The 72,089-nt window shown below is 39.1% G+C and overlaps 1 protein-coding gene, 1 non-coding gene and 1 pseudogene across 4 annotated transcripts; 1 reads left to right on the plus strand and 2 right to left on the minus strand.

The window, feature by feature from the left end:
* Positions 1-11,610: 11,610 nt before the first annotated feature.
* Positions 11,611-12,562, minus strand: LOC107825875 (phospholipase A(1) DAD1, chloroplastic-like; annotated as a pseudogene).
* Positions 12,563-19,268: 6,706 nt separating this feature from the next.
* Positions 19,269-35,330, plus strand: LOC107796698 (aspartic proteinase 36-like). Of its 3 annotated transcripts, none has more exons than XM_075227685.1 (11): positions 19,269-19,674; positions 21,178-21,307; positions 21,472-21,719; positions 22,794-23,018; positions 23,115-23,277; positions 23,396-23,469; positions 24,888-24,975; positions 32,001-32,076; positions 33,944-34,015; positions 34,705-34,868; positions 34,949-35,330. In XM_075227685.1, exons 1-10 carry the CDS (start codon positions 19,457-19,459, stop codon positions 34,860-34,862), a joined length of 1,452 nt encoding a protein of 483 aa, XP_075083786.1. In that variant the 5' UTR covers positions 19,269-19,456; the 3' UTR covers positions 34,863-34,868; positions 34,949-35,330. The 3 variants fall into 3 exon arrangements, with proteins under 3 accessions (XP_075083786.1, XP_075083785.1, XP_075083784.1); XM_075227684.1 differs by having other exon boundaries at positions 34,952-35,330; XM_075227683.1 differs by having other exon boundaries at positions 34,705-35,330.
* Positions 35,331-62,909: 27,579 nt separating this feature from the next.
* Positions 62,910-63,016, minus strand: LOC142168519 (small nucleolar RNA R71). The gene has a single exon (XR_012698374.1). It is a non-coding gene; the product is annotated as a small nucleolar RNA R71 (small nucleolar RNA).
* Positions 63,017-72,089: the final 9,073 nt, after the last annotated feature.

The following is a 72,089-nucleotide window of genomic DNA, read 5'->3' on the forward strand; positions in this document are numbered from 1 at the left end:
CTTTTCTTCTTTTATAGTTGGGTGTTATTTTGTGCTAACTGGATTTGAAGTGTGTTGCAGAGATGAGTGTGCTTTACATCATTTGTGCCCATAAATTTGGTTAAGTGTGAAAAGAATTGCGGACCACAATTGTATTGTGCGGACCTCAGAATTATGGTTGTTGTAGTAGAAGGTGATCTACGATCGTAAAATTACATTGCAGACCGCACAAATTGGAAGTGGAAAGTGATAGTTCTCTGAAGTTGGTACGTCAGAAAAATGGCCAATCTGTGGCCGCAACACAAAATTTGCGGTCCGCAATTAAATTTGTGAATGCACACCAAATTCTGCGGACCGCAAAACGACAGGGCAACTGAGCCCCCAGGTAACAGAGTGCAGACCGTAATTGGAAATTTGCGGGCGCACTCACTTCCCCTTTCGTTGAATAAAACCGACAAGTATAAATAGAGGGCTTAGGGCTATTATTACCTTTTCCCCTCTCTAAGCTCACAACTTGCACAAATTTGAAATTTTTTCTTGAACCATCTGCCCACACACCTAGCAACTATGATCACTCATTTCTTTCACTCATTCACATCTGGTATACTTCATAATCTTGTTAATTTCTTTTAATTATTAGATTTTTAGTCGAATTTAGACCATTTATCTGTTGAATCTATTTGAACAACCATATGGGGTAAATCTGTAGTGGGTAGACTGGAAAATGCTCTAGGGGGAATGGGTCAATAGATTTTTATGCATAGATCTTGTTTCCAGGTGAAAATTGTGCAAACATTTCAAGCCCTAGGTAAAAATGACTGTCTATTCATAATCGATTAAAATCTACGGCAGCACAAGCTAAGTCTAGGGTACCTTAGCAAGGCATGGTTCTGTGGCCACAATAAAAAATGTGCGGACGGCAAAAATCCCATTGCGACCGCAGAACAACCTATTTCATTTGATCGGAGAGTTGTCAATTTGGTGACTCTCATGTGTGGTCGTAAGACACTTTGTGTGGACCGCAGAAAACATGTTGCGGCCGCAAAAGAGCCAATTCTTTGTTATCAGAATTGGCATGTTGGTGGTATCTGAGTTGCGGCCGCAATGAGAAATGAGCGGACCGCAATCCAATTCTGCGGCCGCAAATGAGAATTGTGCTGTCCACAAGTCCCATTCTGCGTCCGCAATGTAAAATCTACAGACCGCAAATCTCTACCCTTCAAAGATGTTTCAACAATGTCCCTCACTGTATCCTTTGGTGTGTCCTTACATTCATTGTATGTCTGAACTTGAATTGCATCTAACATTCGCCTTCGCTTGGTACAGAAAATGGTTCAATCTAGAGGTAGAGGTGACACTTCAAAAGGAAGGGGTGACCCTTCTCGGGGATGGGGGAAAAGACCTTTGCCTAGTACCCAAAATCAGGAAATCAGGAAGAAAACAACAACATGCAAAGGGAGAGGCATAGACCTTTTCGAGACCAGTTCTTATGCCCCATCTAGGGAAGCATCAGAGGGAAACTCATCCTCTGTACATAAGCAATCGTCTATCTTGTCAAGGCCGCCAGAGAAGTATCGGCTCTGTGATGAGTCATCCATATAACACGGCACTTCCGAAGGTTAGGAGAGTGTCATTCAGGCTTCTAAGCCTTTTACTACACTTGTCCCCCAGGCACCAGAGACATCAGTTTCGTACATCTCCGATAATGGTAGAGGGGGAGATGCTACAGTTGCCGGCCTTTAGCGGTCGAAGAAGAAAGAGGTGTGGGAATATCGGTTTGTTAGTTTGGCTCCTTTCTCCAGCTTTCATGATTGGTGTCTAGTGAGGTTGCTCACTCTTAAGCGACAATTTAAGTTGAAAGATTTAGAAAATTATAACCCTGTAGTTTTGAGGAAGTTTCAGGAATGCAAAGAGTGGATGTGGTTTACCCAGAGCATAGTGGATGTGACGGAGTACCTTGTTCGGAAATTCTAAGCCAATATGGTGCATATTAAGAAAGGGACAAAGGTAACTAAAGTGAGGAACCTCAAGGTGCGATTTGATCAGCACACATTGAACACTTACTTGGGTTTTGATGATGTCTAGCCCACAGAGTACTTAGAGAAATATGCACTTAGGGATGCAGCTCGTCCTTCGCTAGCAGAGATTTTAGCAGCTCCTGGGCCGCCACCACCTTGGATCACAGCAGGGGTTTCTATTCATAGGAGTACACTGAGCTTTGAGACAAAGGGGTGGCAAACCTTTGTATGCAGCAGGCTAGACCTGTGCCAGAATGAGACATATCTTCCTATCCCTCGGGCGGTTCTAGTTGCTTCCATCATGGTCGGGTACCCTATCAATGTGGGTGTCGTGATGTCGGCCAATATCTATATGGTTTCCTGGTAAGCTGACACATCTTACCCTTATCACAACACCATTACAGAGTATCTCACGGATGCGAGGGTAGACTCGAGGGACTTTGACACAAAGGTGCAACCAAAGAAACCATTCTCATGGTACTCACTGATGGATGCACACCACCCTAGGAAAATGATTCAGACATCGACCACCACAGGCCAGTATGATGAGCCATCGGTAGTATTTGCAGAGGCAATTGATATTCCATCCACTTCGGTTGGGCCTTCATCTAGTGCTGTAGCTATGCCTCCACCACCATCCTCAGTTCCCACAATAGTTCCTGCCACAAGTTCTACCTCGGCTTTGAAGCTGGTGCACATGCCTATTGCTCTATTTTCTACGCTACGAGTCTCCAAAACATTGGTGAGCCTCAACAACTGGATGCAAATAGTCACTGCAAAGCTGTCTGACTTATCCAGTACTATTCCATCGCAATCTTCTATTCCAGCACCTCAGATGCCCCCATTAGTGGAAGAAACTCTTAAGAAGCTCCTAGAGAACCAAGAAGTCAATGGACAAGCTCCAGAGATAGGTTACCAAGCTTGTTACAGCCAGAGATATTCCATTCGACATGTTGATTGACCCATACCACCCAGGCCCGGATCCTACAGCACCGGTGGCACCAGCTATCCAGTTTGAGGAGCCAGAATCTACTGCCGACACTGCCGAGGAAGTGCGTCAGATGTTCACCAACCCAGTCACTCCCAGAGTTGAGGATGATGAGATCCAGTTGGAGGAGATTGAGGGTGGTGATATTGGTAGGGACACGGAGATTTCCAAGGAGCCATAGGGAGTCTTCTTCACTCTTTCCCTTCCTTTACTCTTATTTTGTTAAGCATTGGGGACAATGCTTATTTTTATTAAGGGGGTGGAGTTTATTTGATCTTATTTGATAATTCTGAGACAATTGGTTTGTAATAACTTGACATTATTTTTCTTCTCTTTCCTTATTATGTATATATCTTCTCTTTCTCCCCCATTGTGTATATTCGTTAGGCTTTCAATAGTTTTTGATGTGTAGCTTCTTTATGTTTATTTTTTTATTAGTTAGTGTTTAAGTGAGTAGCTTCTTTTTGAACTAATAGCTTCTTCTTGATTTAGTAGATTCTTTTTATATTTTAGTAGATAATAAGCCTTTGGTTTTCTTAATGCCACGGTTCTTTTCAAAGGTAGTTTTTGTGTGAATCGAGTGACTCTTCCCAATGATGGATGGCGTGCCAACCTTCTTAGGGTACTGAGTCCGTATTTGTGTTTAGGTAATAATAGTAGTAGTAATGAATAAAAAGACCTAATTAAGTCATGCTCGAAGAGTCAAACATGCTTCACTTGGTACCAACACACTTAACTACGTGTGTATGGTTAGAAATAAGGTTTTTGAATGAAATAGATCTAGTTAGTGACTTTGTGACTCTTGTGTTAACTTAGGCAACCATCGAGTGGTTTAATCGAACCATAGTGATTTCCAATATTGAATGTGGTCGTTGTGGTCCATCGACTCTTTCCTCTTTAACAATCTAGTTTTGTGAGGGGTGAGATGCTTTGTTGTTAGTCCAAGTACCCCTGTGAAAGGTCTAGAACTCCTAAGTTTTGCTTGGCTTGAAAAATGATTGAAGGCTTTCCTTGGCCCGTTTGAGTTCTCTATTGCCTACCAATGATGCCATCCCTAGTCAACCTCTTCGAGCCTTTAGTCTTTCTCATTTGAAAACCATGTTACAAGCCTTTACTCGTTCTATTGTGACCCTCTCTTGGCACCTGATCTTTCCTTAACACTCATGTGAAACAAATGGCTAAAAATGCAAGTTTGGGGGAGAGACGAGGAAATTGAAAAAGGGTATCAAGGCACAAAAAGAGAAAAAGAAATGATGAGAAGAAAAGGCAAAGAAAAGAAAAGAACAAAAGAAAAAAGTGCAACAAAAATGAATAAGTAGAAGAGTTGAAGGGATTCAAAGAAAGGCAATGAGCCCAAACATTGAGAAATATGAGTGTAATGATCAAGAAAGAGTGATTTAAGTCTCTCTAGTCCCCCAAGAAAAATAAAATGCCTCAGAGAATTGGCAAGGAGTGAGCCGAAAATAAAAAGATGGAGTGCTTAAGGAAAGGTGTAACCACTCAACCATATTGTATCCAACCCTAACCCAAAAGCCTTCATTACATCCCGAAAGAAGTCCTACTTGATTTCAAGACGAGTAAGCTTACATAAGTAGCGATCTACATGAGAGGCAAGCCTATGGTACTTGAAGTAGTACTTGCGGCATTCTCTTGAGAGAGATGAGTGAACCTTTCATAAGCCTTTGGATTGAGTGCTAAAATTCTTAAGTGAGCTATGCAAACGGAGAGTAGAAGAGGAGGAGTTTAGAATCCACAATGACCTACATGAGAGAGCAAGCATCCTTGATGAGTAAAGTCAACTCGTGATACTCAAGTGTCACATTAGAATTATATGTGCATAAATGTTTAACTTGTCACTTTTTTGATAATACATAAGTAGTATGGGTAATTGTTGGTCCCAACAAATATGTGAATGTCTCATCTTTGCCTGGCTGAAATGACCCTTAACTTATGGAGGTGGGAACTATTTTGTTTGCTTGAAGATATGCAAAGACTTAAAGTTTGGGGGAGTTGATAAGTGGGAATTTTGACTACTTATTAATGCCTTTTAGCTTTTGTTTTAGTCTAAAAGCATTGCATTGCATTCCCAAAACTAATGAAATGTGCAAAATTGCAAGAATGTTAGAAGTTGGACTCTCGAGATGAAATCCGGCTCAAAGAGGAGTAGTCCAAGCACAAGGCAGCAAAAGGATACAGAAGCATACAAAGTGCAGTCCGCAGAAGAAATTGTGGTCCGCAGAATTCCATCTGCGGCTACAACCAAAGAAGGAAAACCCAACAGATGTTTTAGCAAATTACGGACACATGTATTGTGAGACCAAGATCAGAGAGATGAAAAAAAGACCAAGTCCAGAGTTTCATGGAATTGCGGTCCGCACAAGATTTGTGTGGCCGCAGAAGACTTTCTTGAGGCCGCAATCATACTATTGCGGACCGCAAAAGAGGGCTTTGCAGCCGCAATATTAAATCTGCGGACAAATATTGCCTCACGGCTGCATATCAGAATTGTGCGGCCGCAAAACCCCAGCTTCTGCCAAATGAAGAATTATGTGGACCGTACATGGAATTGTGCAACCGCAGAACCTCCCGAAAAATATTTTTGTCTGAAATTTCCAGCCTTGTATAAATAGACAAGTTTCATAAAATTAAGGAAGGTTTTGACATAAGCAAGTTCTGTAGCCATTTTTCTTTGCCTCTTTTGGAGGTTTTCTATAGTTTGGTGTATTTTATTATAGATTTTATCATTTTAACTTTACATTATGAGGTTAATTAGTATTTCTTCTTCTCTTTCTTCAATTTCAAGCATGAGTAGCTAGATATTTATCAGGGTTGTGACCCAACTCTAGTGTGCTCACCTTATGGGTAATTAAATTAGTATTTGTTTATGATTGGGTGTTTATTATTTAGCCCAATTCATGCTTTAATTTGTAGAATTAATGGTTGCAAATATTAGTTCATGCCTATTGGACTTAGTCTCTACTTGAGATAGAGAGACTTAGTCTAGGAAAACTTGGCTAACAAGGAATTGGGTCAATCGAGAGATTGATTAACTCAATTAAAGGGTTCAACCTAGAGATAGTAATTGACCAACTTGAACTTTTATCAACTGTATGGTGTGATACCTATTTGGTCTTGAGAAAGCCAAATTGGGCAAAACCATTCTCTGACCGAGAGGTATTGAGTGGGTAATTGAGAGTAGATAGCTATAATATACCCCGATCAATAAAACAAGCATTAAGGTTTTTATCCCATTAGGAAAACACCTAGGTAATGGTCACATCCCTAGGCTTTTAACTGTTTGAAAAATATCAAAAACAATTATCTTAGTCTTATTTCTCTATTTTGCAATCTTTAGTTTTTAAACTAGAAATAGAAACAAAACCCTTTCTTGTGGAAGCGCAAATTAAGATAATTCAATTTTACGCATTAGAATATATACTCCTAACTCCCATCTAGCTCCATTATGGATTCGATCCCGACTCTTCGTTGGGTTAGTATTATTGCAATCGACCGTTTCATACCTTGTTTTGAGGTGTGCATTTGAGGCGTCAGTTCCTGTAATCTGTATGTTGCATGCTCCTTCCCTTTGCTACTGGAAACTGAGATTGTGTTCATCTCCATTGCTATCGGTTGATCTCATTTTATAAGCTTAATTCCCTCCAGAGTCGGGAATTTTAAAAGTTGGAGATATGTTGACGGTACAACCTTTATCTCATGAAGACATGGTCTTCCAAGAATGATATTGTGACCTATATCGCCATCTACTACTTCGAAAAGGGTCATCTTCACTACCCCCTCGACATATTTAAATAGTAGCATTTCCCCTCGGGTTGTTACGCTTGCCAACACAAACTCGGCGAGGAGCTTTGTGGCTAGAATAATGCTTCCAGTTAACTTGGCTTGTTCTAGCACTCTCCTTTGGATAATATTGGTTGAACTTCCTAGGTCCACCAATACACGTTTAATTTTAAAATTCAAAACATTAAGGGAAATTACCAGGGCATCGTTGTGAGGTAGCAGTAGTCCATCTGCGTTTTCCTCAATGAAAGTAATGTTGTCCTCAGTGACTTCCCGGAGTCTCTTGATGTGGGTTACTCATACCTTCGTCTTTTTTCCATTAAAAATGTCACACTGTTGATGTCATCCCCCCCCCCCTAAAATCATGTTGATCGCCATACGAAGTGGATCTTCTCCTACTTTCGAGGGTTCCGCGTTATCACAATTGCGGCGGTAGTTATTCTTAGCCCGATCGCTTAAGCATTTTCTCAAATGGCCGTTTTTCAGCAATGTCACCACCTCCTTGCTCAAAATGCTGGCAATCCCAAGTTCGGTGGCCATTGGTCCAATGATATTCGTGCCATAAATTTGGATCCCTCTGACTAGGATCGGATCTCATTAGCTTCGGGAACCGTGCTTCCTTAATGTTCCTTATAGCCGACACCAGTTCCACTACGCAGACATTGAAGTTGTATTCAGAAAGCTCGGGGTAGGAGGAATCTCGGGAACCCGATATCTCCTTGTCCTATAATGATCTGTTATTCTGGCCTCGATCAGCTCTCCTATCGGTAGTCAATCTATCTGCCGATCGATAACCTCTGCCGCGTCCTTCGGCCCTTTCATAGGGCAAAAACCGACCTCTAAAAGATTGTTGATCTGTGTCAAAACCATCCTTCAATTTCTCCTTATTCTTCTCCCGGTCCCGGTCCCGACCCTTCATCCTCAATTCTTATCTTCGACTCGTACCTGTTATGAACATCTGTCCATGTTATTTCCTGAAACTCGAGCAGACTTTCTTTAAAATTTTAGGAAACATTGGAGCTCCTTGGATTTAGCCCTTTAGTAAATGCTTTAGCTGCCCATTCATCTGGTACGACCGGTAAGAGAATCATTTCTTTGTGGAATCTGGTCATGAACTCCTGTAGCAATTCGGACTCTCCTTGTGCAATCCTAAATATGTCAGCCTTTCGGGCATGTACCTTCCTAGCTCCCGCATGGGCCTTGATAAAAGAATCTGCGAGCATCTCGAAGGAATCTATTGAATGCACGGGTAAAAATGAATACCATGTTAGAGCCTCTTTCGGGAGGGTCTCCCCAAATTTCTTCAGTAAGACTAACTCAATCTCGTGTGGAGCTAAGTCGTTCCCCTCCACCGCTGTTGTATAAATGGTGATGTTCTCCTGAGGATCCGAAGTCCCATCATACTTCGGCACGTCTTGCATCTTGAACCGCTTCCGGATCAATTCTAGTGTCGCTCTTGGTTTGAACGATAATTGGGTGTATTTCTTTGAGTTCGGTCCTTTCAATACTGGTGGTGCACCCGAAATTTGATCCATACGGGCATTTATTTCCCTTATAAACCGTATGAGTTCAATTTTAAAGGGATCATTCTCACTGTTGTTACCGGATCCGCTACCGTTTCCCCGACCCTGTCGAAGCCGACTTTGCCCCTCGGGGTGTTGTTGTCGACCCTCTGCGTTGTTTTGTTTAGGGAAGCACCGGGAGGAACTGGACCCCGTCCATTCGCGTTGTTAGAAGCACCTGATAATGCTTGCCTCAACTTCATCATGAAATGATCCTGTCGTGAGAGGTGGCCCATAATAACCTTTTGTTGCTCCCTCAGGATCCTTACTGTTTCAGCGACATGCTCATTTTTAGCATCACCAAGAGTTGCCTCTCGATTATGTCGTGGATATTGCCCGTCATGGACCGGCATGGCCTCATCCCCCTTGTTGTGGGTATTACTGATCGAGTCTTCGTGTTGAGGTTGATTTCCTTGAGCCTCAACGTTGTGTGCGATATTGACATCATTATCTGCCATTTTTATGATTTTTGCTAAGAACAAAGAATCAAACAGGTTAGTAATAGACGCAAGGATCAACTCAATTATACAATTATCTAAGCCCCACGGTGGGCGCCAAACTGTTTACCCATAAAACGATACACTCGAATTTATACGTGGTTTATAGACAAGTGAATCGATTTGATCCCAAAATAGTAAATAAATTATATAAGAATGTAATATTTAGCGTTGAAATCGAGATAAGACAGCAAAAATCGTGGTTCCGGGAGTAGAGCTTTTGGAGGCAATAATAACGATCTTAATAAGCAAGAAGATAAAATATTATCGAGCTTTGAACAGTATATAGCATAAGCTTATCAGAAAATATGTGTCCCTTACAATAGTTGTTGAACTCACTATTTATAGTCTCTCCTAGGGAACAAGGTCCTAGGATGAAACTCTTTTTAAATGACAATTATGGGGGCTATTGAACAATGTGTAACGGTGGGCTATAAACGTCATATTCTCTGTAACGGGCTACGTACTTAATGTTACATAATATTTTTCATCAAATGTTATCGGGTAACAAGCATTTATTTGGTCTTTATGAGCAGCATTCCCTTCGAGAACAAACAAGATCACTGCCCTCGGACTTGATTTCCATTTTCCTCACTTCCCATCTGCCTTCGGCTCCACGTGTCACGTTATTATGCGAGCATTTAATATGAACATATTTTACCCTATACACTAACACAAATTATTTATTAAGTGCATATATGTCTTGAAATCATGACATATGTCAACATCTCGTTTGCTAATTTTAGAGTCGTCTTTACTACTTAATCTAAGTTCCTTGCCCACCTCAGCATATACTGAGAGGCGGATCCAAGATTTCAAGATGATGGGTACACTATTATGAAGAGGTGGATCTAGAATTTATATTTGACTGATTTAACTTTATTCTCTTACCATAACCCTCTCTCTCTCTCTCTCTCTCTCTCTCTCTCTCTCTCTCTCTCTCTCTCTCTCTCTCTCTCTCTCTCTCTCTCTCTCTCTCTCTCTCTCTCTCTCTCTCTCTCACACACACACACACACACACACACACACACACACACACACACACACACACTCCGTGTCAAAAATAAGACCGTTCAGAATAGAATTTGAACTGCCAATTTCACTTGTAGAAGTGCATCAGATAATAATTGCACCATAATAATCTTTGAGCATAGGTTCAAGCACATATATTTAAGTAATTTTGTAAAATATAACATTATTATATATCATATAGGGAGAGGAGTATGGGTTTCCGTAAACTCATATCCCTCGACTTGGATACGCCTATACATAGAGGTGGGCATTCGATACTTCGGTTTGGTATTTAAGAACTTCGGTTCGGTATTTCGTTATTCGGTTTATCAATTGTGTATATCAAATACCGTACCAAAGTAGTTCGGTACGGTTCAGTATTTCTTATTTTGATTCGGTACGGTTTCAGTTTGATACATTAACGAAATAGATTATATAAATGGAGTGGACTGGACACGATATGCTAAGCTAGCTACTAGACAATACATGAAGAAGCATCATTTGAATAAGCTAGCAGCCTGCTAAAGTTTACAAAGCAACTTTAGCAGAATTCAAGTATACCAAGCAACTAGCCAACTAACGAGGCTGACAACAACAAGCATCAGCAGAATTAAAGTGCACTAATCAATCAATAAACACATAAATCAGGAGCAGAAAGTACATTAAACAATAAACACAATAAACACAATTGTCCAATCAAGCACTTCTTTAGACGAGCAGCAGAATGCAACACAACAACAACATCTTCCATCTAACAAGCATCAGCAGAAATCAAAATTAAACAATAATAAGATGCAACAGAGAGGGCATACACTTGCTACCGAGGACGTGAAGTCGTTGTCGCCCTCTGCTATTGTAGTCGTGAATCAACAGCAGCTAAGCACTGTTGTAATTTTTTTAGAGAAGTCTAGGGTTAGAAAATAGAAAAGGGAATGGGGGTAAGCAGTAGAAGCTACTGCCTGTAAGTCTGCTTTCTCTAGGCCTAAAAAGGCCGCTAGGAGCGCTAAGGGATTAGGGAATTAGGGGGCTTGAGGTGTTGGGATTAGGTTTATTGGGCTGGAAAATAGAAATAGAGTTGGGCCTGGACTTAAATATTTCGGTATTTCAATATACCGAAATACCGAAATATCAAAAACTCAATACCGTATACCGTACCAAAATACCGAAATACCGTAATTTCTGTACTGAAGTATACCGAAATACCAAAAAGACCGATACCGAAATACCAAATTAATTCGGTTCGCTTCGGAATTCAATTTTTCGGATTTTATCCCCACCCTTGCCTTTTCATATATTCAGTGGCGGACCCACGTGGTGGCTAGCGGGTTCAACTGAACTCGCTTTATCAAAAAATAATACTGTATATATGTATAAATTAGGATTAAAGTTGTGTAAATTTTGTATAAATATTTTATTTGAACTCACTTGACAACTATTATTTTACGACTAAAGTTATGTACTTCTAAGATTAAATTCGCTTGCACAAAATTTTGGGTCCGCCGCTGCATATACTCACTATGTATCCTACATGCATTTTTGAAGCCAGCTTGGCAACCCGTTGTCGCCACGTGTGTGGTCCCTTTTTATGTCACATCATCTTCATCGATTACGAACCCTTTCTCAAAAGATAAAAAAAAGTACGTGCAATCTTTGTACATTTTTTTCACCTCACACATTTTTGGTGTGGATTTTCAAGAAGACTCACGTGTGATCCTCTTTCCTATCCCTATTCTCTGTACAGAGTAAAGAAAGATTTGTCAAACTAAAGCCGCTGTTCTTTCTTGTTGCTCTCTCTTCGGTACATCCTTTTCACTTACAAAATTATTCACCAAGTCAAATACGTCTTGAGATCATGACACGTGGCAACGTCTCCAGCTTTGCTAATTTTGTAGTCGTCTTTACTACTTAATCTAAGTTCTTTGCCTACCTCAGCATATACCCATTGTGCATCCTCCATGCATTTTTGAAGCCAGCTTGGCAGCCCCGTCGTTGCCACGTGGGCAGTCACCTTTTTACCCCACATCATCATCTTGTCGATCACGAACCTCGGAACTTTTGTAATTGGATTGTCGGAGTTGACAATGAGAGAACATTTGCACCACTTTTCTCCAATTGGCATCTAAAACTTTTGTTACCTACTCTAAGCCCTCCAAATGATATGACTGTTAAGTGCGTGACCAAATTTTGTAGTTATATCGTACGCTGTTAATGTTGCAAGGGCAGCTCCAAGACTGTGGCCCGTGACAGTTATACTTAATGGCACGTCTTTATAATTAGGCATTAAGAATGTTGTCAATTTCTTCTCTAATTAATGATCACATTCGTTTTTCTATCGTGTACAAGCTCAACAATCCACTTTGTACCATGGGTTGATCGTAATTTTTAGGTGCCATGTCATCCGGTAAATAAGTTAACGTGGCACGTAAATTTTCGAGTCATTCGGATGAGGTGGCGGTACTTCATTCGATAAGCAATCACCACGTCACCGTGCCCGAGCCTGGTGATCTCCTCCTCGTCATCGTGAACTGCCACGTAACTGGTCCAGCTGGATTGTGGGAATACCAAATTTGAGAACCTTTTTCTCCATTTGAACGGCACGCGTGGCGTAGAGGTTCTTGATTACCTTGCATCTGCTCTTGTAGCTAGTCCACAGTTCGTCAGCATGAAACTCTTCGAATAAAGACATGTGGCATACTTGGGTGGCGACATTGTTAGGTGTTTTTCTTATTTTCTTACCATATTTGATTTTTTTATCTTTCGAAAGAAAGAGCAACATATTTACTATAATTGAGTTTTCCTTCTTATAGAATAAAATTATAAATCTTTCATGTTTGGCTAGTCTCTTTTCTTGTAGGAAAAGGTTTGGGCTTCTATAAATTGAGTATTCTTCCTTCTCATTCAGCAACATCCTCAATGTAGCCATAAGAGGTTTGAGAGTCGTGTTTAGGGGGGAACTTTATAGGACAAGTGTTAGTATGTCACTTTTGTTTGCCTTTTCGTGAGGTTGTTCTCTCGATATTTTGTACTCTCTTTTATATATTAGATTGCTCATCTTCGCCGTGGACGTAGGTCAATTAACCGAACCACATTAAATATTTGTGTTTCTTTTGATATATTTCTCTTTTATTGTCTGATTTATCGTCGTTCAATATTTACTTTGCTAGATTCCGCATGAGACCTGATTATTTCAATCCTAACAAACATGTCAAAGTCGAAGCATCGATAGGCTAAGAGCCTCATGTTTGTCATTGGGTTTGGTATTACAGATTCTTGGAATGTGGATGAGGCTATATATTGTGTAGTAATAATATTAATGTAGTAACCTTTTTTGCTGCAGTACTCAAATGACAGAATTTATAGATATAGATGGAACAGTCCCATGTTACATGCGCCAAACTAAACTAATGCCAAAAGTTTATAGTGGGTGGTGGGACAGTGGGCAGAATGTTTTCTATGAGAAGTCAGAGGACTATATATGATAAGAGGAGAATTGGGGCTCGGACGGTGCATTGAGTTTCATGGGATATGTATTAGTCTGGATAGGTAGGGACAAACTGCGTTAACTAAAAAAACGTTGTAGAGCAGTGGGGTAGCAGCCCTATGTCGAAAGATTATATTGCATATATAAATTAAATATTAAGAGTATTTGATATAATTATATATTCTATTTTGAACATCATTAATATAGTTGAATGATGCAGAGTGTTCAAAGTGACGTATTATTTTACGGGTTCACAATTTTATCTATTTTATTTGCCAAAACTAAACGGAGACCACCATATATGGTTTCTTTGATTCTTTTTCTATCTAAAAATTTTTCTAACAAAATAAGTCTTAAAATTTTTGTAGAAATAAACAACTAATGTTAAAATTAAATTTTTTAACTAAAAGTTATTTCTTAAATAAATTTTATAATTTAAAAGTCAAGCTCTACAAAAAATTATATTCTTCAACAAAAACTCTCTACAAACTACAAATCCTCTCAACTCTCTCTTTCCTTTAGTTTTATGCTTACTTTTATTAGTAAAATATCTAATATTATTTTAATTTTGATATATAAAATTATAATTCTATTAAAAGTTTTTAAATTGTTTAGCTAAATGTTGTGTAGTTTGATCTAAAAAGTTTAGTGCACAAATTCATAAAAAAAAGTTTATTTAATGGTTTAAAGTTTGAACGAGGGAACCTAGCTAAGCCAATGTTGTAGAGGACTTATTTTGCAACTTTTCGAGATTTTAGAATGAATTTAATTTATACACCGGACAATTATCTCTACTCTCAATATGCTTTAATGTCGCGCTTAGTGGTTTGTTAGCTAGTGTAGTGTGCATCATCTTAGGGGACAATTATCTCTGCTCTCAAGAAGAAGTGCAGATAAAAGTATTTGCTCATCTGCGGTAACAAGTAATTTGTCTTACTCGCATGATTAAAAATTTCATATTTATTGAGGCTTATCTATAAATATTTTTTGAGTGATCTAATAGCGTAAGAATGATTTTTACCCTAACCGATATATAACTTAAACTCGAAATGAAATTGGATAGCATACAAGTAGAGTTTCCCCACGCATACTTTTATGTTAACTAGATAAGTCTCTTTAGGTACGAAATGAAAAAGAAAAAAGGATTTGACAAATACCAAAATACTCTTTATTAAATATTTAAATTCTTGTAGTTTTAAAAATGTCTTGACCACCATTGAAGAGTAATAGGAAACGAGTATATAAAGCGTGTAGTGAGTCAAGAGTGGTTTGGCTCCGACCATTTGGTGGAATATGCGGTCCAAGGTGAGCGTTCCCTGTAGGCTGTAGTCATAGTATTTCACTACTTATCTAAGTCCAAAGTTTTGGCATTGGCTCCTAAGACCATGGTTTTGGCATTCGCCCTACCCCCCCCCCCCCCCAAATTCCACTAGTAAAATTTCACTCAAATATTCATCAATCATTATATATACATACATATACATACATACTATGCTAAAAAGTGGAAACCTCAAATATCAAACTTGAATTACTAAATTGACCATTAAAAACTGAGTGACTATAATACCCTTAAAAAAAAATTCCTTTCTTTCATAAACCAAGGCATTAACTGATATTCTCTGCGTTACATAAAAATATGAATAACTCTAAGAGTTGCAATTTCTAATTCAATATATATTAAAAGCAATTGAATCTCTTTCAACGTGCCATTATTATACAATTCTAGAAATATGTACACTTGAGTAGTTACAGATAAAGTTCAAAGGACCTAAGCCTGAGAGCAAATGAAGAGACAATGGTATCAATATATCATTTATGTAGTGTAATGGCAGTAATAACCAAAAAACTAGAGAACTACAATATTTAAGAAAAGTGTGATTGCCCAATACAGCTGGTGCTTCAGTTTATGCAGCCGCATGTCTTGAATATTAGGCCATTGAAATAAGAATAGCATGCCTATTTCTTCATTCTTTCCACATGCATATACTAATTGAGATCATCGGATTCAAGAGTTAGAATTTTGTTTGAGGTAAAATAGATCTACATATTTTTTGAATAACTTTTGCTTGATCTTTGACTTAATTTTTGTGATATATTATTTGCTGTCCTTTTCACCCAATATATAATGTAGGATGCATATTAGATATATATGTTTAATGAGCAATATATAATGAACTGAATCATGGCAAGGCATATTGTCTTGGTTATGACTTATGAGGAATAAAATAAAGCTTCAGAGGCTCCTTGGTGATGTGACCATCACACATATTATTGTTCATCTAACCATCAAACAATTTATTGTAAAATATAATTGTTCACCTTCGCATGTTCAGATGATATTTGGTTAAAATGAAATCAGTTCATGATTTTGAGCTTGCACGTCTTTTATGTTTATTTTTGTAATGGTTAGGTACATATTTTAAAAATATATTTTTTTAAAAAAATTAATATCAATTTAGATAATATACACGTGCAATATACGTGATCAGAAACTAGTACTATACCTCAATATTTTATTGAGTTTAAGTTCTATGCATTTCAAATAGTATAAAAAGATATTTATATAATCAGATCTTATAGGTGAATTCATATGATAGGTAATTGGTAATATGGTAAAAAAAGGAGATAAATAACCTACTATCACAAGTTGAACTCACTGATAAATAATCTGATATCACAAGTTGTTGAACTGCGAGGTAGATTTTTATTATATTTCTAGTAAGTTTTACTCGTGAAAATTACAAAAATAAAATCGCATTTTAGATATAAGTTTGGTTTTCATTTTCAAAAGAAAGATAAAATTTACAAAAAAAATATATCTTCTTTTAATTTAGTTTTTAATAAACAAATTAGTGACTTTTGTATTTTCCTTGGTAACATTTAATTAAAGTCTAGTTATTTTCTCATATTTTATTAGTCTAGAAATAGTCATATATATTCTTATCTTTGTATTTTTGATTGACCTTTAAATAGAAAAAAAAAAAAGGAAGAAAATGAAAATAAAATAAAAATAAGAACCAACGAAAAAATTGTCTCTATTATACATTTCCAACAAACTCACTTTTCTTGCTAACCAAACCACTCACTCATTCTTGAATAGAACTTTCCCTTATTGGCTAATTTACAAAATTTCTTATAAATTTCATTAATATCCTGTTAGACTAATATTAGCTGTCCCTTATATGCCAATAATAGTTTATCTAGAATTTGGTCTTTATATAGTTCGTAAAGCTTTACGTCTAAAATTATGATGCAACATTAAAAAATTCAAGTTAGAATGTGAGATTTTGAAGTTAGCGATTAAGGCTTGCAAACATTTAATTTTACATTTGCAGTTTGCATTACCTGTATTAATGGAGCGTCCAAGTGTTTTCCTTTGTATTCCTTTATCTTCAATTTTTTAGTTTTGTTTCTAAAATTTCTTCTTTATTTATTTTAATTTTCTTTGCTTTTGTGAATTTTGCTTTTTTGTAAGCTAGATAATGGTAGTCATACGGAGAAGGGGGATTTGCATCTATACCCGCTTTTTGGGTCACCTTTTAATTTATACCCGCTTTACAAAAGAAATTGCAAGCGTACCTACTTTTTGCGTAACATCAGACATACGGGCCTGAAGTAGCAAAAATTTATGTCTGAAGTTTGAACTTCAGAATGTTTTGTCTGAAGTGTAGCAAAACTTCAGATATTTTTGCATGAAGTTTGGCCTGACTTGCAAAGGCAATCACGCAAACTTCAGTTCATAGTGCAAATGGCAAACTTCAGTTCATAGTGCAAATGGCAAACTTCAGTTCAATAAAACAACGTAACATCATGTTTTGGCTGAAGTTTTTGTTTGTAATTGTTGCACTTCAGCATTCTAGTAGCTGAAACTTTATTCTGTATTTGTTGAACTTCAGCATGTTTTAGCTGAAGCTTTGTTCTGCATTTGCTGAACTTCAGCATGTTTTAGCTGAAACTTTGTTCTGTTTGTGATGAACTTCAGGGCTTAAATTTGTTTTGTATTTGCTGAAGTTCAGCATTCTAGGAGTTAAAATTTTTGTTTATATTTGCTGAAGCTGAAGTTCTAAACAACAATGAATTTAATAGATCATGATTAGCAGTAATTGATGTTGTTCATTTCAAAGATTAAAGAATGAAAAATATTTTCGACATGAAGAGGCATGAAGTTTTATTTTTGAGGGAAAAATAGTAATTTGACCGAACCCATAGGTTAAATAAATATGATAGAATATTCACGCTGTATAAATATATAACTACGCTCCATATAAGATATTTGAAAAATCGGCGATCTTAAGTTTCAAAAGAGCCAAAATTAATAGAAATAAATAAAGAAAGAGAAAATAAAAGAGGAAAGAAAGAAACGAGATGAATAAGAGAGGGTACAACTATTAACGAAGGAGGAGAAGGAGGAGGAGAAAGAAGCCTGAAGTTGTTTAAAAAGTAAATACAAGTTAATTTTTTTAAAAAAAGTGAATACAAGTTAAATTTTTTAAAAAAAGTGAATATAAGTTAACCGAAGCCAGTAGCTTTTTAAGACTACAAAAGCCACGTGGCTATATAACCATGAAGAAATGCTTTGAAAGCTTACAACTCAGCGCCACTTGCAGGATTATAAAAGAAAAGTGAAAATGCGTCATACTGTTATGAATGACGTGTAAAATGCATCATCCATGGGCAAAACTATCTTGACAAACATAAAACATTGAAGCAGCTACAGTAACTATAAATATGGGCCAATCAAAATAACCAGCTTAGTTAAATTTACTAAAATGACCTATCTTATATGCTAGGCAAGCATGTTGATGACACACACAGTTGAAGAACCTCAACTGTTGCTTAAGAGAATTCCCGAAGTTTCAATATGTGACAATTCTTACTACTAGCATGTTTGGTCAATATGCAAAAAATAGAAAGTATTTTTTTTTTTAAAGTAATTTAGGTGAGAAGTAATTTATATTTGACTAATTAATTTAAAAAATACTTCTGAATAGCAATTACTGTTTGATCAAGCTTTTAAAAACTGTTTCTAAGTGTATTTTTCTCAAAAGTGCTTTTGGAGAGAAACTATTTTTTTTCTACTTTTTCAAAACTGCTTCTGCTTCTTCTCAAAAGTTTTTTTTTCTTTCTAAAAGCTTGACCAAATACTTCGACTTAAAAAAAAAAGGCACTTTTTTTTGTTGAAAAAAATATTTTTTGAAAAAAAAAAATACTTTTAACTTTGAGAAACTTGGCCAAAAAGGCTATAACACACTTTCAAAAAGTAAGCTTTGGTCTTATCGTTCAAGAGCAGAGTCCTCTCCTCTGTATTAATCCTCATACATTACAATTGTCAATCGTTAATTGATTTACGCCTTCTTCAACCCAAGAAAGCTTTGTAATTTATGGTTAAAATTGTGCTCACTTGCCACTTTCCGGCCTTGTCTATGAAAATAGTCATTGTTGTGACGTTTCAAATTCTACAAGTGAATTTTATACTCTATAATTCAATTATATAGGTCAAAGTTTTCTCTAGTTTTTCCTTAGTGATTCTTCCATCCTAATTTATATAGCGGTATTTTAATTTCGAGAATCAAATAAACTTTTTTTGGTAATATTTTTTTATATGTCTTTTCGATATTTTAAATTATTAATTATTTCGATACATAGTAATCTTTATGTAATTTTCAGATATATAAATTTATTCCAAAAAAATACATAAAGGTTTTATTTTTAAATTTAATTAAAATTAAAAGATTTGACACTCAAAATATGAATTGTGCTATACAAATTGGACGTATAACTATAATACAAGACAACTAAAGGGAAAGAAAGAAAAAAAAGAAAAAAAGAAAAAGCATTATCTCTTTTTTAATTCTCCCTTCCCTAATTTCCGAACAAAATAGAACCAAAAAAAAGAAAAAAGAAAAAGAGAAACACCATCCCTTTAATTATCCTTCATTTCCCTTTCCCTCCACTCCAAACAGAGAATTAATTAAATCAGTGGGCAGCTACTATAAGAACACAACATTACATGCACCGCGTCTCTTTCCTTTCTCTCTTCCATTTCTGTTTAATTTTCTAATCATCGTTTTCACCCTTAATTTAAAAAGTAGTAAAATTCCAGTATTTGAGAAGTAACCAGAATGGAAAAATTCGATTGGAGATACGTCACGTTGTTCGTGCTTATACTTGTTTGGAGTGTAAATGGGGGAATTGAAGGAGTGATCAAAGTGAATTATAAATTTTCCGGGTCGGAAAGGAATTTACGTGCCCTAAAAGCTCATGATGAAATGCGCCACCTCAGAATCCTCGCCGGCATTGACCTTCCTATCGGCGGCATTGGCCGTCCTGATTCCGTCGGGTCTGCTTTTCCTTTTTACTCCGGTTTATTATTAAATTGGGTATATGCGTGTAATTCTGACTATATATGCATATGTATATAGAGTTTAAGTTATACATACTGCGAATTCTTACTATCATATCACCTTTACCTCGGTGTTATCAAAGGCGCGCTTAAACAAAACATGTTGAGCGCTTCACCTCGCTTAATGGGTACTTCAGTGTTGTCATCAAGGCTCTAAGACATACTTTTCCTAAAAACGAGCGTATTCCGGAAGATGCGACACTAAACAGTTTGATATTTCACTTTATCGTAAATTTTCTTCAATTTCTTTGTCCATATATTTGGTATTCATGATTATAGATATTAGCCTTGGACTACAGATACATATTTGTAGTTTTTCTCCATATGCGCCTTTCTTTATTAAAGCCCATGCTTTATTTGCGCTTAAAGCCCCAACAGACCTTAGAGCTTTTTTGCGCTTTTCGCATTTGATAACACTGCTTTACCTGTTGTAGCAGTTAACCTGCCTTATTTTCAAAATTATAAATCCCAAACTTTAAGGAAGCTTCAGTGATGGTGTATATAACTTAATCTTAGGTATATAAAGCAGTTAGCAATTAACCTGCCATTTTTTCGAAGTTAAAAATCCCAAATTTTAAGGGGTTTCGCTGACGGTGTATATAACTTAATCTCACATATATAAAGCAGTTGAAGCACGAGTATAAATATATGTATTTTGTGTACATGGTGTGGTACATTGTGCTGTAGTTGTACTTCTCTTATTTTGCAGTGTTTGAAACGATGCTTTCTGTATTGTTGGAAAAGAGCTGTAAAACATATAGTAGAGCTGTTGAGTGATTTAATATCTGTATCTCACCTTGTCACTATAAGCAGCTATTTACAGACAGGGGCAGATGTAGTATACAAGTTAAAAAAATCCACTAAATTAGTTCAAATAATAGATTTCGAACCGAGTAAATCAAATGATCTGTGGTAGAATTTTGAACTTGAATCGATAAATTTCAAATCCTGAATCCGCCTGTGTATACATATCATCCGTTTTCTTATATGCGTCCCTGTGTGTTTATATATATATATATATATATATATGTATGTCGGTAGGTCTGCTTATTCTATTTGTGCATCATCCAAGATAGAATACTGTTTATCAAAGTTTTGTTGTAGTAAAAGAGTTTGCGTGAATTATCAATTGGCTATGTTCTCAATGTCAGCTTTTGGCAAAGCCTATCATGTGCTGACTTAATAATTTCCAGAAGATGCTTAGATCTCGGCTAATTGGAGAATATTCTAAATTCCATGTTTGAATGATAAATTTAAGCTCATTACATTGTCAGTTAGTTTGTTTCATTATTTGGATAAATTGATGAAAATCTCTCTTCACGCAACTTTATGTGGCTTACAAACAATCAATTTTATATATGTTAAAATGACAGTTTGTTACCGTATGGAGTCAGTTTGTGCTGCTATTGAAATCATTTCCTGGATCTTTTGTTATTATAGGCTTTATTATGCTAAGATTGGGATTGGAACACCTCCAACTAATTATTATGTCCAAGTGGATACAGGAAGTGACATTATGTGGGTTAACTGCATTACGTGTCAAGAATGCCCCAGAAGAGGCTATCATGGTGTATGTTTCTTTTAAATACACACTGACATATGTGTATATGTATGTTTATGTTTTTATTTTGTGTCTATACATTTATTCTCAGTATATGAATTGCTCTTGAAAGTAAAACAATTCTTCGTTGATGCTCTATTCTGTCCTTTTTTATCTGAATTGTTTTTGGGCAGCTGGAGCTAACACTCTACAATCCAAGGGATTCTCTCACTGGTAAACTCATTGTTTGTGGTCACTCATTTTGCAAAGACATCGACAGAGGTTCAGTATCAGGCTGCTATGGTAATACTTCTTGTACTTATGGTCAAGTTTATGGAGATGGAAGCTATAGTAGGGGCTACTTTGTGGAGGATGTTGTCCAATATGATCAGGTGTCAGGTGATCTCCAAACTAAATCATCAAATGGGAGTGTTATTTTTGGGTAAGATGTATGTTATCTAACATGCGAGCGAAAGAATATTTCTGTAGCTCTTATAATCCTCAATCCAGCATTTGACTTGTTAAACATTTAATTTAACTAGGTGATCTTACATGATTCTCATGCTCGAAAAAATCCTTGAGAGTGCACTTCTTCCATCATTACAGCACTTGCAAATTTATGACCTTGCTGTATATTAATTTATCAAAATCCAATGAAACCGTTTCATCTGGAATTGGTTTTGCTTCCTCCTTTTGTCTATCTGATGAAGCTGAAGTTTCCAAGAGCATTTTCATTATTTCAGAAATCTAAAACTTTTAATTAGTTGGGGTCTGAGATGGTAGGTAGTTATGTAAGGGGAGCAGAAGTAAAAGGGAGTAAAAGTCAATTTCCTTTGTTTGGTCTGCTAGAAAGGTACGAAGGCAATGTAAAGTTGGATCCTGACCCTTCCACATTTTCTTTATAATATCATCCGACTTCATTACCCAATCCCTCTATAATTGGAAGGGAAGAATTAATGGATTAGGTAAAATTGTATTTGCCTATCTTCTAGTTGTACTGATAAACAAGGTGACAAGGATTGTTTTCATTATTCTATATATGTGTCTGGCAAGGGATTAACTTCATTGGGTAAGTAAATCAACTAGTCCATTTCTTCTTTGAACTAACATAAGGATAAAAGATATCTAGAATGGTCACAGCTTCTATAAGCTGCCTTTCCTCCATTGCCAGGTTTCAAGACCCAGACTGTTAGATATTTTGTGTTTTTTCTCCTTGCAATAAAATTTGTTACTTTTCTTCAATCTTTGAATCTTGTAGCCTTTCGCCAAAATTATTTATTTTAAATCTAAAGGCCCCAAACAAATAAAAGCTTCCATTTGGGCTCTTGTTCATGGTCAATGATTTGCGACTGCCACTGAGCCAACTACATTTGTTTGTTTCTCATTTGGTTCCAATAATTATGCGTTAGTTGAGCCAAGCTCTGGTGACACCATTATCTTTTATTCCGTTTGTTGTTATTCTTTCTCTTTTCTTTCTTGGATAAGTTTATTGATGTTTTCCCTTGTATTCTCGGAGGTGTGGTGCTTCACAATCTGGGGATCTGAATTCCTCTGATGAAGCTCTTGATGGGGTTCTTGGATTTGGGAAATCAAATTCATCCATGCTTTCCCAGCTGGCTTCATCTGGAAGAGTGACGAAAAAGTTTGCACACTGCTTAGATGGTGTGAATGGTGGTGGTATTTTTGCCATTGGGGATGTTGTGCAACCAAAAGTAAACATGACTCCTTTGGTACCTAATCAGTATGTAAATTTTCCACTAGAATATGAAGCTTTTGATTAGCTTGTGGTTGAGAAAATTGTAATGATTTAAATACTTTAAATTGTCTTTATTCTTAGGCCACATTACAATGTCAATATGAAGGCAGTTGAAGTTGGTTATCAGTTTCTAAACCTGTCTGTTGATGTACGTATGAATGGAGAGGACAATGGAGTAATAATTGATAGTGGAACAACATTGGCTTATCTTCCTGAGGTGATTTATGGCCCACTAGTGAAAAAGGTAGTTTGCTACTATAGTTCGTTTAGTCTTTTTGGAGGCCACTTAATTGAATCAGAAATAGATATAAATGTTTGTACCTAAAATAATTGACATGTTTGTATTTCTTCACTTCTGCCAGATATTCTCCTGGCAACCTGATCTGAAATTGCGTACAATTCGTGATGAGTATACATGCTTTGAATACTCTGGAAGGTATGGAGCATACTGAGCACTCATCTCTTTACGCATTCTGTAAGTGCATGACGTTACGTTGTCTTTCTAACTTGTGGTTTCTTCTTTATTTCATCATGTTACTCTTTCAATTTCTCAATCAACATCCTTAAGAAGGATAACTTAGCTGCTGCTTTGTGCTTCAAGCGTGTTTATTCTGAAGCAGTGGCAATTGGATTCTAAAGTGCCGTCATGCTATCAGTTATACTCTAATTCCCAAGATGTTGTTCGCAAGAGGTGGAATACGATGGCTAATTCTATCTCAAGATGAACTGAAAATTGATAAATGCATTGATTCAAATTCTTGTATCAAACAACAACAACAACAACAACAACAACAACAACCCAGTATAATCCCACTAGTGGGGTCTGGGGAGGGTAGTGTGTACGCAAACCTTACCCCTACCCTGGGGTAGAGAGGCTGTTTCCGATAGACCCTCGGCTCCCTCCCTCCAAGAACTCCCCACCTTGCTCTTGGGGTGACTCGAACTCACAACCTTTTAGTTGAAAATGGAGGGTGCTCACCACTAGAGCAACCCACTCTTGTATCAAACTAGTGGAAATAAAATGAGGTCGAGCAATTTGCACTGATTCATGTGACGCCTAGCATAATGTGCATGATAATTCAAGATTAGCAATGTAATATATGTCAAAAGAATCAGAAGTCCTTTATTATACTGACTTGGAACCTATAAAAGACTAGCAATCAAGTTACTAGAATAACTGTCAATTTGGCTTTGCAATAAAGTTATTTCAATGGTGGTGTTTGGTATGATGATGATCATTATGCGGGATAAAGATCTTAGAGCATGTAAAGCAGTTGTGCTCTCTGTTTATTCTGTCTTGTTCCAGTTGTAAAGATCATGGTTTTAGCAACACATATTTCACTAATTTTGCATCCATGCCTTGGTTTTGAACCTAGCCCAACATAGTCTTTTGCTTGGAAAGTATTCCTACAAAACCAAACTTTTTGAATGTTGGTTTTATTACAGACTACCACTACTAGTCAGAATTAGTGAACTGATTAGTTTGGCAACTATGTGAAGTAAAACAGCTATGGAAATTTACTTTCTGATATATTGGTCCACTTGAATATGAAGACGCTTAACTTATGGTGCGGGTATTTAACTAGTTGCCTTAAAAAATTTGCTAGTAAACTTATCAAAAGAAAAAACAGAATGAGAAAGATTATCTTATACGGGGGATTTGTTTCCGGTGGAGGTCCACGTGGAGGAATGAACTTTGTAAGCGTCACAATTCCTTGCCTCTTTTATTCCCTTTTTATGGAAACTATTTTTCTTGAGATGTTTCTCTTATGATTCTTGTATTTTACAACTATTTTTAGTTCTCCAGGTAAAAAGATGTCCAAATGCAATAACTTTTGCCTCTAACTATTGCAGTGTTAATGATGGATTCCCTCAAGTCACTTTTCATTTTGAAAATTCTCTTTCTTTAAGAGTTAGACCCCGCGAGTATCTATTCCCATATGTAAGTATGTTTTTTCACGAGTTAGTTTTAACTCTCAGTATTGTTTTGCTTAGCCTTGTGGTTTTGAGCTTTTTGGTCTTATGTAATATGAATTTGTCAAATTATCACATAAGGTTAGTAGTGTCGGACCATTGACCACTCTTATAAATTGCTTGAACTTGGAGGGTGGAATGTGAATTGTTTCATAATTGTGTAATTTTCGAAGAGTAGATGAGTTCTGATTACTTCTGCTGTGAATTAGGTGGCAACTCCCCTTTTGTCGTTAGAACTATTTCAGCTACATGATATGTGAGATATCTGAGTGGATTTGTTTGTTATCAGACCTGTTGAGATTTTTGTTATTTAAGATGAAATAGTCTTAAAATGAGGGTGAATGGGAAATGGAGGGAAAAATGAAATTTTTGAGTAAAATTTTAAGTTTTCCCCTCTTGACAATGAGACATTGTCCCATATTGGAAGAGGAAAAGATTTTTGGTGGGTATATATATAATTGCTCTTCTTGTAGCTCTTAAAGAGTTAAGAAGAAAGCAAGCCTCGCGCCGTCGTCGTCGTCGCTCGCTCGGCTCGGCTTCGGCTTCGGATTCGGATTCAGATTCGGATTTGGATTTGACAATGAGACATTGTCCCATATTATCCGCATTTGTAACGGATATGTTCCAATCCGTGTATTGACCACCAGCTGTAATAGCAGCCGCCTAATGCTCTTCCCACCATGGCCAAGTGCTTGCTCCACAAACAAGCTAGTGCATGCTCCACCATGGAGGGTGGAGGGTCGTTCATCTTCAAAGCTGACTGCTATAAATATGTGCAGCAGCTGTTGAAGAAAGAGACACCAAACTGAAAACGCTCAACTTTGGCTATACATTGCACTCCTTCCTCTCAGCATTTCCATACGATTTTCTGAGTTTCTACTCCTTTGTTCTGCATTGTTTTAACTTCAAACAAAGCAACTGTAAGTGTGATTTGCTACCGAACTTTGTGTTCGCTGAAACACTGGGGTTTGAAGTACCGCTACACCAGTGTGTGATTCGTTCTATCCTGGGAGGAAATAATCCATAACCTTGGGTACTAGGAGGGGATTAAATTCCTTAAGGAAACACTGTGAATTCAGTGGGCTCGAATTAATTACTGTTTCATTACGATAACTTATATTTCCCAGAATTATTATTTACAAATACAGCAATATTGGCGGGACTAACAATCTTAAGGAATTTAATATTTATTTCTGTATTTGTGTTATTCTTATTATTCTGCAAACTAAAACCTTTGTGGTTTTGTGTACTCCCGTTTTGTAGAGTAAAGCCCGTGGCGTTTTGTTGGAGATTAAAATCTACGTGATTTTTACTCCAGTTTGAAAACGTTTATTAAACGTTTGTTTATGTCATTCTTTTATAGAAAAAATGACGACTGAAAACGAAAACCAAGCTGTTCCGACGGTGACTGACAACGCATCGACAAGCCGAACACCGGCGTTGGCACCGGTAGAAAAACCCGGAAAATTTTCCGGGATTGATTTCAAGCGCTGGCAGCAGAAGATGTTCTTCTACTTAACTACGTTATGTCTACAGAAGTTCATCAAGGAAGATGTTCCTGATCTGCCAGATAAAACTCCAGAGAATGAATGTTTTGTCGTGATTGAAGCGTGGAAGCATTCTAATTTTTTATGCAAGAATTATATTCTTAGCGGACTGGATGATAATCTGTATAATGTATACAGTGGCGTGGAGACGTCAAAAGAATTGTGGAATGCGCTTGAAAAGAAATATAAAACTGAAGATGCCGGGATGAAAGAAATTCGTTGCCGCAAAAATTTTTGGACTACAAAATGGTAGATAGCAAGTCTGTTATTACCCAAGTCCAAGAATTGCAAGTGATTATTTATGATCTACTTGCTGAAGGTCTTGTCATCAATGAAGCATTCCAAGTAGCAGCAATGATTGAGAAGTTGCCTCCGTTGTGGAAGGACTTCAAAAATTATTTGAAACACAAACGAAAGGAAATGTCCCTTGAAGATCTCATTGTTCGGTTGAGAATCGAAGAGGACAATAAAGCTGCTGAAAGGAGAGGCCGTGGAAATTCAACAATAATGGGAGCAAATGTTGTTGAAGATAACAAAAAGAGGAAGAAGGCTTCTGTTCCGAAATACAACCCAAGCAAGAAGCGGTTCAGTGGAAACTGCTACAACTATGGGAAAATCGGACACAAATCTACGGAGTGTCGTGCTCCGAAGAAAGACAAGAAAAGGGGTCAAGCAAACATGGTAGTAAAGCATGATGATGTTGATAACTTGTGTGCCATGCTTTCTGAATGTAACTTGGTGGGAAATCCTAAATAGTAGTGGTTTGATTCTGGAGCCACTCGCCATGTTTGTGCAGTTAGAGAAGCTTTTGCTACTTATGCTCCTGTTAGACCCGGAGAGACAGTTTATATGGGAAATGCTTCAACAACAAAAGTTGAAGGATATGGGAAGATATTTCTGAAAATGACTTCTGGCAAGGTCATGACTTTGAACAATGTCCTTCATGTTCCCGAAATGAGAAAGAATTTAGTCTCTACTGGACTTCTTGTTAAGCACGGTTTTAAGTGCGTTTTTGTGTCCGACAAGGTTGTCATAAGTAAGAATGAAATATTTGTAGGAAAAGGTTACTTCATCGAGGGTCTTTTCAATCTGAATGTAATGGTTGTGAAAAACAATAATAATATTTCAGCTTCTTCTTACTTACTTGAGTCAAATGATTTATGGCATGTACGTTTGGGTCATGTCAATTATAAAACCTTGCGGAAAATGATTAACTTGGAAGTACTGCCTAAGTTTGAATGCGAAAAATCAAAATGTCAAACATGTGTGGAATCTAAGTATGTTAAACATCCTTATAAGTCAGTTGAAAGGAATTCAAATCCTTTAGACTTAATTCACACAGATATTTGTGACATGAAGTCAATACCATCTTGCGGTGGAAAGAAGTATTTCATAACTTTTATTGACGATGGTACTCGATATTGCTATGTTTACTTACTGAATAGTAAAGATGAAGCAATAGACGCATTCAGGCAATACAAAAATGAAGTTGAAACGCAACTTAACAAGAAAGTAAAAATGATAAGAAGTGATAGGGGTGGTGAATATGAATCTCCTTTTGAAGAAATATGTTTAGAATATGGAATTATTCATCAAACAACAGCCCCTTACACGCCCCAATCTAATGGGATTACGGAAAGAAAGAATCGCACATTAAAGGAGATGATGAACGCTTTGTTGATAAGTTCTGGTTTGCCACAGAACTTATGGGGGAAGCCATTCTTACGGCTAATCGAATATTAAATCGAGTGCCCCATAGCAAAACACAATCCATTCCATATGAAAAATGGAAAGGAAGGAAGCCCAACTTGAATTATTTTAAAGTGTGGGGGTGTTTGGCAAAAGTGCAAGTTCCTAAACCGAAAAGTGTAAATATAGGGACCGAAAACCGTTGATTGTGTTTTCATAGGATATGCGACAAATAGTAAAGCATATCGATTTCTGGTTCATAAATCAGAAAATCCCGACATTCATAATAATACGGTTATAGAATCAGATAATGCTGAGCTCTTTGAAAATATATATCCGTATAAAAAGGAATATGAGTCGTTTGGTGAAGGATCTAAACGATTTCGGGAAGAAACAAAAGAAAGTATATGTAATCAGGAGGATCCAAGACGTAGTAAACGTCAAAGAACGTCTACTTCATTTAGATCAGATTTTGTGACTTTCTTATTGGAGAATGAGCCTCAAACATTTAAAGAAGCTATGACTTCTTCCGAATCATTGTTTTGGAAAGAGGCAGTCAATAGTGAAATAGAATCCATATTGAACAACCATACATGGGAATTGGTTGATCTTCCTCCTGGAAATAAACCTTTGGGTTCTAAATGAATTTTTAAGAGAAAAATCAAAGATGATGGCACTATTGATAAATTCAAGGCAAGACTCGTAGTCAAAGGGTATAGACAACGAGAAGGTCTAGACTACTTTGATACATACTCTCCAGTTACAAGAATTACGTCCATACGGATGTTAGTAGCATTAGCTGCACTGTATGGTCTTGAAATTCATCAAATGGATGTTAAGACGGCCTTCTTAAATGGAGAGTTGGTGAAAGAAATTTACATGGAACAACCTGAAGGGTTTGTGGTTCCAGGTAAAGAAAAGAAGGTATGTAGACTTGTTAAGTCTCTTTACGGACTAAAACAAGCACCCAAACAATGGCATGCGAAATTTGACCAAACAATGTTGTCAAATGGTTTTAAGATAAATGAATGTGATAAATGTGTGTACATTAAAAATGTTCCAAATCACATAGTCATTGTTTGCCTATATGTGGATGATATGCTGATAATGAGTAATGACATTGCCAACATAAATGCTACTAAGCGTATGCTCAATAGCAAGTTTGATATGAAAGACTTGGGAGTTGCTGATTTAATTCTGGGAATTAAGATCCATAAGACTCCTCAAGGTCTGGCATTGTCACAATCTCATTATATTAAGACAGTACTTGAAAAATTCAAGCACTTGAGCTTTAAAGTTGCAAAGACTCCAATTGACGTGAATCTTGTATTAGCAAAGAATAAAGGCCAAAGCATATCACAATTGGATTATGCTCGTGTGTTGGGATGCTTAATGTATATCATGAATTGTACACGACCAGATATAGCTTGTGCTATAAGTAAAGTGAGTCGATATACGAGCAATCCAGGCCAATCTCATTGGATGGCAATGAAACGAGTTTTGGGATATTTAGAACTTACCCAGAACTTTGACTTGCACTACAGTAAATTCCCTGCGGTGATTGAGGGATACTGTGATGCAAATTGAATCACCGGTTCAACTGATTCTAAGTCCACGAGTGGATATGTATTCACTATTGGTGGAGTAGCGGTATCTTGGAAGTCGTCCAAACAAACATGTATTGCCCGCTCTACAATGGAGGCTAAATTCATAGCCTTAGATAAAGCCGGTGAAGAAGTTGAATAGCTCCGGAATTTCTTGGAAGACATTCCATTTTGGTCCAAACCGTTGGCACCAATATGCATACATTGTGATAGTCAAGCGGCAATTGGAAGGGCTGGGAGCGTTATGTATAACGGTAAATCTCGTCATATACGACGAAGACATAAAACCGTTAGGCAATTACTCTCTAAAAGAATTATCACGATTGACTATGTAAAGTCAAGTGATAATGTGTCGGATCCACTTACAAAAGGCCTAACTAGAGAGGTAGTTGAGAAATCATCAAGGGGAATGGGGCTATGGCCGAGAACAAGTCATTGTGGCGGTAACTCTACCTAGAAGACTGGAGATCCCAAGATCTAGGTTCAAGGAGATCAAACAAAGTCATTAATGACGGTTCAACATTGTCAAATGAAATTTTAGTCCGTTCTCGTGATGAGACAATGTTCAGTACCAAGGATAAAGTATTAAGGCTTTTTAATGATTTCTAAATTTGATACGGGGTATATCAAATAGTGTATCTACAGGATGACACGTTTAGGAATCACCTATGTAAGTGTGAAGTGTTAGCCGCTTCAAGGAGAACTTTGTAAGGCCAGTTCTCTACGCACTTATGAAACCAGGCGGTGTTCATGGCTGAAACGAACACAACAATGAGAACCAAAAACGGTTAAGGGTTGATTGTGTGACTTATGTTTGTCTAGGTATACACCAAAGATCGACGGTTCAAAGATATCAAATCTACCGATTGACCGAGTATATCCGACATAAGTTCACTACGGAAAGTTCAAAGGGAAACCTACTTATCCAGATGCGATTAATCCTTGCTTGCAGATCACACAGTTTTTTCCATGCATACTTCCGTGATATAGCCATTCCCCATTCATGTGGGGGATTGTTGAGGTTTTTGTTATTTAAGATGAAATAGTCTTAAAATGAGGGTGAATGGGAAATGGAGGAAAAAATAAAATTTTTGAGTAAAATTTTAAGTTTCTCCCTCTTGACAATGAGACATGTCCCATATTGGAAGAGGAAAAGATTTTTGGTGGGTATATATATAATTGCTCTTCTTGTAACTCTTAAAGAGTTAAGAAGAAAGCAAGCCTCGCGCCGTCGTCGTCGTCGCTCTGCTCGGCTCTGCTTCGGCTTCGGATTTGGATTTGGATTTGGTCAAATGATCGATTGATTGATTAATTTTTTGGACCAAATTTATTTGTTAATAGTAAATATTAACGTAAGATTATCCGCATTTGTAACGGATATGTTCCAATCCGTGTATTGACCACCAGCTGCAATAGCAGCCGCCTAATGCTCTTCCCACCATGGCCAAGTGCTTGCTCCACAAACAAGCTAGTGCATGCTCCATCATGGAGGGTGGAGGGTCATTCATCTTCAAAGCTGACTGCTATAAATATGTGCAGTAGCTGTTGAAGAAAGAGGCACCAAACTGAAAACGCTCAACTTTGGCTATACATTGCACTCCTTCCTCTCAGCATTTCCATATGATTTTCTGAGTTTCTACTCCTTTGTTCTGCATTGTTTTAACTTCAAACAAAGCAACTGTAAGTGTGATTTGCTATCGAACTTTGTGTTCGCTGAAACACTGGGGTTTGAAGTACCGCTACACCAGTGTGTGATTCGTTCTATCATGGGAGGAAATAATCCATAACCTTGGGTACTAGGAGGGGATTAAATTCCTTAAGGAAACACTGTGAATTCAGTGGGCTCGAATTAATTACTGTTTCATTACGATAACTTATATTTCCCAGAATTATTATTTACAAATACAGCAATATTGGCGGGACTAACAAGACCTTCTTTTCCCTTCTTAGGGTTGTAAACAAAAGTAAATAATATCTCAGATTTCTATATTTATATGAACTTGTCATAGCGTAAGCTGTCAATTGACTTTCTCAGAGAAAATATTCTATCTCCATCATCATGTTTGCTAAGTAAATGATGAGTATTAAAGGGAATTATTTCTATGCAGAATATCACATTTGCCAGTAGATCTGATTTCTGTATGCTCTTTTAGGAAGATTTATTTTGCATTGGATGGCAGAATAGTGGTACTCAATCAAGGGATAAATGGAACCTCACGCTTTTCGGAGGTATGTTTATCTGTTTCTTATTTTTGTAACTGCAAATGTCAAGACTACCATGCTATGTTTGAATGAGTATGTTTTTGATTTAGAATACATACATATCAAAATTAATGTATTTAGAGAAAATAGAGATCAGAAATCGCATTTGGACAGGAAAATGGTTTGTGAAGTGAATTTGAATTCTGCAGAAAAGTACTGCTTCTAATACAGGCACTAATATGAGCTACATTACAGGGCATTATAACAAACCATTCACAGCTACTAAAACTGAGAAATTTCCAGCTCCAGTATACATTTGACATGGCAAAATTTCCAGAAAATAGTTTACTGTTTATATCATTTACGATGGAGCTAGAAGCTTTGCATACTTAGTTGAGGTCTAATACGTTATAGTTGCCATCACCAGATTATGCACCCAAAATGAAACCTCCTAAGACCCAATTGTTACAAAATTTCCAACTGAGGGCATCATGTCTGCTGCATCCTATCACCAGTAAAGACACATAAGAGAGACATATCTGATCTACATGGTTTGGGAAGAGAGGCACTGTTTTCTTTTTCTTTTTTTGGGAGCGGGGTTACATCCTGTATTCATTCTGGATTGCGGGAGTTCAGTGCAGACTGGGATGGAGACAAGCAAGTTGAATGTGATGAGGGTGGCAGTCTTTACGAGCTCTAAGGAGTCATTTAAAAATACGTATAAGGACATAATCCATCAGGATTTAAGTCCGCATGTGAACTCTATTAATTCATTTTTACAGCTAAACAGGTAACGAGGATTTGGATATGAATTTGGAATCGTCTGAGAAATCCTTCCATCCAAATAGCCCTTGGATTTTCTGTCATAAGGCAACTTTGTATGATTTTCCTCTTAAATTGTGTAGTTGAAGAGTAAAGATCATAATCAATTATATGTTTGTCCTTTGCTGACTACTTTTTCCTCCTTTTTTCTTTAACTAAAATGAATCGGACAAACATATGGTTGAATCTCTGTGAATTGTGCACCCTTTGCTGTCTGTAATTATTTCTTCTTTAACTCCATTTTGTGACCTTTTTTATGAACTATTCGCACTAATATGATCTATCTCAGAGGCCCAAACCATCTGAAAGCCCACAAAATGATGGGGAATTTATGCTAGTTCATGTGTATGTGTGTATTTTTTTTTTAATGAATTGGTATTTGCTGTAAAATTGAATCATTTCATTTACGGTAGCTGGCTAAGATTATGACTGCAATATCACTTGTTTGTTTCATGGTTTACACGACGTTCACAATAATTGAGTTGTGAAATTTCAACACCAGCATTTTAGAGCTAAATTGCGACCTCTTGGAAGAAGTGGCAACTATTTATATCCAAACTACTGCTATTTTGTGAAAGAGGGGACTATATTTAAATAACTATTTGACACGACTATCTTTAAAAAATTAACCGACATTGTTCAGGGGCAACAACAACAACATACCCAATATTATACCACACCATGGGGTCTGAGGAGGGTAGTGTGCACGCAGACCTTACCCCTACCTTGTGAGGATAGAGAGGCTGTTTCCAATAGACCCTAGGCTGAGGAAATGACATTGTTCATGGGCGTGCTTTCTATTTGAGAAATGTGCATTTAGCACTCACGATAATAAGTGAGAGTGCTCTGCAACCTCGTTTTGTGATTTAATCCCAAATTCTCTCTCCAGCTCTTCTAAGTCTGTTAGAATTGGTCAATTACTGTGATAATAGTGATTAAAGTGCATCTGGATTGTTTCAATTACGTTGTATGTTTCCTTGGTTGGATTCTTTATCTTAAGGAACTTAAAGATTATTCTTTCATTATTGTCTCATTTTCTTCTAAAGTCTTGGAGGTATTCTGATGCTTGCAGATTTGGTACTCTCAAATAAGCTAGTCTTGTATGATCTTGAAAACCAGGCCATTGGTTGGACCGACTATAATTGTAAGTGTAGGTTATATCTGTTCGATACTTGCAATATATTTTGGTACATTGGAATTAGATAATTTTGTTGTTCAATTTGTGTTACTCTTTGTTTTAGTTTCAGCTGAATCTAGAGTGGCTCTACTGACCTAGATAAATGATCTATAATTTCATTGCAAATCTTTATGTACTTATAAAGAAAGAAAAGAGCAGAAAATTTGGGAATGAATTGCTTGATTATTCCCTCAAGCATGTAAATAGTGTTTACAAGTAATCCTAAAAAGCAAAAAAAGAATTCCGTTCCTACTTACACAATCATAGGGATTCGAGACCTTTCCCATAGTGAAAAGGAAACATTCCTAATTCTTATAATCTTCCTCAAGTTGGAGCGCACATATTGTATGCTCCTAACTTGCCGCAAATATACTCAATTCTGGAGCCACGCAGTGACTTTGTAAGAACATTTTCTAACTGGCTATTTGAGTTGACAAAAACCTGTTGCAACACACCCAAAGTCAATCTTTTGTTTGAAGCAATGTGCAGTGCAACTTGATTATCACAGATCAGTTACATTGGTGCATATCCCCACGTTAACCTTTTGATATGTGCCGAAGTGCTCGTCCAGTGTTTGAGTCATGACATCTTTTATATCTTTGGAAAGGTTTGATTCACTATTAACTCATCAAAAAATGTGTTTTGGTTGATTTCAGGCTCATCAAGCATTGAATTAAAAGACGAAATTACTGGATCAGTTCGTTTAGTAGGTGCTCACTCCCTGTCAAGTGGTTCTAGTTTGACAGCTCAAACGGCTCTAACAATATTCTTTTTGTTAGTAGTTCTGCTGCACAACTATCTATTCAACTGGTAAAATCTGGTCAGTATTAGCTTCTGGTGTACCTGAGACGAGAATTGTTCGTTTGACTGTGAAAATAACTTTTCAAAGTATTGATACAGCAGCTTGTGGCTGTCGACCGGGTGTGCATATTTTACATTCAGAATGGACTGCAAAAGCAAAGCTGAAATATAGAACAGATTAACAGAAAATTCCATTTTGTATGTAGCTGGCTTATGTTGCAAAATGCATACTGTAAGTAGAACTCTGGATATATTTTCTGTGTTCCGCTTGTTATAACACAAGTTTCTTGACGAATTAAATTGTCTTAATAGCTTTTTTGCTTTAAAAAAAAAGGGCAGCCTAGTGTACAAGGTATCCCGCATTCACGCAGGATCTGAGAAAGGGCCGCACCCCAAGGGGTGTGATGTAGACATCCTACCCTATTGCAAGCATTAGTGACTGCTTCTATGGCTCGAACCCGTGACCTATAGGTTAGACGGAGATAACTTTTCACTTCACAAGTATTAAAATATTTATCTGATATCTGCTTGTAGCAAAACTATATCTGTGATAAGCTTGTGAGATTACCTCATTTCCAGTTTACTGGAAGTTTACAAGGAACAGTAATACTAGAAATTCCTTCAAACGTTTTTTATTTTACAAGTCTCAAAACTTTTTCTATGAAATATTTCGAAGCTGTATGATGAGTTTGGTTTTGGTATCTTGTGCAAGTAGGAAAATACCAATACCTGAGTTTCCATTTAAATTTTTACGTCAAGTTTGTCCTGTGGTGAAATTTGTTTTTTTCCCCGTACAATATCTCAAACCAAACTGAGCGAGTTTTCTATGTGGTTGATGTTTTAAAATCTATTAGTATGTGGTAATATTCAAATAGAAACTGCATCTCTATCTTTACAAGATAGGGAGAAGAACTACATCCGATGGATCCACCAATTTTTAGGCCAATTAAAGTCCGTAATCCAAATCCAGAAAAATCATCATGTATATAAACACACGAAAAAATGGACCTAATCATTAATTCCTGTTTCGTGACCTTATGAACCTATGAAAATTCAAGTCAATCGGAGTCTGTCAATTTTTTTTACACAAAAAAGTGAATAATAAAAAATAATCAAAAATTCATATTGTATGACCCCAAAAATCCTAAAAAGAACCCGAAAGTAATGGCGATCCGATGAAATTGATCACTACGCCAGTTCATATGAACATACAAAAATTCAAGCCAATCGGAGTCCGCAAAAAAATAAAAAATCAAATTTTCGTGTGTTATAAGTCCATGCCATTTGCATGAATACGGGAGACCAACGCCGAATCTCCTAAAATATTACGGGTCCATAAAAAAATGACCTAATGAACAATAGTCATTGTTTCACCATGATCGTTCCTCGATTTTTGGCGTTTTAGGGCCATAAAACAAGAATTCAGGACGATTCCCAAATTTTCGTGTGCTATATTCCGCGCCATCTACTTGAATTCGGGTGACCGACCCCGAATCTCCTAAAATTTTGCGGTCCCATAAAAAACGACCTAACAAACAATAGTCATCGCTTCGCCATGACCACTCCTCATTTTTGGCGTTTTAAGGCCATAAAAGAGGAATTCAGGACTATTTTCAGACTTTCGTGTGCATAGTTCATGCCATCTGCATGAATTCTGGCAACCAGCCTAGAATCTCCTAAAATTTTGCAGGCCCATAAAAAATGACCTAATGAACAATATTAATCGCTTTGCCATGAACTTCCTCATTTTTTTGGCGTTTTAGAATCATAAAACAGGAATTCAAGATGATTCTCCCATTTCCGTGCGCTATAGTCCACGCCATCTGCATGAATTCGGGCGACTGGCCCCGAATCTCTTAAAATTTTGCGGGCCCATAAAAAAGTCCTAATGAACAATAGTCATGGCTTCTCCATGAATGTTCCACGTTTTTTACGTTTTACGGCAATTAAACATGAATACAGGACGATTCCTAGATTTTCATGTGATATAGTCCATGCCATCTGCATGAATTTGGGCGACCGGCCCTAAATCTCCTAAACTTTTGCAGGCTCATAAAAAAGACCTAATAAATAATAGTCATCGCTTCACCATGACCGTTTCTCGTTTTGTGGAGTTTTAGGGCCATAAAACAGGAATTCAGGACGATTCTAAGATCTACGTATGCTATATAGTCCACGCCATTTATATGAACTCGGGCGATCAGACTCGAATCTCCTAATTTTTTCGGGACCATCAATATCGGCCTAATGAATAATAGTCATCGTTTCGCCATGACCGTTCCTAGTTTTTGCGTTTAGGGCAATAAAATAGAAATTCAGGATGATTTTTAGATTTTCGTGTGCTATAGTCCACGCCATCTGCATGAATTCAGGTGACCGGTCTGAATCAACTAATATTTTGCGGGCCCGTAAAAAATGACCTTATGAATAATAGTTATCACTTTGCCTTGAGCGTTCTTCGTTTTTTGACGTTTTAGGGCCATAAAACAGAAATTCAAGACGATTTCCAGATTTTCGTGTGCTAGAGCCCGTTTGGATTGGCTTATTTTTAGGCTTTTAAACCAAAATAACTTTTAAGCCATTTTTTTAGTGTTTGGATAAAGTAAAAAAAAAAAATGCTTTTAAGCACTTATTTTTGAGCTAGAATGACAAAAACAAGCCAAAAGTTAGAATTCCTAACTTATTGGCTTATGCTTAAAAGTCACTTAAAAGAAGCTCATCCAAACGGGCTCATAGTCCACGCCATCTGCACGAATTCGGGCGTCCGACCCTAAATATCCTAAAATTATGCAGTCCCATAAAGAACGAACAATAGTCATTGTAACGACTCAGCCGGTCGTTTTGAGAATTTAAGTCCCGTCCGACGGCATAAGGCCCTAAGCAGCTTCATATTATATGTATTAACTTGCGTGTGTGGTTGAATTCAGTTACCGGATATCTCAGAGTGATTTGGGACACTTAGTCCCTAAAACAAAAGCTTAAGTCTTAGGATTTTGACCCTAGTCGGAACTATGTGAAGATGGCTCGGTAATGGAGTTTCATCGGTTCCATTAGCTCTGTTGGGTGATTTTAGACTTAGGAGCGTGTCCGGACTGTAAATCCGAGGTCTGTAGCTGATTTAGGCTTGAAATGGCGAAAGTTAAATTTTTGGAGATTTGGACCAGAAGTGAACTTTTTGATATCTGGGTCGGAATGCGATTCCGAGAGTTGGAACAGCTCTGTTATATTATTTGGGACTTGCCTGCAAAATTTGACGTCATTTCGGGTTGATTTGATAGGTTTCGGCACGGGTTTTAAAAGTTGAAAGATTTGAAATTTATAAGTTCGATTCATAGTGCGATGAGTACTTTCATCGTTAGTTGATGTGATTTGAGGGCTCGACTAAGTTCGTATGGTGTTTTAGGATTGGTTGGTATGTTTGGTTGAGGTCCCTGGGGCCTCGGGTGAGTTTCGGGTGCTTAACGGATTAAAAGTTTGATTTGTGTTACTGCTAAGTCTTCAGGCTTCTGGTATTTTCGCATCTGCGGTGAAGAGACCGCAGGTGCGAGAGAGCACGTGCGGAGAGGCAAGCGCAGAAGCAGAAAAATGGAAGAGTTCCAGGGGCCGCAGGTGCGAGAAAAATTCCGCATCTGCGATGCCCGCAGATGCAAAGATTGAGGCGCATGTGCGAGAAGAGCTGGACTTGACAGTCTCCGCAGGTGCGGAGAAATTGTGTGCATTAGATACTCCACAGAAGTGGATTTTGGAGCGTAGAAGCGAGAGGAAGCGCAGGTGCGAGTTGGGCGTGCGCACCTGTGGTCGCGCAGAAGCGGTCACGCCTGGGCAGAAAAGAGAAATTCGAGGGTTTGGTTTCATTCTTCATTTTTGGACTTGAGAGCTTGGAATTTGGCAATTTTTCAAGGGATTTTCAGAGGAAGCTTTGGGGTAATGATTCCTAACTCGTTTTTGGTTGTATTGCATTAATCTATAGTTGTTTTTTCCATTTAGTTTCGGATTTTTGGGGTTGAAATTGGGATAAATTGGAAGAACTTCTTCAATAAAGATTTTGAGTTTTGAAAGGGAATTTATGGTCGGATTTGAGTAATTCTTATATGGTTGGACTCGTGAGCGAATGGGTGTTCATATTTTGTGATTTGTACCCGATTCCGAGACATGGACCCAGGTCGACTTTTTAGGGTGAATTCAGAATTTTTATTAAATATTGATTTCATTGATTAGATAAGTCTATTATTGTTGTATTCATGTTATGCAATTGTGTTTGGCTAGATTTGGGCCATTCAGAGTCGGATAATTGAGGAAAAGGCATTCTTACGGACTGTTTGATCTTGGTTCGAGGTGAGTATCTTGCCTAACCTTGTGTGAGGGAATTTCTCCTTAGGATTTGAGTCTTTTATGTTGATTGTAGCCCGTGTGCACGAGGTGACGAGTGCGTGCACAGACTTAATTGTGGAACGTTGGCCTTTTAGGATTCTAAGGTCCTTATATTCACTGAGTATGGAGTTGTTCTTGATATGATTAAGTTCCTATTTACTAGTTTCGCCTCTACATACTTTAATTAAAATTAATTGCTTTCAGGATTCACTCTTATTGCGTATTTGACTCTAATTTGACTTAACTGAAGATTTTACCTCCTCTATTGTCATGCTATCTTTTCATAACTGTTTATCTTTATTTGAAATTATTATTGTATCATATTATAATTTGTTCAGTCTTAATTGAGGTTATGATTATCTTTCCGCTACTTATCCTTAATTTAATTGTTGAAAATCCTTAGTAAGTTCTCAACCTTAAAAGAAGTTTTAGATATCATATGTCTTAGTCAACTTGTTTTATTTGGAATTATTTGACTCATGTTAGTTTACCTGTTGTTGAAATATATATTATGGGATCGTTGATACATATTAGTTTCCCTTTTGTTGAGTTGTTCTCTTTACGCCTATCATTCTTTACTATGGTTGTTCCTTATGATTTGGTCCCACATTTTTCCTGTGATTTAAAAGTTCTTGAGTTAATTTACTTGTCGTACTTTATATTATTGCCATTGTTATTGTTGTATTTGTTGTGGTGATGCACAAGGTTTTTATCGTGCGGTTGTTATTATTGTGATGCACGAGGTTTCTGCCGTGCGGTTGTTGTTATGGTGTTGCACGAGGTTTCTGTTGTGCTATTGTTACTATTGATATCTGTACATGCGGCGTGACAAGGTGGGATATATATATATGTGTGGGTTGTGCATGTGGCGAGACAAGGTGGGAACATTATTATGCACGTGTGGCGATACAAGGCGGCCATTTATGTTACTATTGCACACGTGGCGAGATAAGGTGGGATGTGTTAAGGATTGGTTTGTGATGATTTGTGGCCTGGGGGCATTCTTGTTGATATTTGTGAAGTGGTATACATACCTGTGTGAGCTTTATCTTGTGAAAGCTATGAGAAAATATTCTACGTGTTGTCCGTTCTTTTTCCTTATGCTTATTTGCTGATATGGACTATGGTAGGATACTTGCACAAGCATACACTAGTTAAGCACTCTTATCGGATAAGAGGTGTTCTTGATATTGTTGAGCATAGATGCTCACCCTTGTTTACTTGTCTTCTATGTGAGAATGGCTCTATTGGCACGTGAGTCGTCAGTGTGGTTATGAGGTGTTATGAGGGCACAGGATGCCAAGTGTTAGGGTTCAGGTATTGAGACCCGTAAGTTGTGAATTGTCTGAGGTTCAGTACCTCGTGGAGTTGTTGACTAAAACCTGATATAAAAATGGTTGTAATTACTGAGTTATTACTTGTCCTTGCTGTATTCGTGATTCCGGATTTAGGTTGTGTTCCATTTACTTTGTCTACGTCATTTTCATGATATTCCGCTGATACTTGTTATTTTCATGCTTTAATGCCATTACTGTATTGTGAGCCATATTGCATAGTCTTTATGTATACATCATACTTCTGTTATTCATGTGCTTATATCTGTTCAGTTTATTAGACCAATGGGTGTCTTGACTATTCCTCATCACTACTCCACCGAGGTTAGTCTTGATACTTACTGGGCACCGCTGTAGTGTGCTCATGCTACTCTTATGCACATTTTTGTGCAGATCCAGGTACTTGTTCTTTAGCTAGCTGTGTGGACTGTTGCTGTGGAGACTCAAGGTAAACCTGTTGCTGCGTTCGCAGGCTTCAGAGTCACCTTCCAGTTTTTGTTTTGCACTGTTTATCCTTATTTCTGGACAGTTGTATTTAGAAGTTTTCTAGCAAACACTCTGTAGAGCTTATGACTTGTACCACTGGTTTTTGGATTTTAAAAGACTCTATTTAAATAATGTTTTTGTTTTAATTATTGTTAGGCTTACCTTGTCCCTAAGACTAGGTACATCACGATATCCAACGGAGGGACAATTGGGTCGTGACAGTCATCCCATCGCCATGAACGTTCCTCGGTGTTTGGTCTTTTAGGGCCTTAAAACAGGAATTCAGGACGATTCCCAAATTTTCGTGTGTTATAGTCTATGTGATCTGGATGAATTCGGGCGACCGGCCCCGAATCTCCTAAAATTTTGAGGACCTAGAAAAATGACCTATGAACAATAGTCATCGCCCCGCCATGATCGTTCCTCATTTTTTTCAGGACGATTCCCAAATTTTCATGTGCTATAGTCCACAACATCTGTCTGAATTCCGGTGACCGACCCTAAATCTCCTAAAATTTGCGGGCTGATAAACAATGACGTAATCAACAATAGTTATCGCTTCGCCATGTCCATTCCTCATTATTTTTGGCATTTTAGGGCCGTAGAACAGGAATTCAGGATGATTCCCATATTTTCGCGTGCTATAGTCCATGCCATCTACATGAATTCGGGCGACCGACCCCAAATCTCCTAAACTTTTACGGGACTATAAAAAATAACCTAATGAAAAATAGTCATCGCTTTGCCACGAGCGTTCCTCGAATTTTGGTATTTTAGGGCCATAAAACAGGAATTCAGAATGATCATCATATTTTCGTATGCTATAGTCCACGCCATCTGCATGATTTCGGGCGACAAACCCCGGATCTCCTAAAATTTTGCTTGCCCATAAAAAATGACCTAATGAACAATAGTCATTGCCTCACTGTGACTGTTCCTCATCTTTTGGCATTTTCGGGCCATAAAAGGAATTCAGTACGATTCCTAGATTTTCGTGCGCTGTATTCTATGCCATCAGCATGAATTCGGGCAACCAACCCCGAATCTCCTAAAATATTACGGGCCCATAAAAATAATCTAATGAACAATTTTCATCGTTTCGTCATAATTGTTCCTCCTTTTTGGCATTTTAGGGTCATAAAACAGGAATTCATGACTATTCCCACATTTTCGTGTGCTAGTCCACGCCATCTGTATGAATTCGGGCGACTGACCCCGAATTTCCTAAAATTTTGCAGGCCTATTAAAATGACCTAATGAACAATAGTCATTGCTTCGCTGTGACAGTTCCTTATTTTTTGGCATTTTAGGGCCATAAAATAGGAATTCAGGATGATTCCTAGATTTTCGTGTGCTATAGTCCACGCTATCTGCATGAATTCGGGCAGCCAACCCGAAATCTTATAAAATTTTGCAGGCCCATAAAAAATGAATTGATGAACAATAGTCATTGCTTAGCTATGACCGTACCTCGTTTTTAGCATTTTAGAGCCATAAAACATCAATTTAGGATGATTCATTCGTCTGCTATAGTCCACGCTATCTGCATGAATTTGGTCGGTCGGCTACCAATCTCCTAGAATTTTGTGGGCCCATAAAACACGACCTAGTGAATTATAGCCGTCGCTTCACCATGAAGTTCCTCATATTTTGACGTTTTAGGACCATAAAATAGAAATTCAGGACAATTCCTAAATTTTCGTGTGCTAGTCCACGCCATCTGCATGAATTCGAGCGACCGACCCTGAATCTCCTAAAGTTTTGCGTGCCCATAAAAACGACCTAATGAACAATAGTCATCGCTTCTCCATGACCATTTCTTATTTTTTGGCATTTTAGGGCCATAAAATAGGAATTCTGTACGATTCTCAAATTTTCGTAAGCTATTGTCTATGCAATCTGCATGAATTCGGGCGACCAACACCGAATCTCCTAAAATTATGTGGGCCAATAAAAATGACCTGATGAACAATAGTCATTGCTTCGCCATGACCGTTGCTCGATTTTGGGTATTTTAAGACCATAAAACAGGAATTTAGGACGGTTTTGAGATTTTCGTGTGCTATATCCCACGCCATCTGCATGCATGCAGGCAACCAGACCAGAATAGCCTCAAATATTTTTGGCCCATCAAAAATTACCTAAGGAACAATAGTCATTGCTTCACCGTGATTGTTCCTCATTGTTTGGTATTTTAGGGCCATAAAACTAAAATTTCGCCCGATTCCCAGATTTTCATGTTCTATAGCCCACGCCATCTGCATATATCTTGGCTACTGGATGCGAATTGCCTAACATTTTTCTGGCCCATAAAAACCAACCTAAGGAACAATAGTCATCGCTTCGCCATGACCGTTCCTCATTTATGGCGTTCTAGGGCCATAAAACTGGAATTCTGCCCGATTCTCATATTTTTGTGTGCTATAGCCCATGCCATCTGTATGCATCCGGACGATCAGACTCTAATTGCCTATTATTTTTGTCGGCCCATCAAAAATGCCCTAAGGAACAATTGTCATCGCTTCGCCAAGATCGTTCCTCTTTGTTTTGGCATTTTAGGGTCATAAAACTAGAATTGTGCCCGATTCCCAGATTTTCGTGTGCTATAGCCCATGCCATCTACATGCATCAGGGTGACCAGACCTGAATCGCCTTTTGTCGGACTATCAATGCCGGCCAATAAAAAATGACTTAAGGAACAATAACCATCGCTTCGCCATGACCATTCCACATTTTTTGCGTTTTAGGGTCATACAATTGGAATTCTACCTGATTCCCATATTTTTGTGTGCTATAGCCCAGACCATCTGCATGCATTTGGTCGACTTGACCCGAATCGCCTAATATTTTGCCGGCCCATAAAAAACGTACTAAGGAATAATACTCATTGCTTCGCCATGACCGTTCCTTATTTTTTGGCGTTTAAAGTCTATAAAACTAAAATTCCACCCGATTTTTAAATTTTCGTGTGCTATATCCCATGCTCATCCGCATGCATCCGGATGACTGTACCCGAATCGTCTAAAATTTTTGACCCATCAAATACAACCTCAGAAACAATAGACATCGCTTCTCTATGTCCATTCCTCATTTTTTGGCGTTTTAGGACCATAAAGTAGAACTTCGCCTAATTCCTAGATTTTCGTGTGGTATAGCCCACGCCATCTGCATGCATCCGGGTAACCAGACCCGAATCGCCTAAAATTTTGCCTGTCAATCAAAAACGATCTAAGGAACAATAGTTTTCGCTTCGCCATGACTCTTCCTTGTTTTTTGGCGTTTTAGGGCCATAAAATTTGAATTCTGCCCGATTCCTAGATTTTTGTATGCAATAGCCCGCGCCATCTGCATATATCCAGGTAACCGGATCTGAATCGCCTAAAATCTTATCGGCCCATCAAAAACGCCCTAAGGAACAATTGTTATCGCTTTGCCATGACTGTTCCTCATTTTTTACCGGTTTAGGGCTATAAAATTGGAATTATGTCCGATTTGTAGATTTCGTGTACTGTAGCCCGCACCATTTGCATGTACCCAGGCGACCGAACTCGAATCGCCTAAAATATTCACGGCCCATCAATGTCTGCCCATAAAGAATGATCTAAGCAACGATAGACATCGCTTCGCCAGGACTATTTCTCATTTTTTAGCGTTTTAGGGCCATAAGATTTGAATTCCGCTCGATTCTCACATTTTCATGTGGCTCATGCCCATATATGCATGCGACAGGGCTATCGGACCCGAATAGTCGAATATTTTGCCTGCCCATCAAAGATGCCCTAAGGAACAATAGTCATCGCTTCGCCATGACCGTTCCTCATTTTTTGGCGTTTTAGGTCCATATAACTGGAATTCTACCCGATTCCCAGATTTTCGTGTGCTATAGCCCACGCCATCTGCATGCATCCTAGAGACCGGACCTGAATCGCCTAAAATTTTACCGGCCCATCAATGTTGGCCCATAAAAATTGATCTAAGGAACGATAGTCATCGCTGTGCCAGGACCGTTCCTAGAGTTTTGGCATTTTAGGGCCATAAAACTAGAAATCCACCCGATTTCAGATTTTTGTGTTCTGTAGCACAAGCCACATGCGTACATCATGGAGACCGGACCTGAATCGCCTAAAATTTTGCCGGCACATCAAAAACGACCTAAGGAACAATAGTTATCGCTTCGCCATAGCCATTCCACTTTTTTGGCATTTTAGGGCAAAAAAACTAGAATTCTACTCGATTTCTAGATTTTCATTTGCTGTAGCCTAAACCATCTGCATGTATCAGTGCGACCGGACATGAATCACCTAAAATTTTGCCGGCCTATCAAAAAGGATAAGGAACAATAGTCGGCACTTCACCATGACCGTTCCTTATTTTTTGATGTTTTACGGCAATAAAACTGGAATTCCGCCCGATTCTCAAATTTTAGTGTGTTATAGCCCATGCCATCTTCATGCATCAGGGCGATCAGACTCGAACCTAAACTTTTGTCGGCACATAGAAAACGACCTAAGGAACAATAGTCATCGCTTCGCTGTGACCGTTCCTTATTTTTTGGCATTTTAGGGCCATAAAATAGGAATTCAGAATGATTCTTAGATTTTCGTGTGCTAAAGTCCACGCTATCTGCATGAATTCGGGCAGCCAACCCGAAATCTTATAAAATTTTGCAGGCCCATAAAAAATGAATTGATGAACAATAGTCATTGCTTAGCTATGACCGTACCTCGTTTTTAGCATTTTAGAGCCATAAAACATCAATTTAGGATGATTCATTCGTCTGCTATAGTCCACGCTATCTGCATGAATTTGGTCGGTCGGCTACCAATCTCCTAGAATTTTGTGGGCCCATAAAACACGACCTAGTGAATTATAGCCGTCGCTTCACCATGAAGTTCCTCATATTTTGACGTTTTAGGACCATAAAATAGAAATTCAGGACAATTCCTAAATTTTCGTGTGCTAGTCCACGCCATCTGCATGAATTCGAGCGACCGACCCTGAATCTCCTAAAGTTTTGCGTGCCCATAAAAATGACCTAATGAATAATAGTCATCGCTTCTCCATGACCATTTCTTATTTTTTGGTATTTTAGGGCCATAAAATAGGAATTCTGTATGATTCTCATATTTTCGTATGATATTGTCTATGCAATCTGCATGAATTCGGGCGACCAACACCGAATCTCCTAAAATTCTGTGGGCCAATAAAAACGACTTAATGAACAATAGTCATTGCTTCGCCATGACCGTTGCTCGTTTTTTGGTATTTTACGACCATAAAATAGGAATTTAGGACGATTTTGAGATTTTCGTGTGCTATAGCCCACGCCATCTGCATGCATGCAGGCGACCAGACCAGAATAGCCTCAAATATTTCCGGCCCATCAAAAATGACCTAAGGAACAATAGTCATTGTTTCACCATGACTGTTCCTCATTTTTTGGTATTTTAGGGCCATAAAACTAGAATTCCGCCCGATTCCAAGATTTTCATATTCTATAGCCCACACCATCTGCATATATCTTTGCTACCAGATGTGAATTGCCTAACATTTTTCTGGCCCATAAAAACCAACCTAAGGAACAATAGTCATCGCTTTGCCATGACCGTTCCTCATTTTTGGCGTTCTAGGGCCATAAAACTGGAATTTCTGCCCGATTCTCATATTTTTGTGTGCTATAGCCCATGCCATCTGTATGCATCCGGACGATCAGACTCTAATTGCCTATTATTTTTGTCGGCCCATCAAAAATGCCCTAAGGAACAATTGTTATCGCTTCGCCAAGATCGTTCCTCTTTGTTTTGGCATTTTAGGGTCATAAAACTAGAATTGTGCCCGATTCCCAGATTTTCGTGTGCTATAGCCCATGCCATCTACATGCATCACGGTGACCAGACCTGAATCGCCTTTTGTCGGACTATCAATGCCGGCCAATAAAAAATGACTTAAGGAACAATAACCATCGCTTCGCCATGACCGTTCCACATTTTTTGCGTTTTAGGCTCATACAATTGGAATTCTACCTGATTCCCATATTTTTGTGTGCTATAGCCCAGACCATCTGCATGCATTTGGTCGACTTGACCCGAATTTGTTCGGGCCATCAAATATGACATATGAAATATTAGTTATCACCTCCCCATGACCGTTCCTCATTTTTTGGCATTTTAGGTCCATAAAAATAGAATTCCGCTCGATTACCAAATTTTCGTGTGCTATAGCCCACACCATCTAGATGGGCCCAGTAGCCCGGACTAGAATCGCCTAAAATTTAATCGGGCCATCAAAAATGAATTAAGTAACATTGATCATCGCATCACCATGACCTTTCCTCGTTTTTTTGGTATTTTAGGGCCATAATACTAGAATTCCGCCCAATTCCCAAATTTTTGGGTGCTATAGCCCTCCCCATCTACGCGATTCCAGGTTGCCACACCTGAATAACCTAAAATTTGTCCTGGCCATCAAAAATGACCTAAGCAACATTAGTCATCGCCTCGCCATTACCGCTCCTCGTTCCTCGTTATTAGGGCCATAATACTGAAATTTTGTTATATTCCCAGATTTTTGTGTGATATAGTCCACGCCATTTGCATAGGCCCGGGCGCCCGAACCTGACTCACCTAAAATTGTCCGGTCCATCAAAAATGACCTATGGAACATTAGTCATCGCCTCGTCATGAGCGTTCCTCGTTTGGCATTTTAGGGCCATAAACTGGAATTTCGTCTGATGCTCTGATTTTTGTGTGCTATAAACCACGACATCTGCATGGGTCCGGGCGCTCGGACACGAATCGCTAAAAATTTGTTCGGGCCATCAAAAATGACCTAAGGAACATTAGTCATCGCCTCGCCATGACCATTCCTCGTTTTTGGCGTTTTAGGGCCATAAAAATTAAATTTCGCCTGATTTCCAAATATTTGTGTGCTATAATCCACGCCAAAATTTGTCTAGGCCATCAAAAACAACCTAAGGAACATTATTTATCGCCTCGTCATATTCTTCATTTTTTGGCATTTTAGGGCCATAAAAATATAATTCCGCCCGATTCCCAAATTTTTGTGTGCTATAGCCCACGCTATCTGGATGGGCCTGGGCGCCGGACCCGAATTGCCTAACATATAATCGGGCCATCAAAAATTACTTAAGGAACATTAATCATCGCTTCACCTTGACTGTTCCTCGATTTTTGGCATTTTAGGGCCATAAAACTAGAATTGCGTCCGATTCCAAAATTTTCATGTGCTATACCCACGCCATCTACGTGGGCTCGGGCTCCCGCACCGAAGTCGCCTAAAATTTGTCCGGGTCATCAAAAATGACCTAAGCAACATTAGTCATCGCCTCGCCATTACCTCTACTCGTTCCTCATTTTTAGGGCCATAAAACAAAAAATCTGCCAGATTCCCAGATTTTCATATGCTATAGCCCAAGCTATCTGCATGGGCCCGGGCGCCCGAACCCGAATCATCTAAAACTTGTCCGGTCCATAAAAAATGACCTAAGGAAAATTTTTAATCGCCTCGTCATATGTCCATTCCTCATTTTTTGGCGTTTTAGGGCCATAAAATTAGAATTCTGCCCGATTCCTAGATTTTTGTGTGCCACGCCATCTACATGGGCCAGGGCGCCCGGACCCGACTAACCTAAAATTATCCGAGCCATCAAAAATGACCTATAGAACATTAGTCACTGGCTCGTCTTGATTGTTTCTCATTTTTTGGTGTTTTACGGCCATAAATTGGAATTCCTTCTGATTCTCTGATTTTTGTGTGCTATAAACCATGACGTTTGCATGGGCCCGGACGCTCAGACCCGAATCACTTAAAATTTGTTTGGGCCATCAAAAATGGCCTAAGGAGCATTCGTTATCACCTTACCATGACCCTTCCTCATATTTTGGCGTATTAGAGCCATAAAACTGGAATTCCGTCTGATTCCTAGATTTTCATGTGCTATAGCCCACGTCATCTGCATGGTCCAGGGCGCCCAAACCCGAATCGCCTAAAAATTTTTAGGGCTATCAAATATGACCTACGAAATATTAGTTATTGCCTTTCCATGACCGTTCCATGTTTATTGGCATTTTAGTGCCATAAAAATATAATTCCTCCCGATTTCCAGATTTTCGTGTGCGCCCACGCCATCTGGATGGGCCCGGGCGCCCGGACCCGAATTTCCTAACATATAATCAGGCCATCAAGAATGGCTTATGGAACATTAATCATCGCTTCACCATGAATGTTCCTCATATTTTGGCATTTTAGGGCCATAAAACTAGAATTGCGTCCGATTTTAAAATATTCAGGTGCTATAGCCCACGCCATCTACGTGGGCTCGGGCTCCCGCACCCGAGTCGCCTAAAATTTATTCTAGTCATCAAAAATGACCTAAGAAACATTAGTCATCACCACGCCATTATCGCTCATCGTTCATCGTTTTTAGGGCAATAAAACTAAAAATCTGCTAGATTCCCAGATTTGCGTGTGCTATAGACCATGCCATCTGCATGGACTCGGGCTGGCGCCCGAACCCTAATCATCTAAAGCTTGTCCGGGCCATCATAAATGACGTAAGGAACATTAGTCATTGCCTTTCCATGACCTTTCCTCATTTTTTGGTGTATTAGCGCCATAAAACTGGAATTCTGCCCGATTCCAAGATTATCGTGTGCTAAAGCCCGCGCTATCTGCATGGTCTCGGGCGCCTCGATCTAAATCACCTAAAAATTTTCGGGCCATAAAAAATGACCTAAGGAACATTATTCATCGCCTCGCCATATGACCATCCCTCGTTTTTGGTATTTTAGGGCCATAAAATTAGAATTTAGTCCGATTCCTAGATGTTCGTGTGCTATAGCCCACGCCATCTGCATGGGCCCGGGCCCCCGGACCCGACTCTCCTTAAATTGTCTGGGCCATAAAAAATGACCTATGGAACATTATTCATCGCCTCTTCATAATTGTTCCTCGTTTTTAGCATTTTAGAGCCATAAACTGGAATTCCATCCGATTCTCTGATTGTTGTGTGCTATAAACCACGACGTCTGTATGGGACCAGGTGCTTGGACCTGAATCACTTAAAATTTGATCATGCCATAAAAAATAACCTAAGGAAAATTATTCATTACCTCGCCATGACCGTTCATCGTTATTTGGCGTTTTAGGGCCAAACATTTTGAATTTTGCCTGATTCCCAGATTTTCGTGTGCTATAGCCCACTCAATCTACGTGGTCCCGGGCACCCGGACCCGAATCGTCTAAAATTTTCCGGGGCATAACCTAAGAAAATTAGTTATCACCTCGACATGACCGTTCCTCAATTTTTGGCATTTTAGGGCCATAAAACTTGAATTTCTCCCGATTACCAAATTTTCGTATGCTATAGCCATGCCCATATGCATGCAACTAGGCGACCGAACCCGAATAGCCTAAATTTTTCCGCCTATCAAAAATGCCTTGTGGGAAAATAATCATCATTTCGCCAAGACCGTTCCTCATTTTTGGCGTTTTAGGGCCATAAAACTAGAATTCTACTCGATTCCCTGATTTTTGTATGCTGTAGCACAAGCCATCTGCATGCATCAGGGTGACCGAACACAAATCACCTTAAATTTTGCCGACCAATCAAAAACGACCTAAGGAACAATAGTCATTACTTCGCCATGACTGTTCCACATGTTTTGGCATTTTAGGACCATAAAACTAGAATTCCACCCGATTCCTAGATTTTCGTGTGCTATAGCCACGCCATCTGCATGCATTAGGTCGACTTGACCCGAATCGCCTAAAATCTCCCCCTCCCATAAAAAATGAACTAAGGAACAATACTCATCGCTTTGTCATGACCGTTCCTCATGTTTTGGCATTTTACGGCCATAAAATTAGAATTCCGTCCGATTCCCAGATTTTTGTGTGCTATAGCCCATGCCCATATACATGCAACCGGGCGATCGGACCCGAATAGTCTAAAATGTTGCCAACCCATAAAAGACACCCTAAGGAACAATAGTCATCGCTTCTCCATGACCATTCCTCATGTTTTGGCATTTTATGACCAAATAAGTAGAATTCTGCCCGATTCCTAGATTTTCGTGAGTTATAGCCCATGACATCTGCATGGGCCTGGGCGCCTGGATCCTAATTGCCTGAAATATGTCCGGGCCATCAAAAATGATCTAAGGAGTATTCTCCATCGCCTCGCCACGACCGTTCCTAGTTGTTTTGCGTATTAGGGCCATAAAACTGGAATTTCGCTTGATTCCCAGATTGTCGTGTGCTATAGCCCGCGTCATCTACATGGGCCTGGGTGCCCGAACCCCAATCGCCTAAAATTTGTCCGGGCCATCAAACATGACCTACAAAATATTAGTTATCTCCTCTCCATGAACGTTCCTCTTTTTTGGCATTTTAGGGTCATAAAAATAGAATTCTACCATATTCCTAGATTTTCGTGTGCTATAGCTCACACCATCTACATGGGCCCGGGCACCCAGACTCAAATCACCTAAAATGTAATCTGGCCATCCAAAATGACTTAAATAACATTAGTCATCACCTCACCATGATCGTTCCTCATATTTTGGTATTTTAGGGTCATAAAACTAGAATTGCGCCTGATTCCTGAATTTTCGGGTGTTATAGCCCACGCCATCTGCGTAGTTCCGGGCTCCCGCACCCGAATCACCTAAAATTTATCCTGGCCATCAAAAATGACCTAAGAAACTTTAGTCATCGCTTCACCATTACCGCTCCTCGTTCCTCATTTGTAGGGCCACAATATTGGAATTTTGCCAGATTCCCAGATTTTCGTGTCCACGCCATTTGCATGGACTCGGGCACCCGAACATGAATCGCCTAAAATTTGTCCGGGCCATCATAAATGAACTAAGGATTATTAGTTATTTCCTCTCCATGACTGTTCCTCATTATTTGGTGTAATAGGGCCATAAAACTAGAATTCCTCCCTATTCCTAGATTTGCGTGTGCTAAAGCACGCGCCATCTGCATAGGCCCGGGTGCCCCAACCTGAATCGCCTAAGATTTGCCTAGGAAATAAATAATGACCTAAGGAACATTAATCATCGCCTCGTTATGACCGTTCCTCATTTTTTGGCATTTTAGGGCCTTAAAAATTGAATTCCGCCCGATTCCCAAATATTCGTTTGCTATAATTCACGCCATCTAAATGGGCTCGGGCGCCTGGACCCTAATCGCCTAAAACTTGTCCAGACCATAAAAAACGACCTAAGGAACATTATTCATCACCTTGTCATATGACCATTCCTCATTTTTGGCGTTTTAGGGCTATAAAATTAAAATTCTACCAGATTCCTAGATTTTCATGTGCTATAGCCCATGCCATCTGCATGGGCCCGGACGCCCTGGCCCGACTCACCTAAAATTTTTCGGGCCATCAAAAATGACCTATGGAACATTATTCACCACCTCATTATGACCGTTCCTAGTTGTTTTGGCATTTTAGGGCCATAAACTGAAATTCCGTCCGAATCTCTGATTTTTGTGTGCTACAAACCACGACGTCTGCATGGGCCTGGGCGCTCATACTCGAATCGCTTAAAATTTGTTTGGGCCATAAAAAATGACCTAAGGAACATTAGTCATCCCCTTTCCATGACCGTCCCTCGCTGTTTGGCATTTTAGGGCCATAAAATTAGAATTTTGGTCGATTCCCAAATTTTCGTGTGCTATAGCGCACACAATCTGCGTGGGCCCGGAGGCCTAGACCCGAATTGCCTAAAACTTTTTTGGGCCGTAAATATTAACCTAAGGAACATTAGTCATTGCCTTGTCATGATCTTTTCTTATTTTTTTTTGCGATTTAGGGCCATAAAAATGGAATTCCGCGCGATTCCCAGATTTCGTGTACTATAGCCCACTCCATCTGCATGGACCCTGGCGGCCGGACCCGAATCCCCTAAAATTTGTCCGGCCCATCAAAAACGATCTAAGGAGCATTATTAATCACTTTTCCATGACCGTTCCTCATTAGTTGGCATTATAGGTCCATAAAAATGGAATTACGCGCGATTCCTAGATTTCGTCTGCTATTGCCTACTCCATTTGCATGAACCCTGGCGCCCGGACCCGAGTCGCCTAAAATTTGTTCGGGCCATAAACAAAAACCTAAGGAACACTAGTCATCGCCTCGCCATGACCGTTCCTCATTTTTTGGCATTTTAGGGCCATAAAACTAGAATTCTGTGCGATTCCTAGATTTTCGTGTGCATAGCCCATGCCATCCTGATGGGGCGAGGCGCCCGAACCCGAATCGCCTAAAATTTGTCCGGGGCATCCAAAACGGCCTAAGGAACATTAGTCTTCGCCTTGCCATGACAGTCCCTCATTGTTCAACGTTTTAGGGCCATAAAACTGAAATTCCGCACGATTCCCAGATTTTCGTGTGCTATATCCCACGCCATCCTGATGGGCCGAGGCGCCCCAAACTCAAATCGCCTAAAATTTATCCATGCCATCAAAAATGACCTAAGGAGCATTAGTAGTCGCCTCACTATGAGCGTTCCTCGTTCCTCATTTTTAAAACCATGAAACAAGTATTCCGCACGTTTCTCAAATATTTGTGTGCTATCCCATGCCATATGGATGGGCTGGGGCTCCCAGACCTGAATCGCCTAAAATTAGACCGGGCCTTCAAAAACGACCTAAGGAAAATTAGTCATCACGTCACCATAACAGTTCCTCGTTTTGTGGCATTTTATGGCCATAAAACTGGAATTGCGTCTGATTCCTAGATTTTCATGTGCTATAGCCCACACCATCTGCATGGGCGTGGGCGGCCGGACCCGAATAGTCTAAAAATTAGTCATCGCCTCGTCTTGATCGTTCCTCATTTTTTTGGCATTTTAGGTCCATAAAACTAATTAGAGTTTCGTATGTTATAGCTCACTCCATCTGCATGGGCTTGAGTGCTCGGACCCGAATCGCCTAAAATATGTCCGGGCTATAAAAAATGACCTAAGGAACATTAGTCATCACCTCGCCGTGACTGTTCTTTATTTTTTGGTATTTTAGGACCATAAAACTGGAATTCCGCCTGAATCCCAAATTTTCGTGTGCTATATCCCATGCAATTTGCATGGGGCTCGGGTGACCGGACCCGAATAACCTAAAATTTGTTCGGGTCATCAAAAATGACCTAAGGAATATTAGTTATCGCCTCGCCATGACCATTATTTATTTTTAGCGTTTTAGGGTCATAAAACTAATAAGATTTTTGTGTTCTATAACCCACGCTATCTGCATGGGCCCGGGCATCCGGATCCGAATCGCCTCAAATTTGTTCGAGCCATACAAAACGACCTAAGGAACATTAGTCTTCGCCTCGCCATGACTGTTCATCATTGTTTGGTATTTTAGGGCCATAAAACTGGAACTGCACCCGATTCTCAGATTTTTGTGTGGTATAGCCCACGCCATCTGCATGGGCCTGGGCACCCAGAATCGAATCACTTAAAAATTTTCTAGGCCATGAAAAATGACGTAAGGAACATTAGTCATCGCCTCGCCTTGATCGTTCCTCATATTTTGGCATTTTAGGGCCATTAAACTAATTAGTTTTTCATGTGTTATAGCCCACGCCATCTGCATGGACTTGGGTGCCCAGACCCAAATCGCCTTAAATTTTTTCTGGCCATCAAAAATGACCTAAGGAACATTAATATTTGCCTTGCCATAACCGTTCCTCGTGTAATGGCGTTTTAGGGCAATAAATTAGAATTGCGCCTGATTCCCAGAATTTCGTGCTATCACACCATCTGCATGAGTTCGGGCGCCCGGAATCGAATCGCCTAAAAAATTTATAGGCCATGAATAACGACGTAAGGAACATTAGTCATCACCTCGCCTTGACCCTTCCTCATTTTTTTGCAGTTTTGGGCCATAAAACTAATTAGATTTTCGGGTGTTATATAGCCCACGCCATATGCATGGGCTTGGGTGCCCTGACTCGAATTGCCTAAAATTTGTCCAGGCCATAAAAAATGACCTAAGGAACATTAGTCATCACCTCGCCATGACTATTCCTCGTTTTTGGCGTTTTAGGACCATAAAACTGGAATTCCGCCTGAATACCAGATTTACGTGTGCTATAGCGCACGTTATCTGCATGGACCCGGGCGACCAGACCCCATTCTCCTAAAATTTGTCCGGGTTATCAAAAACAAACTAAGGAATATATGTTATAGACTCGCCATGACCATTTCTCATTTTTTGGCATTTTAGGGTCATAAAACTAATTAGATTTTCATCTGCTATAGCCCACGCTATCCGCATGGGCCCAGGCGCCTAGACCCGAATTGCTTTAAATTTTTCCGGGCCATCAAAAACGACATAAGGAATATTAGTCATCGCCTCGCCATGACTGTTTCTCGTTTGTGGCATTTTAGTGCCATAAAACTGGAATTGCACCTGATTCCAGGATTTTCATGTGCTATAGCCCACGCCATCTGCATGGGCCCGGGCGCCCGGACACGAATCACCTAAAAATATTTTGGGCCATAAAAAATAACCTAAGGAACTTTAGTCATCGCCTCACCATGAACGTTCTTCATATTTTGGCATTCTAGGGACATAAACTGGAATTCCCCATGATTCCCAGATTTTCATGTTCTATAGCCCATACCATCTTGATGGGCCGAGGTGCCCGAACCGAAATCCCCTAAATTTTTTTTGGCAATACAAAACAACCTAAGGAACATTAGTCTTCGCCTCGCCATGACCGTACCTGGATTTTTGGCGTTTTAGGCCATAAAACTGGAATTGCGCTCGATTCCCTAATTTTCGTGAGCCCACGCCATCTGCATGGGTCCTGGCGTCGGACCCGAATCGCCTAAATTTTTGCAATGCCATCAAAAAGGACCTAAGGAACTGAAATTCTGTATGATTCTCAGAGTCAATGCGAATGACCCGAACAAGAATAAAACTGAAATTCTGTACGATTCTCAGATTTTCGTGTGCTATCGCCCACGCCATGTGGAGGGTCCCGGGTGCCCAGACTCAAATTGCCTAAATTTTTCCGGGCCATAAAAAATGACCTAAGGAACATTAGTCATCACCTCGCCATGACCGTTCCTCATTTTGTGTCATTATAGGGCCATAAAATTGGAATTGCACCTGATTCCCAGATTTTCGTATGCTAACGCCATTTGCATGGGTCTAGGAGCCCGGACCCGAATCGCCTAAAATTTGTCTGGGCCATGAAAAATGACGTAAGGAACATTAGTCATTGCCTCGTCTTGACCGTTCCCCATTTTTGGCATTTTAGGGCCATAAAACTAATTAGATTTTAGTGTGTTATACGCCACGCCATCTACATAGGCTTGGGTGCCTGTGCCATAAACAATGACCTAAGGAACATTAGTTATCGCCTCACCATGATTGTTCCTCATTTTTTGGAGTTTTAGGACCATGACCGGACTTGAATCCCCTAAAATTTGTCCGGTCATAAAAAACGACCTAAGTAATATTAGTTATCGCCTCGCCATGACCATTCCTTATTTTTTGGTATTTTAGGGTCATAAAACTAATTATATTTTCGTGTGCTATGCCCACACTATATGCATGGTCCCGGGATCTCGGACCCGAATCGCCTTCAATTTGTCCGGGCTATCAAAAATAACAAAAGGAACATTAGTCATCGCTTCGCCATGGCTGTTCCTCATGCTTTGGCATTTTAGGGCCATAAACTGGAATTTCGTCCAATTCTGAGATTTTTGTGTGCTATAAACCATGCCCCATCTACATGGGCCCGGGCGCTCTGGCCCAAATCGCTTAAAATTTGTTCGAACCTTTAAAAATGACTTAAAGTACATAAGTCATCAACTCGCCATGACAGTTCCTCATATTTGGGCATTTTAGGGCCATAAAACTAGAATTGCGCCTGATTCTAAGATATTTGTGTACTGTGGGCCCAGGCGCCCGGACTCGAATCGCCTAAAATTTGTCCAGGCCATAAAAAATGACATAAGGAACATTACTCATTGTCTTATAAAATTCAGGGTGTTACAACCCTCTCACCCTTAAATAAAACTTCGTCTCGAAATGACCGTTATGCGTTCCTCATTTTTAGGGCCATAAAATTAGAATTCCGACAAATTCCTAGATTTACATATGCTATATCCCACGCCATCTCCATGGGCCCATGCGCCTAGACCTGAATCGCCTAAAATTTGCCCGGACCATCAAATATGACATAAATAACATTATTCATTGCCTCACCATGACCGTTTCTCATTTTTTGGCATATTAGGGTCATGAAATTAGAATTTCGCCTGATTCTTAGATTTTCGTGTGCTATAGCCCGCGCCATCTGCATGGGCTCGGGCACCGGACCCGAATCGCGTAAAATTTGTCCGAATCATAAACAATGACCTAACGAACATTAGTCATCGCCTCGCCATGACAGTTCCTCGTTTGTTGGCGTTTAGGTCCATAAAGCTTGAATTCCACCCGATTCTCAGATTTTCATGCGATATAACCCACGCCATCTACATGGGCCCGGGCGCTCGGACCCGAATCACCTAAAATTTGTTCGAGCCAAATGACATAATTAACATTAGATATCTTCTCGCCATGACCTTTCCTCATTTTTGGCATTTTAGGGCCATAAAACTAGATTTGCGCTCGATTCCCAGATTTTCATGTGCTATAGCCTACGCCATTTGCATGGCCCTGGGCGGCTGGACCCGAATAGCCCAAAATTTATCTGGGCCATCAAAAATGACCTAAGGAACATTATTCATCGCCTCGCCATGACCAATCCTCATATTATGGAATTTTAGGGCCATAAAACGTAGAATTCCGCCCGATTTCTAGGTTTTCGTAGCTTAAATCCCACGCCGTATGCATGGGTCCGGGCGCCCGGACCCGAATTCACTAAAATTTGTTCGGGCCATAAAAAATAACCTATGGATTATTAGTCATCGCCTCGCCATTACCGTTCCTCGTTTCGCCATGATTGTTCCTCGTTTTTTGACATTTTATGGCCATAAAACTGGAATTCTGCCTGATTCCTAGATTTTCGGATGCTATAACCTACGCCATCTGCATGGGCTTGGGCACCATACCTGAATCTCCTAAAATTTATCCGGGCCAATCAGAGTACGTCAACCAAACTCAAGAAAATCATCATGTATATAAACACACGAAAAAATGGACATAATCATTAATTTCTATTTCATGAACCTAAAATACCAAAAGGTGATGTTAGTCATGGTCAGTATTGCTCACAAGACCATATCTGATGGATCCACCATATTTTAGACCAATCGGAGTCCATATATATATATATATATATATATATATATATATATATATATATATATATATATATATATATATATAAACATGAAGCGCTAGTATAAATACATGAAAAGGTGAACATAATCATTAATTCCTATTTTATGACTCCGAACTAGCAAAAAAATAATGATGTTATTCATGGTGAGTATTGCTCACAAGGCCATATCGGGTGGATCTACCAATTTTTAGGTCAATCGAAGTTCGTCAACCAAATTCAGGAAAATTATTATGTATATAAACACACGAAAAAGTGAACATAATCATTAATTCTTGTTTTATGATCCCAAAACGCCAAAAATAATATCAATCATGATGAGTATTGCCAATTTCTGAAAGGTAGGTGATACTAGTTGCATCAGTTTGGAGAAATAATTTTCACATAAACATATTCGATGGACCCACCAAATTTCAGATTAATCGGAGTCCGTTAATTATTTTTAGCACTGCTAGGATTTAAGTGGCCATGCATAACACGAGTAGGTTCCATGTGGCGGAGCATAGTATTCTTATGACATATTGTTAATTATGGTGAATATTGCTCATATAGCCAATATGATGGATCTACCAATTTTTAGGCCAATCAGCATCCATTAACCAAACTCAAGAAAATCATCATGCATATAAACACGTTAAAAATGGACATAATCATTAATTCCAGTTTTATGACCCCAAAATGCCAAAGCATTATGTTAGTCATGGTGAATATTGCTCACAAAAGTATCCGATTGATCCACCAATTTTTAGACCAATCGAAGTCCGTCAATCAAATTTAGAAAAATTATTATATATATAAACACGGGAAAAAATGGACACAATCATTAATTCTTGTTTTATGCGGTCGTGCATAGAATTCTTATGACTTTGAAACCGTAAAAATGATTTTAGTCATGGTAAGTATTATGCACAAGTACATATCCGATGGATCCACTATTTTTAGGTCAATTAGAGTTCGTCAACCAAACTCGAAAAAATCGACATGTATACAAACACACAAAAAAATGGACATAATCATTAATTCATGTTTTACGACCAAGAAATTTCGAAAAACGATGTTAGTCACCGCGAAACAATGAGTATTAGTCACTAGGACATTTTTAATGGACCCACCAAATTTCACGTCAATGAGAGTCTGTCAATTGTTTTAGCACTGGTAGGATCCAAGTGGTCATGCATAGCACAAGAAGGTTCCATGTGGCCGTACATAGTGTATTTATGACCCCGAAACGCTGAAAACGATTTTACTTATTGTGAGTATTGCTCACAAAATCGTATTTAATGGATCCACCAATTTTTAGGCCGACCAGAGTCCGTTAACTTAAATTAGAAAATCATCATATATATAAACACGCGGAAAATGGACATAATAATTAATTCCTGTTGCATGACCTCAAAATACCAAAAAATGATGTTAGTCATGGTGAGTATTGCTCACAAGGCCGTATCCAATGGATTCAATAAATTTTAGGCCAATCGGAGTGTAGTAACCAAATTTAGGGAATTTTTCTTGTATATAAACATACAAAAAAATAGACATAATCATTAATTATTATTTTATGTGGTTGTGAATAGTGTTCTTATGATCCCCAAATGCTTAAAAACGACAGTAGTCATGGTGAATATTACTCACAAGACCATATCTGATGGATCCACCATAGATCTATATTTGTAGGTCAATCGGAATCTGTCAACTAAACTCAGAAAAATCATGTATATAAACACACGAAAAAAGAGATTTAATTATAAATTACTTTTTCATGATCCGAAGAAATGGACATAAAAATCATTCATTCTTGTTTCATGTGGCTGTGCATAGTATTCTTATGACCCCAAAACGCTAATATTTAGCTAAATTATCATGTATATAAACACGCAAAAACTAGACATAATCATTAATTTATGTTCCATGTGGTTGTGCATAGTATTCTTATGACCCCGAAACGCTAAAAACAATGTTAGTCATTGTGAGTATTCCTCACAAGGCCGTATCCCATGGACCCACCAATTTTTAGACCGATCGGAGTTCGTGAACCAAACTCAGAAAAATCATCACATATATAAACACACGAAAAAATGGACATACTCATTAATTCCAGTTTCACGACCCAGAAACGCCAAGAAAGATGTTAGTCATGGAGAAGCAATGAGTATTAGTCACTAGGCCATTTTTTATGGACCTATAAAATTTCAGGTCAATCGGAGTCCGTCAACGTTTTGAGTATCGGTAGGATTCAAGTGGTCGTACGTTGCACGAGTAGATTTCATGTGCCCGTGCATAATATTCTTATGACCCCTAACGCTAAATACTAAAGTACTTCTTCTAAAAGAAAATACTCTGAAAGTAAATAAAGAAATTATTTGTCATTTTTAAATAAAGAAAGTATATAAGACTCGAATATAGCAATAACTATACTTTTACTACATTTTCTCTTTCGGTGTACGATTAGGTGAGCTAACATGCACAGTGGTCGGAGATGCCTAGAGGAAGGTGATGTGCGGCTATAATTCCATATTTTAGTATATTAATTACCTTGCATTTTATGTGCTTTAATGTTAAACTACACTTTATTTGTGCGTAATGGAGTCTATTTTATGTGTAGGTGAATTGGAGATGAAATTATAGCAAAAGGAAGATTTAAAAAATAAAGTATGCTCGAAAACTGTGGAAAGAAGAAAGAATGCATTAAGCAGTGAAAAGATGAAGAAGCTCGCGAGGCGACCCTTTGATATCGCGTGGAAGCTGGCGACGCGAGTCTCTGAGCTCACATAGGAGCAGGCATCACAAAGGGTGAGGCGAGCTCGAGTTCTCTTGGAGCCTCGCGAGGCATGGTCTGAGGCACGCTTACTCCGAATTTTGAAGGCTTATTTCATCTCCTAGTTTGACTAGGACTTGACCTATGTTGTTTAGGTCTTTTCCTACACATATAAATAGACAAAAATACCACTTTTGGAGGTGTTTTACAATCGGAGGCAAGAATAGCTCGTGGAATACCAGTTGGGAGATAGAATCATCGATTTCTATATTCCTTCATCTTTACTTTGTAATTTATTTATGAAAAATACGTGGGATATTGTTACTATGAGTATGAGTAGAGAAACTCCTAATCTAGGGGTTTTATGGAACATATAAGAGGATGATTTTCATGTAGCGTTAATATAGATTTGCTGTAGTATTTTCTCTATTTGTTCAACTATGTTATTATTGTGGTTGGTTGAAGAGCTCTCAATCGACTATGCCTAATTAGTGTGTATTACTCAGAAGAGAGTGCATATTTAGGTAGTTGTTGAACAACATCACTCCTAAAGTATATGAGGGATCAATACGGAGGGTTTAAAGGTGAGATTAGGAATAACGAAACCTTGGTGCAATCTGAGTGAGCCGTACTTCGTGCCAGCTAGCGTAATTCGAAAGAATATATTTAGTAAATTGTAGTAGTTACTCGGGAGAGAATTACGACACTCAGAATGCTCATGATCCGTAGGAAAAACTTAGGTAAATTTATAGGAAACGTAGAGGAAACGATTCTGACAATAGGGGAAATCATAACCTTAGATCATTCCAATTCTTGTCTACAACCTGTTCGTAGTTAGTTATTAATTACTGCATTTTTATTACGTGATATTTAGTTAGTAAACATCCAATTTTTTATTTAAATATTCCTGAATATTATTTGCATGAATTTGTGCGAGTCTAGTAGTTGTGCTTAATAGGTTATTTCCCTGTAAGATTCGACTCCGGACTTGTTAACCGGAATATATTTGCAACGACCGCTTAGTCCTTTTTATAAGGCATAGTTGGGCGTGATTAAATATTGGCGCCGTTGCCAGGGAATTAACGGTGTTGTTAATTGCAGCCAAAAGAAGTTCTAGAATTCTTAGTGTAGTCAATTTTCTTCATTTTAAACTAAATACATTACAATTCTAATGTTTGTAGTCTTGGGTGTTACAAGTGCATGCCTAGAAACTCCTCAAGAACTGGTGAATTGTTCGAAGCATTATCAGATCCTGAGATAGTTTTCAAGGCACTGAATCATGCAAACAAGAAGGGCAAACATCAACGGAACTCAATAGAACAAATCGAACCAGACATGGATGACGGAATAGAAAATCCAATCAACAGAGTCAATGCGAATGACCCGAACAATTAGGCTGTGGTGCCTCTTGTGCCTGAAGCAGCATTGTATGGCACAACCCACTGCCAAAAATCTGGCAACCGCAATTGCAGTCCCTTAGATACAAGCGGAGTCTTTTCAAATCACAAAAACATGCTAAATTTGTTGCAGAACAAGGGACTGTTCTAAGGGTCTTACATTGAAGATCCTCAGCAATATCTGAAAAATTTCCTGTCGATATGTGTCACGCAAAGGCAACCTAATGTGACACCGAAAGCAATAAAGTTGTTACTGTTCCCATTATCGGTGACGGGAGAGGCTCATACTTGGCTTAATTCACTCCCCATAAACCCCATCAATACTTGGGAGGAATTAGTTAAGCAATTTGTGAACAAGTTATACCCACCCATTAAGACTTCCAAACAAACTGATGAGATATTGAGCTACATATAGAGACCAACAGAAATATTACAAGAAACGTGGGAAAGGTTCAAGGGTATGCTGGTTAAGTGTCCACATCATGGCATTCCAGATCAGATCTTGGGACAGAGGTTCTACATGGGATTGGCAGACAACTTAAAGGCCAATGTTGATGCTTCAACGGGTGGAGCATTTTTGAGCAAATTATTCAGAGAATGCAAAATTCTACTTGATAAAATGGCTCAAAACTCAGGATGGATGACAACAGACTCTATAATCATTCCTGTAGTACACTCTGTGGCTTTGGACCCAAACAACTCCATAGCCGAAAATATGGCCACTCTGATGACACAAATGAGTATCCTCACCAAAACAATCGATGAATCAGGCCAGAAGCAGCAGGTACACATAGTTGACGTGACTAATTGGGGCTTATGTACATCATGCATTAACCAACCATATGCATGCTCCTGGAGTGCGGAAAGTGACAACCGGCACTATCAGGAAGATATGAACTATGCGGCCAACTATGGAGGACAGAGGCAAGGTGATCAGAATTGGGGGAAATAGAATCAGCAATACAATAATAGCAGCAATCCTAGAACTATTCGACCACAGGGTCAAGTTGTGCCTTACCAGAGGCAACGGGGATACAACCAGCAAAATCAGCAGCTAGCTTATCAACAACCTCAACAACAGCAAATAGTGAGACAAGAAGATGGGTTGTCTGAAATTAAAGGAATGTTGTAACAACTGATTGGGGCCAATGGAAAAAGGAAAAAGAGAGTGGACTCACATGAATCAGCGATAAAAGTCATTGAGATTCAATTAGGACAGATTTTGATGGCTCTAAATAATCGTCCCCAAGGGACGTTACCGACCGACACACAAGTTAATCCAAAAGAGTAGGGCCCGAAACATCTTATGGCAGTGAGTCTAAGAAATGGTAGAGACCTAGATCTTGAGCAAGATATTAGTCGCGAAAGCCTACCAACTAAAACACTTGTGACAGTACCCATTGAGGTAGAAGATTCAACAAGGTTAACTGAGGTAACGGTACAACATGCACAAGAGGGCACACACAAAGAAAAAGAGGTTGCAAAGGGGACTGAGGTAGCACAAGAAATGATAGTAGCAGCAGTGCCTGAGCAAGATAAAATTCAAATCACAGGAAGGAAGCGACCTACAGCACCATTCCCACAGAGATTGGCCAAATATTAGAAGGATGAGTAATATAAGAAATTTATGGAGATGCAAAGCAAATCCAGGTGAAAATTCCACTAATTGATGCTTTGAGGGATATGCCTGGGTATGCCAAAATAATGAAGGATTTAATGTCTCACAAATTCGACTTCCAAGACTTGGCCACTGTTACACTAACCCATACCTGTAGTGCAGTAGTGACGAGACCCGTAGCTGAGAAGTTGTCAGACCCAGGGAGTTTCACAATCCCATGCACAATAGGCAGCTATGCTTTTGCTAAAGCATTGTGTGATTTGGGGGCAAGCATAAACTTGATGCCCTTGGCTATCCATAAAAGGTTAGGCATTGGAAGAGCCAGACCCACATCCATGTTACTACAGTTAGCCAAACGGACAGTGAAGAGGCCATCAGGTATCCTTGATGATGTACTAGTGCAGGTTGGAAAGTTTGTATTTCCAGCAGATTTTGTCATTCTAGACTACCGGGTTGACGAGGAGATTCCCATAATTTTGGGAAGACCATTCTTGGCCACTGGGAGAGCACTGATTGATTGTGAAACCAGAGAGCTAAAAATGAGACTGAATGATGAAGAGATAATATTCAATGTGCAGAAGTCTATGCGGGGACCAAGTGAATTTGCTAACTGCTCTCTCATAGAAACTGTAGATGTAATTTTGGAGGAGGAAGATGAAACTCTGAACGCTAAAGACCCTCTAGCAGCCTGTCTCACAAACTTAGAAGAAGTAAATGGAGAGGACTTGGCGGAGTGGGTGCTGGCTCCTGAAGGCCAAGGGTTCTAGAAAAGAGAGCTCGAAATTGAGTCTTTTCACTTAGAAGAAAGAAAGACTCCTCCAGCTAAGCCATCGATCGAAGAGCCACCACAGTTGGAACTAAAGTCGCTACCACCTCATCTCAGGTATGCTTTCTTGGGACCTAACTCAACTTTACCTGTTATTATCTCATCTGATTTGTTAGATGTGCTGGAAAAAAAACTTTTGCAGGTATTGATAGAGTGCAAAACTGCAATTGGTTGGACCATTGCAGACATTAAGGGTATCAGCCCAGCCTTCTATATGCATAACATTTTACGTGAAGATGGTCGCAAATCTTCCAGAGAACATCAAAGAAGGCTGAACTCCAACATGAAAGAAGTTGTGAAAAAGAAGGTGATAAAGTGGTTAGATACAGGGATAATTTTCCCCATCTCTGATAGCAACTAGATCAGCCCAGTCCAATGTGTGCCAAATAAAGGTGGAATGAATGCAGTGCAAAATGAGAACAACGAGTTGATATCAACAAGAACAGTTATGGGATGGCGAATTTGTATGGACTACAGAAGATTGAACAAGGCCACCTGAAAAGACCATTTTTCCTTGCCGTTCATTGATCAAATGCTAGATAGATTGGTTGGGAGGTCCTACTTCTGCTTTCTAGATGGATACTCGGGGTATAATCAGATCTCTATTGCCCTGGAAGATAGAGAGAAAACATCATTCACCTGTCCATATGGCATCTACGCTTTCTGGAGAATGTCGTTTAGCCTATTCAATGCACCCGCCATATTTCAAAGGTGCATGATGGCCATCTTCACAAATTTGGTAGAAGACATAATGGAGGTCGTCATGGATGATTTCTCAGTGATGGGAGACTCATTCGATGATTTCCTAAAGAAACTGAAAAAAGTGCTGAAAAGATGTGTGGAGACTAATATGGTGCTCAATTGGGAAAAATGCCACTTCATGGTATAGTAAGGTATAGTCTTGGGGCACATAGTGTCAAGTAAGGGAATGGAGGTGGATCGTGCAAAGGTTGATGTGATAGAAAAGCTACCACCACCCACTTCCGTCAAAGCAATAAGAAGTTTCCTTGGCCACGCCGGTTTCTACAGACGGTTTATAAAAGATTTATCCAAAATTGCTAACCCTTTGTGTAAACTGCTTGAAAACGATCACCCTTTTGTGTTTTCTGATGACTGCAGGGTAGCATTTGAGGAGTTGAAGAAGAAACTGGTGACTATACCAATCATAGTGGCCCCCGACTGGGGGAAACCTTTCGAGCTGATGTGCGATGAAAGCGACCATGCTGTGGGAGCAATTCTTGAGCAGCGAAAAGATAAAGTCATGCATCCGATCTACTATGCAAGTGGAACCTTGAGCGGCGCCCAACTGAACTACACAGTGACAGAGAAAGAGATGCTAGCTGTGGTGTTCGCATTTGATAAATTCAGGTCATACCTGATAGACTCAAAGGTAATTGTTTACACTGATCATGCTGCCCTCGGGTACCTAATTGAGAAAAAGGACTCAAAGTCGCGCCTAATTCGATGGGTGCTACTGCTACAAGAGTTCGACTTGGAAATCCGGGACCGAAAGGGAACAGAATACCAAGTTGCTGATCATTTGTTTAGGATTGAAGGAGCGGAGAAGAAGGTTGAGGTGGAGGAGATCATGGAGACTTTCCCGAAGGAACAACTCTTAGCAATGAGCCTCGAGGATACACCATGGTATGTAGATATTGCAAATTACCTGGCAAGCGGTATTGTTCCCTATGACTTGTCTTCTGTGCAAAAGAAAAAGTTTTTTCGTGATTGTCGCATGTATTTCTGGGATGAACCATATTTGTTTAGGATTTGTCTTGATAACATGATCCGGAGATGCATTCCCGAGATAGATCAATCTTCTGTTTTGCAGGCATGTCATGCTTCACTGTATGGAGGGCATTTTGGAGGTGTAAGGACAACGGCTAAGGTGTTGGAGTCAGGTTTTTATTAGCCGGCGTTGTTTAAAGATGCACACTTCTGGGTGAAAAGTTGTGATGAGTGCCAACAGACGGGGAATATTTCCCGTCGACATAAAATGCCCATGAACCCAATTCAAGAGGTAAACGTATTTGATATATGGGGAATTGACTTTATGGGACCATTTGTCAGCTCATATAATAACAAGTACATACTTGTAGTGGTGGACTTTGTCTCGAAATGGGTAGAAGCCGTGGCACTTCCAACAAATGACGCGAAGGCAGTTATTGGTTTTCTGAGAAAGAACATCTTCACCCGATTTGGCTCTCCAAGAGCTATCATCAATGATAGGGGCACCCATTTCTGCAATCGAGCCTTTGCAAAGTTGTTGGAGAAATATAGTGTTCACCATAAAGTTGTTATTCTGTATCACCCACAAACAAGTGCGCAAGTCAAGGTGTCAAACAGAGAAATCAAGAGTGTTTTGACCAAAACTGTAAATGCTACTCGGACTGATTGGGCAAGAAAATTGGATGATGCGCTATGGGCTTACCGCACTGCATTCAAAACTCTGATTGGTATGTCGCCATATAAATTGGTGTTTGGAAAGGCATGTCACTTGCCAGTGGAGTTAGAGCATAAAGCCTTCTGGGCGTTGCGACAATTAAATCTGGACGTGGTGGCTGCTGGAATTAGTAGAGTCACGGCGCCACATGAACTTGACGAGTAACGATACCATGCTTTTGAGAGTATGAGGTTATACAAGGAAAGAATGAAAAAAGGGTGCACGACAAAAACATTCGTGAGCGAAATTTTAAGCCGGGAGACAGGGTATTATTATTCAATTCGAGATTGAGGTTGTTTCGGGGAAAATTTAAGTCAAGATGGTCAGGAACATTTCGTGTGCTAGAGATTCATCCCACCGGAGCCGTAGAGATTGCTTCAGAAGATGGTTCTCGCAAGTTCAGAGTCAATGGGCACATGTTAAAACATTATTTGGGCATTGATGATATGAAAGTAGTGCCGGTGAATCATTTTCTAGAGCCACCAATGTTGAGCGAGCCTTAAGTCAATTTCATGCGTCGTGCCGCGACGTTAAATCAGTTGCTTCATGGGAGGCAACCCATTGTAATGTTGTATTCGTCACGCCGTGACATTAACTAAGGCGCTCGTTGGGAGGCAACCTAATTCGTAGTTAATCTTTAGTGTTGTTAGAATTTTTCTTTTCGTTTTTAGGTACTAACATGTTTGCAGGTAATTTCAGCAAGTCGTACAGTGCACTGTGCATCGCCTGGTCCCCAGCGAGTTGGGCCAGGCATTAGGTCTCGCGTCGCCTGATGGAAAGCTCGCGTGGGAGCTCGCCTCGCGAGAGAAAAAGCGAGGTGCATCTGGCGTGGGAGCTCGCCTCGTGAGGGGTGAGGCAAGGTGCATCTGGCATTAGGCCTCACGCCGCAATCCCAAAAGCTCGCATTGGAGCTCGAATCACGAGGGGTTAAGGCGAGAAGCAACCTCTCGTCGCCAGGTAAGTGCATTTTTTGGTTATTTTAATTATTCTTTCCTTATTTCTTTTAACCCCCTCCCTTAAAAATCTAACCTAAATGCCCAAACCTCATTGATCACAAAATACACTCAAGAACTCTGCAAAACCCCTTCCCTCACAACCCCATTGAAGACAAGCAATCTTCTGCTATTTCCTTCACTTGCAACAGCAATTCAAAGGCAAATCCCTCCTCTTAAACATCTAAGGTATGATTTCTATCTCCATTCTTTGGGCAATTTCGAGTTGGGTGAATGCATGACATTAGACACAAAATTTGGGGTTGTTCTTCATTGTAACAATGTATTTGTATGTCCCAACCCCATAAACCCCATAGGAATGGTGTTGATATTGTGAAAACAAGTGGTAGTATGGAAATCCCAAGCCGATTTGGGAGGGTGAGGCAATCCATCACCCCTACAAGCACTCACATGGCATTAGTGCATGCTAAGTGTTTGTTATAATGCCTCAAAGGCATTCTTTGTCCCCATTGGAGCCCGAGTCTCCGAGATTATCAGACTAGTGCTATGTAGTCGTGCACCACTTTAAAATCTTAAGTGTGTGGTGGCTCACCGGTAGCCCGATGCTTTGAAATTATAGGAAGAACCCATGTGTCATTGCTTTATTCTCATGCTAAGAAAATATGAGGTGAAGTCTGAGTAACCTCGAAAATTATGAAAAATCACGTGTTTAACTCTTAAGTGTGGGGTCGCAAGACCATGTTTTGAATGTTGTAATGCATCCTAAACTGATTAATGCTCACTTGTGTAGATAGAAACATGCCTCCAAGGAAGGACACCAGTAAAGGCAAAGCCACATCCACTGCTCTGTCTAAGGCTAAGGCTTCCTCCGCACCTCTACCAATGAAGAGAAAAGGGGGTGAAGCCACTTCAAGTCAAGTTGAAGGACTGCAACCCATGGCAGCTATAGCATTCACTTGTCCACAACCTCAAGGGCAGCGGGAGTTTTGACTCAAAATCATACCCCTCACATACTAAAGATTGGTACAGGCATTATAGGCCAAAACATGTACATCCAGAAGCTGCTATTCATGAGCGTCGCCTGCAAGCCAAGTACCAGGCGATTTGGAGAGGCATCTATGAGTTGGGGTTGAGTTATGTGTTCAAAAATATAGGAGAAATAAATCTTAATCTGGTTCGTGAATTCTATGTCGGGTTTGATCCAAAGGATCCTGAACAATTGGTGCCGATTCGTGGACGGTTGATAGATTTTTTAGCCACGGCAATATGTAATTTCTTAGGTGCTCCGGATGTTCCTCAGGAGCCATTTGACTACTTCATCGCCCATCCTACATATCGAGAGCTGAGACACACTCTTTGTGGTGTCAATTCTATGACAGCTTGGGTTCGGGATAAGAAAACAAATCGGCACAGGAAATTCCCCAAGAAGAAGATCAGGGAAAAGGCTCAAGTATGGCTGAAACTGATTAATACACGGCTCCTACCTTGCAATCATGACACGTTTATTAGCCGTGAGAGGACGTGTGTGCTATATTTCCTCATGACGGGTCAGAAGGTGAATGTGGGTAATTTGATCCGCTACCAGATGTCTCTAGTAAGAACTAGTAAGAGGATCGATCGAATGCCATTTGCAAATATGTTACTCAGTTCTTGAGGCACGAAGAGGTTGAGGAGGAAAAACGTTTTCGATCACATCATTGATCAGCCCCTACGACTAATGGACATTACAAGTATCCGGGTTAAGGAGGAGACTGCGATGCCATCACTGACAGGTACCGAGCGCAATGCTCGCGTTGTCTGCTTTATGGCCCATTTATATGGGATGATGGACTTGCAACATCGGATCAGGGGACGGACGGCCACTACAGAGTAGAGGGCCATATTGGAGCAAGTATTCCCGCTCAATGCTCATGCTCAGCCGCTCGTTGGGCTTGGTGATGGATACAGACTCCCAGATAATGAGGATGTCAACACACCTGAGCAGTCCGAGGTCGAGCTGGAGCAGTCAGATGATGAGGATGAGGAGGAGGAGGATGAGGAAGAGCAATACAAGGAGTGGGCAGCCTCTGAGGAGGATGGCGATGACGCGGCTTGATCAGGGAGTTTTCCTACACCCTACTCATTGTTTTTCTTATTTTGTCAGTTTGTGAATGCACTGAGGACATTGCATGAGAAATAACTGTGGGGTGGTAACTTGTAAATAGTAGTCTTGTTTTAGTTAATATTTTTTTTCTTTTTGTTGTTATAATGTACTAATTTTGTTTTAGTTAGTGTCGTCTTAGCTCTCTAAAAACAATTGTGTAGTGTCGTCTTGCTAAGTAGAAAACAATTGGACTCTTCCTGACGATGGATCTCTTAGATAGTTTTCTTGAGGGAATAAAGTCTAAAGAAAAAAGAGATTTTCTTTATAGGTAGTGTAGTAATTCCCCCTTAGTTTTTCTTTGGACCGCAGTTCTTTTCCAAGGGTTTTAGTTGAACCGGGTGTAGTTAGTTTTAATTTTTAGGAGTAGAAACCACTGGGATATGAATTGAATTGCAGCGATATATATTGACGGTGTTATGCCTTGAGAATAGTGAGTACTTTGGTTGTGACGCTTAGGCTCAGTTTTTGACTCTAGTATAAGTACCTTAAATCATAGATTCTTATATTTGCTTAACTGCTTTGACTGGAGTGTCGTGCTAAAACCAATCATGAGTGAGTTATGTGCCATGTGCGTGTGAGGTTTGTATGTATTCTGTGCATTGCATTTTATGTCAAGAACTTGCCCCGTGTGTGTGCAAAGCGAAATAGTAGTCTTGTTCAGTCTTGGAAGTGATATAGGCGTTTCTTTGTTGAGCCAAATATATATAGTTTACCCCGCCTAAATGTTATGTAACGTAGTTAAACCCTTTGAGCCTATAATCCTTCTTCTTTGATAACCACATTACAAGACTTACCCTTTTGTTTGAATCGACCATATATTTGAATCTTGTCACCTCTCATGAGCACTTAAATTGTGATGAATTATGTAAACGTTAAAGTGTGGGGTGGTGGTTTGGCTTTTGAGTGGAACAAATGAAATAAGGATAAAGGTGCACCGTTTTGAAAAAAATATATCAATAAAAGCCACTTGAGAAAAAAAAATATCAATAAAAGCCACTTGGATTGAAATAAAAAGAAAAAATATACATATAGTTGTATTGTATAAAAAAATAATTCTTGATTATGGTGGCTAGTGATGTAATTGTGCTTAAAGAAGTATGGGGTAATATACATTGATGTGAAGGTGGAGTTTTGGTTTGACATAAGTATGGTCTTGAGTGTTAAAGTATATGTATTAAAGTGCTTAAGGGAGGTGTAGTCACTCATATCCAAATGTATCCTACCCGACCCACAGCCTACCTTACAACCAATTAAAGTCCTACTTGATCCTAGACTGAATGAGCTCGATTAGTAGAGTATGACACTACGAGCAAGCCTATGTATCATTTGTGGCATATGAATGTTATTTCTAAGAGCAAGTGAATTTTCCTATCTTGAGTTCTTACGTTCTTAAAACTCATTGTGTGTGGAACTAAGCTCTTTGTTGGGTGAGGGCACGTGATTCATAAAGGAAAGGTAATGTCATTGACCTCCATGTTAGAGTAAGTAAGTGCATTGTGAATAAGGCATGGTAATTGTGAGTCAAATTTTGAGGTAAGGATGTTACACCTTTGTGCTTAGTCTATTTAAAAGATTCATG

This window comes from Nicotiana tabacum, chromosome 13 (assembly GCF_000715075.1).
Source record: "Nicotiana tabacum cultivar K326 chromosome 13, ASM71507v2, whole genome shotgun sequence".
Classification (NCBI taxonomy): domain Eukaryota; kingdom Viridiplantae; phylum Streptophyta; class Magnoliopsida; order Solanales; family Solanaceae; genus Nicotiana; species Nicotiana tabacum.

What these genes read in the sequence shown, in the direction of transcription:
- LOC107796698 (XM_075227683.1), top strand. Translation starts at nt 19,457, where the DNA reads ATGGAAAAATTCGATTGGAGATACGTCACGTTGTTCGTGCTTATACTT. An exon ending in ATGGCCCACTAGTGAAAAAG is followed by an intron (nt 23,278 to 23,395) that starts GTAGTTTGCTAC and finishes CACTTCTGCCAG; the next exon opens with ATATTCTCCTGGCAACCTGA. An exon ending in TGCTTTGAATACTCTGGAAG is followed by an intron (nt 23,470 to 24,887) that starts GTATGGAGCATA and finishes TAACTATTGCAG; the next exon opens with TGTTAATGATGGATTCCCTC.